This window comes from Cricetulus griseus, chromosome 7, assembly GCF_003668045.3.
Source record: "Cricetulus griseus strain 17A/GY chromosome 7, alternate assembly CriGri-PICRH-1.0, whole genome shotgun sequence".
Lineage (NCBI taxonomy): Eukaryota > Metazoa > Chordata > Mammalia > Rodentia > Cricetidae > Cricetulus > Cricetulus griseus.
Genome location: NC_048600.1, coordinates 52641220 through 52713308, shown reverse-complemented (window position 1 = coordinate 52713308; position 72089 = coordinate 52641220).

Below are 72089 nucleotides of genomic sequence, written 5' to 3'. Positions count from 1 at the left end.
AAGGAAGTAATATTATCTGAGTAAACAGGAAGTGCGGACAAGTGGCTTCCAAAATATGTGAGAAATGACAGAAACACCTGGCTGCCTGGACAGTCACCCAAGGTTCTTCTGCAACATTGGGACATCCATCTTTTGTCTATAGGCCTAGTATATCAGACAAATTTTTCTATTAATCAGAATATTCTGAAGGGCTATCCTACATTGTCTTGGCAAAGTTTGGCAGTCCTTTGTGTGTGTGTGTGTGTGTGTGTGTGTGTGTGTGTGTGTGTGTGTGTGGTGTGTGTGTGTGTGTGTGCTTCTTATCCAATTTGGACATCCTGTCAGAAGTCAAGGAAAGAGGACTTTCTTCACATTCTTGCTAAGTGGCTATCTTTTGCCACAAAGAGAGTCAACTCCTTCTAACGTTTCTTTTATTCCCATTACCTTCTCTGAAGTAGATCAGTATTGCCAGAAGCAGACATGTTTCATTGTCTTAAAAAAATGAACCTATGTTATTAAAACATCCTAAATGCTATATTCTACAGATCTCTGAAGTGTTCAGAGATGAAGTATCTGAAATGTATCTCCATTTGACCATGAAAACATATCTAATATGACTACTAACAGTTAACCTGCATTCCTTAATGTCCTAAATCATTGACAATAATACTTTCAAGGGCTAAAAATTTGCACTACATTGTTAATTGTGCTGCATAAGTACCATACCTTGAACAAGATTAGAAATGTATGTGCAGATATGTTCAAACAGAAATAATCACAATTTTGTATCAATATACAAAATAAATCCAAGCCAATGGAAAATGTTTAAAACTATTAGTAGGGTTTTTTCTTTGTTTGTTTTAAAGTAGATTCAATAATCTAGTTTTTTCTTCTATTTCTACACCCCCTTTTTATTTCAGAGTAGATTCAATAATCTACCCTTATATCTAATCCTATTTATATCCCTCTTTTTTTCTTTTCATCATAAGATCTCTGAGTCTAACTTCCTTTTTTCAACTTTTTCTGTGATCATTACCAATAACAACTTGTAAAAAAAAAAACCCATAAACAATGACAAACATCCATAACCCATTGAACTATATCATTTGTTATCCAGTTTCTTCATAATGGTGAAGTGCAGGGCTTGTCTCAAGTCCTGGTTAGAATAGTCTGTGAGGCTGGATCATCTCAGCTAGCCGTCTCAAAATTGTCCTGAGCAGTTTGCAGTCAGTCCAAAGCCAATCGTTGGTGGTGTTTTCCAGCTTAGTGGTGTTAGTCATAGTCCTTTAAAAACATCACTGTGAGGCCCCATCATCCTTTTTGAGACTTCAAAGTTTGCTGTTAGGCATAGTCATGGTTGACTGCAGAAAACTTAAACATTTTAAATGTCATATGCAGCAGATCTCATAGAGGCTGAAGGATAAATATTTGTTATTTATATCTAGAGTACAAAAACTTAATTTCTAGTTACCTAAAAGAGACTCAAACCTGAAATCAGGAACAGGAAGCTAGATTAAGATTTTTTTCTAGAATTAATTAGTATTCTATATAACCATTAATAACATGACAAGATCTTAAAAATATAGACATATTGTAACTTATAAATTTAGAGATAATATTTATATCTTATGAAAAGCTTTAAAAGAGTTGAAATAAAACCTAAGGATTATAAAATTAGTGGCAATACAATAGCCCCTTAATTTTTGATTTCTTCTATCCCATATTAGGTGGCTCTTCTGACATGAGACAAAGATTTTAGAATTTATTTAAAAAAAAAACATGTTTGTGTTTAGAGAAGGAGACAACCACTCTCCAACTCAAAATCAGCTTTAATTTTTAATGGGTCTGGAACTACAAAAAGACCATTTGCAGTATATGTGTGTAAAGAAAAGAAGAAATAAGCATTTGGGAAGATTTATGAAATTTTATCCTGTTGGAAATGTGATATATTAATAGGTCAAATTACTCTTTTTCTTGGGACTTTTATTTTGATGATTTTCTTTTTTCTTCACTTTTCTTATTTGTCCAGTGGTTTTCAGATTAGTTGGCTGGATTCTGTCATTCTCCTGAAAAGACAAAATCAAAGTCCTTCCCCATCCCTAATTTTGGGTAGCTTCCCTCATGACAAGTTATATCTGATCAAATGAAAAACATTTGTTTTTATGTTAGTTTAGATTGAATGGGCATGCTGTTTGATGAACTCTCACCTCTTCTAATCAAGAGCTCTTCCTTGTTCAAATCTAGTCATTATCAATTTTAATGGTATCCCTAGCTTTTCTTCTACTGTGGAAACAAAAGCAAAATCCCTTCCCCATCTTAATACATAATCCTAGTTTCCATAATGAGTTCAGCACATCTTTAAAGTGTATAAGCTGACTTAATTCCATAGTTTTTTTTTACTATTATCCAGTGTCTCTCAGCAGCTGTTGTTCCTTTTTCACTATCACTTAGAAAATTCAAATTTAATAAAGCATTATACATATATTTTGTGAGTCTTTCTGAACCCCTTTCTGTTTAGCATCATTTGTACTGTGAATTGCTTACCATGTAGGATTGTTTCTTTTTTTAATTGTTTTGCTTAAATTAGAAACAATCATATTTTATATATCAATCCCAGTTCCCTCTCCCTCTCTTCTTCACATGCCTCCCACTGACCCCCATCCCATCCATCTTCTGCTCTATAGTAAGGGTTAGACCTTCCATGAGAAATCGTCAAAGTCTGTCACATCATTTGGGGCAGGGTTTAGGCCCTCCGCCATTTGTCTAGGCTGAGAGAGTATCCCTCTAATTGGGAATGGTCTCCCAATGCCCATTCATACACTAGAGATAAAGCTATTCCACTACTACCAGTTCCATAGACTGCCCAAGGCTCCTAACTGACACCCACATTCAGGGGGCCTGGTTCTGTTGTATGCTGTTTTCTGAGTTGTCAATTGTCTATGAGCTCCCCCTTGTTCAGGTCAGCTGTTTCTGTGGGTTTCCCAAGCCTGGTTTTGACCCCTTTCCTCATCACTCCTCCCTCACTGCAACTGGATTCCAGGAATTTGGCTCAGTGCTTACCTGTAGGTGTCTGATTCTGCTTCAGTCAGCTACTGGGTGAAGGCTCTAGGATTCCATATAAGGTAGTCATCAATTTCATTATAGGGGAAGGGCATTTAGGATAGCCTTTAGACTATTGCTTTGAATCTTCATTGGAGTCATCTTTGTATAACTCTGGACATTTCCCTAGTGTCAGTTTTTTCTTTAAACCTATAATGGCTACCTCTATTTAGGTATCTCTATCCTTGCTTTCCCCTATTCTTTTCCCGACTCAATCTTCCTAATAACTCATGTCTTGCCCCCCCCACCCTTCTCCCCATCTCTTTCTCATAACTCCCTCTCCCATCCCCCCTCCCCTGCTCCCAATCTGCTCAGGAGATCTTGTGCCTTAATCCTTCTCCAGGGGACCATGTATGTCTCTCTTAGGGCCCACCTTGTTTCCTAGCTTCTATGGAGGTATGGATTATAGGCTGGTAATCCTTTGCTCTATGTCTAATATCCTTATATGAGTGAGTAAATACCTTGTTTGTCTTTTTGTGTCTAGGTTACCTCACTCAGGAAGGTTTCTTCTAGTTCTATCCACTTGCCTGTGAATTTCAAGATTACATTGTTTTTTTTTTTCTGCTGAAGTAGTCCATTGTGTAATAACCACATTTTCTTTATCCATTCTTCAGTTGAGGGGCATCTAGGCACCATTTGTTGAAGATGCTTTCTTTTTTCCATTGTATAATTTTAGCTTCTTTGTCAAAATCAGGTGTTATAGGTGTGTGGGTCCATATCAGGATTTTCAATCAGATTTCACTGGTCTACATGTCTATTTTTGTGCCAATATCAAGCTGTTTTCAGGACTATAGCTCCATAATAGAGCTTGAAGTCAGGGAGGGTGATTCCTTTGGAAGTTCCTTCATTATATGGGGTAGTTTTGGCTATCGTGTGTCTTTGTTTATCCACATAAAGTTGAGTATTGTTCTTTTAAGGTCTGTGAAGAATTGTTCTGGTAATTTGATGGAGATTGCACTGAATCTGTAGATTGCTTTTGACAAGATCGACATTTTTACTATGTTGATCCTACCTATCCAAGAGCATGGGAGATCTTTCCATTTTCTGGTATCTTCTTCAATTTCTTTCTTCAAAGACTCAAAGTTCTTGTTATACAGCTCTTTCACTTGTTTGGTTAGCGTTATCCCAAGATATTTTATGTTGTTTGTGGCTATTGTAAAGGATGATGTTTTTCGGATTTCTTTCTCAGACCATTTATCGTCTGTATAGTAAGGCTATTTATTTATTTTTTTATTAATCTTGTATCCTGCCACTTTGCTGAAGGTGCTTATCAGCTGTAAGAGTTCTCTAGTAATATGTATTGGGTCATGTATGTAAACTATCATATCATATGCAAATAGTGAAAGTATGACTTCTTCCTTTCCAATTTTTATCCCCTTGATCTGTATACCCTTAATATGCCTTATATTGTAATAAGCAAAAAACTGTTTCATTTTGATAGAGACATATGCTGGAGCATTGTCAGTCTTTATTTGTACAGTATTCTTGTGATGGACATAAATTCAAACAAATGTGTGATTACAGAATAAGTCTTTTCAGAACTCAAAGCAGTTGCCCATTGAAATCCTAAATAGGTATCAATGATGTGGCATAGATAGTTTAATTTTCTAAATTCTACAAAATGAATTACATCCATCTGCCACATCTCTTTCCTTTGAGAAGACTTTGGGTTACTTCCTGCGGGTAGTAGAGTTTGGTTGTATAAAGAACAAGTAGGGCCTTTCCTTGTAATATTCTTGGTTTGTTGCCAAGTGATGGAAAAATCTATTTTTCAAACCTTTACTATTTACATGATGTTTTTTTTATGAAATTCTGAGTCCTCAAGTACATTTCCTATCATTAGTTGAGCAATTCCTTTATTACGCTGTGCTAGAAGGCCTAGCAGACCTGTATGGTTTTGGATGTGTGTTATATATAAGGGATGATTCTTATTCCTGATTATTTCTTGTAACTGAATAAATAACAAAGTTAATTCTGACTCATCAGGAATACATTCAGCAGTTTCAATGTGTAAAACAACTCTTTCTGAGTATTGTGAATCAGTAACTATGTTGAGAGGTTGTTTATGATCCATTAACACCATGAGAATAGCATATGATTCTGACTTTTGGGCAGAATTATCAAGACTTCTTCAATTTCCTGATTTGCAACCTGCCTTTCCTGATGCACTTGCATCAGTATAGAATGTAGGGGCTCCAGATATTAGTGTTCCCAGTACAATTCCAGGAAGGATCCAATTAATTATCTTTATAAATTGAATTCTCTTGCCTTTGGAATATTTGTTGTTAATCTCTACCCACAAAAATTCTGTAAGCTCTTTGCCAAGGTTCATTTTCTGCCCATAATTTGTCAATTTCATCATTAGTAAAAGGTACTAGAATTTCTGCTGGATCCATTCCTACTAATTGACAAAGTCTCAATTTTCCTTTTAGAATCAACTCAGAGATCTTTTCTACATAAGTTTTTAATTTTTTACTTTATGAGGTAAAAGATTGACTCTAAAATATCTTTCCTCTGCATTAATATTGCTGTAGAACTATAAAATAAACAAAATTTAACCAAGCTTTGTATCCAAATGATCCATATGTGCATCTTGTAATTTCTTTTTCACCAAAACAAATTCACTCTCAGCTTCAGCTAATAATTCTCTCGAACTATTTAAGACCTTGTCACCATCTACATGTTGAACAAATTATTTAGTGCATTTCTGTGTACCTTAATAGTTGGCCATAGATAGAAAATGTCTCCTAGAAATCTTTGAAAGACAGTAAAAATCAGCAATCGATTTCTCCTAATTTGCACCTTTTGAGGTCTAATTTTCCCGTAGATCTATTTTATATCCTAAGCAATAGAATCTCCTCTTTGTATGTTTTTAGGAGCAATTTGTAATTCCAACAAGGCAGAATTTTACATTCTAAAGTATCTATATTTGAATCAGCGAGTAAGATGCCATCTATGTAGTAGTAAACATATAGATATACTTATGTGTCATTGCCTACAGCTATCATACAAAATAATGGCAAAGGGTGAGACTATTTAACATTCCCTTGAAAGAACCTTCTATTGATGTCTCTTAACAGACTTAGAATTATTACACTAGGCATTGTGAAGGCGAATTTTTCTGTCTTTTCTTATGAAGGCATAAGGAAGAAACAATCTTTTAAAACAATAACTATATGAGGCCATCCTTCAGGTAATAAAGAAGGCAAAGGAATTCCACACTATAGAGAGCGTATTGACTGAATCACCCTACTAACAGTTCTTAGATCTGTTATCATTCTCCATTTTCCAGATGTCTTTTTAATAACAAATACAGGAGATTCCAAGGGCTGGTTGATTCTTCAACATGCTGAATATTCAGCTGCTCCTGTACCAGCTGTTCTGAGGCCTGCAGTTTCTCTGTTGTCAAAGGCCATAAATCAACCCACACAGTATTATCTGTCAATCATTTTAAAAGTAGGGCTGTTGGTGAATTTGAAAGATCAGCAGCAGGTTCTTATACAACCTGATTCGTCAGTGACTCTTCTTTATATTATTGTTGAATTTTTTCCCAGAAACATATGTTAATTTTTGTTTTATTTCTAAAATTGGAGGTATGTTAAACTGAGAATTATATTGCTGTAACAAATCACATATCCATAAATTCATTGCTGTTAGCCACATATGATTTTAATTTTCTGTAATAATGGCCCTATACATTCAACTCATCTTGTGCTCTGTTTTACCTGAGATGAGGTTCATTTATAGAACTGTGCCAAAATACTTGCTTTACGGTTTCTCTTGAATTTTTTGTTCTCTTTTCTATAGATTCTTTATCATCCAGAGTAGTATAGTTTCTTGAAATAGGGATAAGGTCCTTTAATTGCTCCGGAATGGAGTTTCCTCCATGGTAACAGGAAACTATTGAACCATTTTGCATGGGGGACTGAGAGAGGACCCTCAAGTCATTTCTGGATGGCAAAGGGTTATCTTGACTGTCCCTTGTTTGCCTACATTCATTAGTCCAATGCATATTTTTGCCACAACTTCTAGATAATCCGGAAGTGAAGTGCATTCTGTTTGAATTATGCTTAAGAATACCCTGTTTAGAATTCATTTTTAGGTGATCTTGTTTGCCGAAATTGAAACACTTGACATTGACGTTTCTTCAAACCTTTTGAAATCACCTCTTCTATCTAAGAATCATCATGGTCATGTGTTTCAATATTGATTGTATCTTAGATCCATTCCTCCAAAGATACTGATCTTGCCTTTAAGGCCTAATTACCACTTTTCATTATGCATTAGCATTTTCAAAAGCAAGAGTTTCAATGATTATTTGTCTAACTTTTGAATTTGGCATCATCCTATTGATTGCTGAAATCAGTCTTTGTAAGAAATCCATGAAGGTTTCCTTTGGGCCCTATGTATCTTTAATAAATGACTCAATTTTTTCATACTTCTCTAATTCTGTCCCAAGCATTCAAAGCTGTGATGTGGCATAAATCCAGGGTGTGGTCATTATATAGAGATTGCCTTTGTACATCAGTATAATCTCCCTCTCCAAAAAATTGGTCATGGGAGATTTCCATACCTCTAGCCCTACTTCATTGTTCAAGGGTCTTAGTCTCATCGTTCCACCTTGTTCTCTATTGTAATTGAGGACCAGGCTCTATAATCGCTGTAACCAAGTCTCTCCAGTCTTTAGGGATAATTCTATTACAAGTATACCACAAATGTAACATCTGCTCCACAAAAAGAGAATATATGCCATATGAGACTATTACTTCCTTGAATCTCCTTAAATCTAACATTGGCACAGGAGTCCATTCAACTCTTACATAGCCTTGGGGATATCTATCATTTGGCAGTTTTTCCTGTTTGGTGGCTTTTAACTGGATAAATTAAAGTTAGTTGTTTGAAAACCTTAGGCTGTTCCTCTCTAACCTTATAATGCAATGCTGAAATTGGTTAATTGGTTCTTCATTAAATTCCTCTGTCTGTTCTGAATATCTCTATGATCTGTAATATTGTTTTTCTAAAACTTGTATCCTAGCTTTTATATTAAACCTAATTTTAGTGATAAAATGAAAATGATAAAACTGATAATGTTTATAATGACATTACATAAATCCTATCTAAATTAGTTATCCTCTCATTGAAATATTCCATTTTCAAACTATAAATTGTATTATCATACAGGAACCTAACTCCCTCCATTGTAATAGTGTTTTCCATTTTAATTTTGGAAAAAAAAAACTTTCTCTCTTTTTATTCTGATTCCTCTTATTAAGAATTCCCAATTATCTCATCAAATCTGCTGAAGATGAAAGCTGCATAGTACATCTTCTTGCAGAACACAGGTGGTGCATAGCCTGAGAACAGCCTCAGCTGCTAGCATGTAGCTATGAGCTGAGAGCGGCAACCTGGGGAAATAGGATCTAGGGAAAGCCTGCAACCCACAGGGGAGAGAAAGCCATTTGTCTCATAAATGCTTATGGGTGTAGCTGGAAGTTTTAGTCATCCCACCTAGTCCTGTAGCTGCTTATAAAATAATCACTGAGGCTTAATATTATTTATAATTGCTTGGCCAATGGCTCAGGCATATTACTAACTAGCTCTTACATTTAAATTAACCCATTTCTATTAATCTATGTACTGTCATGTGGCTGTGGCTTACCAGTAATGCTCTGTCATCTTATTCCTTTGGCAGCTACATGGCATCTCCCAGACACTGACTTCATTCCCCCTGAATCTTTATTCGGATTTCCTTCTTGTCTCTATTCTGCCTTATTATTAGCCAAATCAACTTCTTTATTAACCACTGTTTACAAAACATATCCACAGCATACAGAGGGGCATCCCACATCATTTAGGATTGTGCAGAAAAAGCACATGTTGTGGGAGCTACCTGAAGGTAGAGCCAGTCTCAGTCTAGGGTGGGTAAGTCTGGCTTGAGAGTTTGAAGCCCAGGTACTTCTGGAGGTTGGGGCCTATGGATTTCCTGCAGAGAGGCTGCAACACTACTTATTGTCTTATGAAAAAAGAGAGAAGAACCTAGCTGGCTGGGCAGTGACTCCAGCAAGAGCCCTGCATGGAGCTCCAACATGTGTCAGTAGCAGCAAAGCCACAGGCAAGTAGGTTTTTCATGAATTCATGCCTTAAAGTTGGGTGCCAATTGTTGTATGAGTTCTAGTTGGTCTTATTAATAAAAACCCAGAGTCAGATATAGGGGGAATGCTGAAAAATCAGAGACAGGGGAACAAGCCACAGTCCTGCCTTACCTCACCAACTTCCTATTCAAAGAGAGAGGGGGCTCCTATCTCCTCCTGCCTTATATCCCTCTCTCTGCCCAGTCATATCACTTTCTGTCTGTCTCCACAGACCTGCAGACCTCTATGATTAACCAGTGGCTAACTCTGCCTCTGATATTCAGGCTAGCTTTATTTGTTAGAGTACACATAAGATATCACCACAATATTCCTTTAAAAGAATGGGGCTTCCATCCTCTGATTTGCATCTTCGTTTTTGTATATGCCTCAAATAGCAAATGATAACAATGCTTCTTCATTATGGCTAGCACTTTGACATCTGCAAAATATATATATATGTGGGACCCTACTAATTACACACAGTATGTAAAATAGTTATCATTTCCTCCAATTTTTAGGTAAGGTGTCTGATCTCAGATAAGTTCAAGAATATCTAAAGATGTTGCAAGGCATTTTGGAGCAGAGATTCTCATAGCTGAGAAAGGAGCCCCCCCCCCCAACTGATGCAACATTGGTAATATCTAGACACCATTATTATTGTTCGAAGCATGGCTACCCTGCTTCTCCTAAAACTACTCAATACAGACTGTCTGTGTCCTATACAACACATAGTAGTTGCCCACCACAAAGAATGATCTACTAAAATGTCTAAAGTGCTTAGGTGGAAAAACCCTGCCTTAAAGCAAGGCCTACCAGTGTTCACTGTCTTTTCTCTGAATGTGCTAAGAATATAATATTGAATTAAAATAGTTCATTGAGCAATTTCATCTAGTCAAATATAATATGGAAAAATAAGATTAGAAAAAAAACAGGCACTCAAGATTTTGAAGTTAGGAAAAGCTGATTATTAGCCCTCATACTGCTGCTTAATATTAATTTCAATAATAACTTCCCTTTAGGCACATAAACATTAAGGTTCTTGTAACCTCCATTTGCCTTAGTTTATAAAACAAATGTAGGCATTCCTATATTATGGGGTTAGAATTTCTGCTTAGTATGTATCACCTCTCATTTTAAGTTCCTCTCTCATTTCTATATTCGGTAGGATACAGTACATAAGAAATTTGTAGGTACCTCATTTTGTTGACCAACGGATTTGGATGGTTCTCTGGAGTTCAGCATGGTGAATATCATCTGCCTTTGTAAATTCTTTTTCTGGTTGATACACTCAAAAGAGGCTGCATCTTTCAGTCAATACTAAGTTTTCGTACTTCACAAGGATTCCCCTGGATGAGTAGCATAATTGACAGAAATTATGATTTATTGATTCGCTTCACCCTTATTTGTCTTCCTCAGAATGAGAATGAGCTCAGAGTATGAGATGTAGTCTCTTGCGAGGACCCAGAAGAGAGAGCAAATCCATGCTGAGGAGAAGAGACCTTGTAATTAGTTAGACTCAGGTTCGATCCCATTTGTGTCTTTTTAGCTGTTTATTTCTGTGCCTCCCCTAATGCTTTAGAATCCCTGTTCTCTTTCCCATAAACTAGTGGTGTCCTCGGAATTAAGATAAACAATACATATAAAGTACTCCTAGTTACATGCTTAACAAGTAGTAGCCAATGTTTGTTTGTAATTTCTAAACATGTCTAAAAAGAATATGTATCTCCAGAGTCCCCAGCAGAGCCAGGAAGTATAAGCAGATTGAATCAAGCTGTCTGTGAGATGCACTTTGCGGAGTAGAGCTACCTAGGATAAAGGTGGATTTATACTTTAAATCTTTTAAGAGATTTATGGCAGCTAGTAATATAAGCAAATGATGCATACATAAAAACATATAGTGCTATATAGCTATGAACCTGTTGTGTACAATAACCAGCATCACTATACATGCATTTGACAGTACATTTGAGTAAAGGGCAGAATACTTGAGGAAACACACCGATGACAAGAGTATTGAATCTCATTGCACATGGGTTGATCTGGAACTCATGGCCAAGTTGCAGCCACAGCATGAATATGTGGAAAGGAGAGTTGCTTTGTTTTGTTTTGTTTTGTTTTTGTTTTGTATCTTTAGCATGATGAAGAATAAAGCTAAGGAGTCCAGGGTTTTTAGTGGTGCTTAGAATGGAGATCAATTTAAAATTGTGAATTAGTTCTAGAAAATTCTAATAATTATTTTTGGACCATATTTGCACTGCTTTTCTTGAAACCCCCAAAAGCAAAACATTAGACATGATTGGGTGTGAGTGGTATGTGTATTACTTTATCATAGGAAAGAGTCATGCTTCAATCAGTCATTCCAATTTAAAATTCAGTCATGAATTCTACCTGAAATTCATTAAACATTAAATTCTTTAAAGAAAGCCTTATGAGCAGAATTTCCACAGTATGGTTTGTAGTTCTTATTGTAGATACAAGGTCCCTTTCCCTAATACCTGCCCCAAATTAACACGTTGTTACTGTCTCATAGAGTATGTTTATTAGTATTATATTCAAAGAAAGCTTAGTTCATAGAGATTTGTTTCCATCTAAAATTCAGTGTTTTACTTTGATGGTAAGATGGGATTTTGCATTTTGGTTGCTATTGAAGTGGGTTTATTAAAGGGATCAATAGAGAAAGAAAGGCAAAAAGAAAAAAAATACTAGAGGTCATTTTAAAGGAGAAAGGAATTTTGATGTCATTTTAGACATTCCCCTTAGGTACATTTCCTCTTGACTTCATCAAGGTCTGATATGAACAAGTGTGGGAGAAATAAAATAACTTCTATGATCTGTCCTCTTTCAATTTTTCAGATTTATTTAATTTATTTTGATGTTCATGAGATTTTTGTCTGCATATATGTCTGTGTACCATGTGTATGTCTTGTGCTTTTGGATGTCAACAGGCATCCTCATATCAACTGGAATTGAAAGTTATTAGAGAGTGGTGAGCCACCATGTCCATTCTGGGAATCAAACTTTGTTTCTCTGCAAAATTAACTAGTTTTCATAACTACTAAGCCATTTCTCTGGCCCTGTAATTTTCCTCATTACCCACTAGTTTTTCTTATAGCACCTTGGTGTTCTTCAAATCCTGGAGTTATTATTGAGAAAAATCACCACTACCTCTAGCAAGCAGAAGTCTGGGGACATTGTAGAGGCATGACAGCTTCAAGTCCTCTTCTCTGATTTCTGCTTGATCTCTGAGGAATCCCACCCGGCCATCACAGACCTTTTCCCCTCATTTGAAAAGGAACAAGAGTGGAAAGAAGAGAAAAAAGTGAGCTATGAGTCCTTATCAATCCCTTTCATGAAGGTCGCTAAAGACAAAACAGAATGAAGAGGGAAAATCAAACTGGGCTCATCATAAAAGAAGAGAGAGAGACAATCTGCTGTGAGTTCATAATTTATTTCAGACTCCCTTTTATCCGGGGAAATGCTGATATACATCATAATGCATTTTGTTTTCTTTTAGAAAATGACTCTACTGTCAAAATTCCAAGTTGCTAGTAGAGCTGATTTTCTAGAAATGTGCAGTATCTTCCCTCCCTGGCTCACTGTCTTCTGAACCCCACACTTAACCTCCTCACAGTTACGTTCAGAAAGCTATGTCTAGGATTCAGGCACATACATATGTTTTTGCTAGACATTGAATATTCCCAAGAAGATAGCTGCAAAAATTACAATGGGGGTAGCATGGGGCCTAAGAAGATATTTGTGGAATAAAGGCAGGCACTAGTAAAAAAAATGCAAATATGGGGAAGGGCTATTGGCTTCAAAATAAACTTAAAGTCTTTACTAGACTTCTTCCCTCTTTTCAGATATTTCTAGGTGTTTGCCTCAACTTCTGAAACACAAACATTAAAAATACTATTGGCAAAGGCTATTTTTCATTGTTTTTGATTGTTGTAGGAGAATACACAAGCCTAGAGCAGAGATTCATTGAAAAACTCACTTTCCTTCCTCAGGGAGCTGTTATTTCAATAAAAACAATGGAATCAGTTAGCATAGGTAATAAAATAATTATAGTAATTTATTTTGGCTATTAAATGTTGCATCCCCTTAGCTAATCATCCACTTCAAGCTATTATTCAAAGTGTTCTACTCTTTTTGCCTTTAAGTTAAATATCATGAATTTCTATGCACTGATAAATCCAAATCTAATAAATTCCTGATGTGTTTCCTTGCTCTGTGGCTACCGACAACTCTCTCTATCTTGTTAATTCAGTGTTACTCAACACTAGTAAAAGATGTTTTCCTGTATCATATAAAAGCAAAGGATTACTTGTTTCCTAACTTTGTACCAAGTTACAAGTATATTTAGCCTTCATTACTGTATAACCACAGAACACTCTGTGTTTATAAACAAAGGCAGTATTTGAGAGGATTTAATCACTAGCCCTTAGAAAGCTGTACTTTGTGAAGCGACCCCAATCATGTCTTGCCAACATGCCATCCATGAAAGGATACCTTTCAGGATTCAGAAAGCCTCGTGTGTGTTTCACCATAGGACGAAGCCGGGTTTCTAATTATTTTCAGTTCTATTCGGTTTCACATCCGTTTCACTTTGATAAGGTCTAAGTCAGGCGTATCAAATCATCAGAAAGGCCCAGAGTTGTTTTCCTATTCTGCAGGTATGTTGCGAGAATTGCTCAGAGACAAACTAAACAGTCATTCCTGACTCATTTTCAGATGCCAGATCATTAAACAAAAGTAGTAGCAGAAATAACTTCAGATGCTCCCCATGGAGGCTGCATATGCAGGGACTAAAACTCAATTCATCTTTGTGCTGATATGAGAACATTTAAGAAAACATTCATTTTTTTAACCTTCTCTATCCTTACCTTTCTGAATTCACCAGATAAATCAGTAAAGGTTTGACTCAATTTTTAGGGGGAAAAATGGAGTTGCTGGCAAACTGTACTCTATAGAACTACTTTCAGATATGATTAATAACTTGCAAATGGATAATCTTACACAAGTGACTTTAACTTCTAGTCATGCTTTTACTGTCAGTAAGGGTCTGAATGTCATTAAGCAAACAGACCTTTAGACATTTTTTCAGTTGAAATATTATTTGTGTCCTAATTGAGATGTTTCAGTGAGTTTGTATTCCAAATGAATAATTTTTCATTATTAAGTTACAGAAAAAATATAGAGAAACATCTAACTGAAAATGTAATTGAATACATGAAAGTAGAAATGTGTATATTAGCTTGAATTCAAGTAAAAATCTGTTTTATCCCATCTGTCAGGAACTATAGGTAAGAGAAATAGACACCTCTATTGGGAGGCAGGAGTTTCAAACAAGTTTGTCAGAATGTCCCAGAATAAATGGGACTTTTAAGGAAACATAGTCACATCAAATACTCATTGAAATGAATGATTCTACTTCCTTGACTGTATTGCTGTTCGAGGAAATTAGACAACACTTCCTTTGGTATTATTCATTGCGGCAGGAAGGGAATGTCTTGAAAGCTCTGGATAATTGTTCTTGTTTTCAGGCAAACTGACTGCAGAGTCGGTATCCTGCCTCTTCAGAGTACATGCTTTTTTATTTTTATTTTTATTTTTATTTTTTTAAAGATGATCAGTCTGCAACAACTTGCATTTCTTTAGGTCTATCTGAAAGTTCTACTCATATAGTTTAATTTATAAACTGTATTTGATAACATTCTTTCTCCCAAATAGAGGAACTTGGCTTGGGGAACAGCATAATCTGATGAGGACTTTTGCAGTCTTGCAAAGGTGCAAAAAAAGAACTTAGCTCATGTTCAGAAAGCGTCCTGACACAGGGCAGAGATGAGAGAGGAGATGAAGATTCTTATGCAATCTATGGTGAGGCTATGGGACCCGTTATAGAGGGACAAGATGTTATATGTATATCTCTGTCCACTAGACACTATAAGCATGCTTCAAGTTCAACAGCAGAGTGAGTGAAAATTGCCTGGTTATACTAAGCTCGTGTCCCTCCAGCATCTTTATGTCTCTCAGGCCCTCTACCTCTTTGTGAATAATGTTGGTAGTAGATATTATGGTGCAATAACAGTTGTGTTTAATGAATGGATTTGCCACCCCAAGAATTCTCTTCTATTCCCAGAGTCTCTTTTTTTTCTTTTATTTTTTTAAGCTTTTATGGCCTCAGTTGCTGAATTAGAATTGGCTTATTGGAAAAGCCATATAAATTAGTTTCTTTTGTTTAAAAAGTTATGTGTTGAATAGCTGGGAGAGTGGAAGTGAGTTCACAAAGGAAATATAAATGTATTGTGAAGAATTTAAGTAGTACAAAGAACACAAAAGCTTTGCATGTAAATTGACTTTATAAATTAGACACCATAATCTAGTAATAGAATACAGTAATGCCATGGATGAATTCCAGTCAACATAAAATTCAAGCTCTTTGAAGATAGAGCCAAATCTGCTGTCCTAGAAGTAATAGAAATTCTCTGCCACTGACAGACTTAACAAGTGGATAACCTTTTCATTAGACAATTATCTGTTTCGGTCGACACAGGACATTCAGCTTATATTTTGTTGTACTTTTTTAGATGTCGGTGACCACATTTTATGAAGTTTAAGTCACACTGAGTTTTTTTTTTAAACATCCAAAGAAAACTGATAGATGAGACACTGCAGAGTATTACATGTCCACTGAATATATATGTTTTCATTCTCTCTTCAAAAGAAAACACATTGTCCAGACTGTCTAGCTATGCTAAAAAAGGAAAAACCTGGGTGATAATTACACCTGCTTGGATGTTTAAGAAGAGTGCTTTTTGTGTCTTTGTAGCATTGAAGTTCTAATCCATTTGGTGCAATACCCTAGGAAAAGAGGCGGGGATTGTAAAGCCATTCTAATCCATTGAGCAATGTTAAAAGACAAGAGAACTGTTATTCTAAGTAAGACTTTATTATGACCACAGTCAGTAGGATCCAGACTGTAGTGACATTAATTAAAAATAAAATAGTGTGGAATTAATGTGTAATTCAATTGCAATCTCAAGTTACTTTATTTGATCCATTAGGAAGTTAATATTTAGGCTTTAGAGAAAATCAAGTAGATCTTGTCTGAGTCTGATTTAAGATATATTTGAGTCATCAAAGAGTTAAGTGCTGACTTTGACAGCCAATCCCAGACTACTAAGTACAAATTGGTGGATCATGAGTTTAATTAGAAAGATAAAGGATAAGCCTGAGTCAAGGTGAAGTGAGCACCTTTGAATGTAAGCAAGGACAGGTGCAGTGACATCTATGTAGCCTCCTTAGTAGGAATGCTTTAGAATGCAGAGGTGCAAGTGTGACTCAGGGGACTCAAGGTTGTTTAAGTCATAAACTGCTACCTGATGTCTATACCACTGATGCCCATACTGCACTGTATTACCAGAATTTGCTTATGTCATTTGCAGAAGTTACAAATAGACACTTTAATTTTCATCTGTAACTTACAATTGAGCCATATACCTCCTCTATTTACACAGATGGAGAACACAAAAGGAAATCAGTTAGTGATTTATTGGCACACAACTATCCATCCCCTATCCTATGAACTATTGCTCTACTCCTTGCTTGCTCTCGAATCTCCCTCTCTCTTTGCTTCTCCCTCTCCTTGCCCATTACCCTCTTGCTGTCCATCTCCATCTCTATCTCTGCATTTTGATATAAGATTTCAATGTTCAATCCAGGTTGTCTTTATGCAGTGCAAGCTGGCCTCAATGTGGAAGTCCAGCTCCAACCTCCCGAGAACCAGTATCATAGTGTGTACTGCCATACCAACCCCATATCTCATTCTTATGCTTAGAAAATTTTTAGCAGCAGACAGGAGTAGGTTTTGTTAGAAATGCTCAACTGTTTGCTTCTGATTTGGCCCTGGTTCTTAGAATTAGGGGGTAACAACTTCTAAGTGCCATTGTGTAACCTTGTAATCAAAGAAAGCCATACCATGGTGTTTCAATTCAATGACTGTGGGAATATCTGTTTCAATCAGTTTACTGATGATGCAGTCCAGCACAGAAGATGCAATTTGAACACTTAATACAGAAATGGTAAACTACTACAGAATGGCATTAGAGGGTCAGAGCCATCCCTGGGATTGAGCTTTTGGGAAGGAGAAAGATGATCAGTTTGAGAGATCCCAAAATATACCTTTTCATGGACAATGATGGTTTGAGTAAATGGTTTGAGTAAAACAGGACTGACAGACTTTCTTGATCTCCAAGGCACTTCAGTTGCCTCTTCTCCAAAGTTCTCTCTCTCTCTCTCTCTCTCTCTCTCTCTCTCTCTCTCTCTCTCTCTCTCTCCACACACACACACACACACACACACACACACACACACACACACACAGAGTATTTGGTTTCGTACTATTTTAAATTTAGATTTTATTTTACCTAGTCAGTGAATATAGAGCACTTTTAAACTTGGAACTGACTAATAGTCAAACACTAGAAAATACAAGATCTGGAATGCCTCTGATGAACCTAGACAACAGGATTCCTGTAGCACTCTAGGGAATTGGCTGGACCACATGGCTTCCCTCTTTTTTCTTACTCGTTCCTATTCATGGGCCTAAGAGCTGAGTGGAGGCTGATCTTGGTTCCTGCTATTGTCCAGTGGATGGATGGGATTTGGGGCCCAACCTTGCCACAACCAACACCAATGCCTGCAGGAGCTCTGGACCAATTCCCTACTAAATTTGTGTGCTTTTCTGAAAGAGGGCAGAGGGATGCTGGGCAGGAAAAGCAACTAACAAATAAACAGGAAAGAAAATAAAAACAAGAACACTTGTCTACCAGTAGGAGCAGAAAAATTGGCTTTCAACATTCATTCCACAATTATTGATTGAGTGTCTGCAGAGTGCCTCACGCTCTGCTCACATTAAAGCAAGCTTTTCTTTCACACAGCTGCCTGTCAAAGACGGCTGCATTATGAAAAGAGACCCTTAGCTTTTAATGGTCATTCCACATTAAGACTAAATATGCTCTGTCTATGTTCACAATGCTGTTTTCTGACAGTTGAAGAGTTTTTTTTTTCTCTCTCTCATTGGAAATGTCTCTTTTAAAATAGGTTTTTATTTATAGATGATTGTAAATCACAGGAGGCAGAAGGCTTTCATTTCAGCTACAGCCCAAGCTCGCTTTCATAGTGGCCATTGTAAAGTATGTGGTATATCTCCTGTGTGTGTAATGATGGCATCTTAGCAAATGCTAAAGTGCACAAGTCAATGTATTCTGAACTTGGTCACTATACTTTATTTGTTAATAAAAAAAAAATACAAAGACAGGCTGGATTGTGGTGGTAGAAAAAAAACTCATTCAAATTAGGAACAAACATGAATAATTTTAGAAGACTGTAATAGTTTCTCATATCAGCTAAGTTCAAGATGAGTCTCATGATGGACAAACTGGGGTTGATAAGAAAAGTAAAATTGCCACTATGTGACACCCACATGGTATACTTGTTAGAAAATAAACTCAGATATCATAATAATATGTAATATTTGTTTCACCCTTGAATTGTGTATTTTATCACCCACTACACCCTGTATACATAAACATATGTGCATGAGATCTAATTTTAAAATGGAACCATCTGTAAGGAAATATTGATTAGGACTTGGAATTATTTAAAAGTTGTAACTTGACTTCCCAAAGTAGTAAATTCACAGCTTATCCATAACAGTATAGATTCTACCCAGTGCATTTTGAGTAAACAGGAAAAGAGACTTAGCAAGTCAGGGTTGAAATCACCAGTGAAAAGTTAAATGCAAGAGACCTGCTTTGTCAGTGGTTGGGAGGATCAGGAGAAAGAGGGGGAGATGGACACACGTAATCCAAGGGTGAATCGGGATGGCTGCCAGCAGTGTTTAATTGCAAACAGAATGCACCTTTCATACTCTACAGTTGTACTTTTAGGATAGGATTAAACAGGAGACAAAGGGCATGGGATCTTGGGTGTGGCTTGAGATGAGAAATTGAGACCTTGGCAAGTTTATAGGCACTAGTCATATGTTAATGAAGGACAAAGTTCCTCTTGCCAGAGATAAGAATGTCTTCCTTTTTAGCAAGCAAAAACATCCTCAAGTCCCCCAAGGGAATGGAGACCTTTATCCAAAGGCCTGATCTTGGGAAAAGAAGGACTTCTAGGGACAAGACACTACAATTTCTTAGTCTTACTCTATGGGCCTGTTCCCCTCATAAAGAACTCAAAGGGGGAAGTTCTGATGTGTTGTTACCTTTTGTCACTGTACCGAACCATTCTGATTTCTTTCTGTTAGACCCCCGGAAAACTCAGGTATCCGGGGTCCCAGGCCACGACCGGGGTCACCCCAATCACCAGGCAGATTCGAGAGCTTGATGCAAACTGCACGTGGCTTTATTGTAATTTAACGAGCTAACCGAACCACATGTTAGCTTGGGTCTTTCACCCACCCACCATGGTAGATGGCTAGCAAAGACTCTGAGAAGCCACAGGACCGAGATCTTATAGGGCAGCGTAAGGGGAGTGTCTAGGGGTATGAAAGGCTCACAATTGGTGTGCCTCCAGGCTTGGAGGGCTTGCCCTGTGTTGATTGGCCAACTGGTTGTTATGGCCCATAGGCACTCCCAGGGTGGTTGCTATGCTCTGTGCGTCATTACTGTGTTCTTGTCGAGCTTGTCTGTAAAGTACACCCAGGGTGGTAGAGCATAGCGCCACAAGCTAACTTCTGATTATCATGAGTTGTCATGAGGCAGACATCTGACTTTCTAGTGTCCAGGACAAGGTCATACAAGCACGTGTTTGGCCCCTTCACTTTCTATTTACTGAATTCTTATCTGTAATTGACTCCAGCTTGGAATCTGAATTGTAGGCATTTCATTTTTGGAATCAGGTGTGTTTAGTAAATCTCTAACTGTCCTGTTAATGGTGTAATTGGGAGGGCACAATGGAATTCCTGGTTCCATAGACTTTTGCAGGGATTTTTTTTCCAAAGAACTATGTTGTTTAGAGAGGCTACCATTGTACACATTTTTATCTTTTATCAAAGCCTACACAAAATTTCCCAAATAGAAAGGCATTAATATTGAGACTCATTAGAAATGTAAGTGAAAAGGTACTGGAGAAATGTGGTCTACAATGTTGAAATGCTAGCACTTTGTTAAGCAGCAACAGTCGGTCACTATTTGGTCCACACCAATTAAGTAAATGGACTTGATACTTCAATGAGCTTGCTACAGGTGAAGTGAATAATTGTGATTGGTGTGCTCAATCTTTGCATACTGTATCTCCAGTTCCATATTACTGGATTTTTAAAATGGAATTTTTTTAGTTGGAGTATTGTGAATTTCATCATGACATTTCCACACCTACTTGGTACTTTTTGAAACTTCCTTCTCAATCCAGTCTCCCATGACCCTCTCCATCCTGCTACTCTTCCTCCTCAACCCCAACATTCCCCTTTGGATTTCAGGCCCCATGGGATTCCACTACCCTTTGGCTAATTCTTCTGTTCCTCCTGCTATTCTCCAGTGCTGTGACCCTGTATCTATAGAGAAATGATCATGCAAATATTATATAGCTTTATTATAAAAATTTACAAATAAAAAAATCATACACCAAAATTAGCCAGACACAAAGTCTATACAACTTAATGACCTTATATAAACTCAGAACTGGCATTCAAAATGGAAGCCATGAAGCTTCTCTAAATTGTATACTTTCGATACCAACTATGTTTTCTGCACATACCAATCACAACCCCCCAAAAACTCATGATAGAATTAGAACTAGACAAAGCAATTGGCTTTATATTTTCTTTTGTAAGTCATGTCTATTATCTTCATTCAGTCTTCTTCATCCCCTTATATTTAGATTTTCTTTTTCTCTTTTCTTCATTAAACAGTGACTATGTATTCATTTGTTTACCTATATACATACATCACATGTTAGATTCTGAATATGAGGTAGAACATGTGACTTCTTTTTTCTGAGATGGTGTGTCCTCACTTAATATTATATATTCTATGTCCAATTTTGCTTCAATATTTTTAACTTCATTTTTCTTTAGATTGGGATAGTATTCCATTTTAATTTTGTTATCCATTCATCTGTTGACAAACAGTAAGGTTGCTCTAGATTATTTGCTATTTTTGAATAAAATAGCAGGAAATGTACTCTTGGATCTACATATGAGAGAACTATGTAATCTTTTTCTAAGTTTAGCCAACTATTGACTTTATAGAATGCTTTCCTGAGAGCTCATTTTTTTCTGTAAATGTCATGATTTATTTGTTTCTTCCTTTCTTTGCTTCTTTCTTTCTTTGACTTTTTGTTTCTTTTGCTGCCTCACTATTCATTTATCTGATGCTGGACATCTATTTAGTCTTGTTTTGCTTCTTAGCTACTATGGACGCTACAGAGGTAAAAAGGAATGGACAAGTATTGCTGGGGCATGTTGCCTTAGAGTTCTTCAGTATATATGCAGTATATATATAGGAATTCTAGGTTTTTGAGGAGTGTCCATGTTGATTTCTACAGGGTTGCACCAGTATACATTCCTACCTGACGGAATGGTTCCTTTTTCTCTAGATCCTTAACTTGCTCTGTTGTCACTTACCTTCTTTGTTTGTTTGTGCTTTTTATGTTTTTCATTCTGACTGGGTGAGATGAAATTCATTTCACTTGTATTTTGCTGATCACTAAGGGTGTTGCACTGACTTTAAAGAAACCTGTAGAAAGTCTTATAACTAAAACATCTATTAACTTTGCTTTATCCAAGCTTTTCAATATTCAAAACTACTTTGCGGGGCAGTGGTGGCCCAAGCCTTTAATCCCAGCACTAGGGAGGCAGAGGCAGGTGGATCTCTGTGAGTTCAACACCAGCCTGGTCTACAGGAGCTAGTTCCAGGACAGCCTCCAAAGCCACAGAGAAACCCTGTCTTGAAAAACAAAACAAACAAACAAATAAATAAACAAAAAACCAGCATCCTGCAAATCAATGTTTATTTCCCATCCACCTATTTCCAAATAACTGACTCAGAGGCTGAATATGAATTATAAATTCTCGGCTGATAGCTCAGACTGTTACTAGCTAATTCTTACATTTAAATCAACACATATTTTTATTTATACTTTGCCATGCGGCTCATGACTTGCTACATCATCTTTTACATGTCCTCCATCTTTGGCAGTTGGCTGGCTGAAATCTCTCATGACTCCTCTGACTCTGCCTTTCCTGCTCCCATCATTCTCTCCATGTCAGACCGTCTCGTCCAATCTCTTCTTACCCTGCTACCAGCCCATCAATGTCTTATTACCAGTGAACATAATCTACAGCACCAGCCACTTAGGACAATACATATTTATAGTCTGGTAGATGATGTGACCACTAGAAATGACACTGTTCATAGGTTGTTAGATGGCTTTCCCCATTATGGTCAGCATCTAAATATATAACCTTACATTTTTGCATCCTTATTTATGTATGGTATTGTCTCCTCTGTTTTTTATATAATCCACACTACTTATTTCTATTTAATCCCTCTCTACTCCTAGTTTTACTTTTAGTGCACTACCTTCTAATACATGAGAACACTGACCAAAGTAGAGGTGTTCCCTCTATGCTCACAGCTCTGTACAATATCCTCTTTTAATCTACTGAGCATACCTTATATCTTATCATCCTTTCTGATTTTATTTCCAAAAATATCAGTACATACAGTGAATATTAAGAAACAGACCTTGTTATCACTTGCTGTTCAAAGAAGCCTTGTAGGATTAGTTACAGTGCTCCCATCTGCCAGATAAGGAAACTGAACCTTTAAAACTACAAGCAACTTGACCATGGCCTCACAGCTAATAAATGCAGTGGCAGAACACTTTTCCAAGTCCTTCAGAATCCAAAGCCAGGCTCAGATGCACTGCATAATATTGTTGTGCCCTTCTGTGCATGTGTGTCTTCCCATTCCTCTTGATTAGCAGCCCTCAAATGGAAGGATCACTGTGAGTTCATTCTTATATATACTCTGTCTAATAAAGAAGCTTCCAGGCACGTGGTAAACATGCTTAGAATAAAATCGCTTCAAGCTCTGCCACTTCAGTGTGTGGAGGGGACTGTATCTCCATCAGAATCATTTCTCCATAACTTCAAGTCACTGGATTTCCTGTGACCCACCTGTCACTTCCTCCATGTATCTCATTATGATGCATCACCTAAGTTGCTCTTAGCAGCAGCCCCTAATGCAACATGACTAGCGCAACATGAGCCCGTAAACCCAGGAGAACTGCAGAGCCATAAGGCTGTTTTCTCCACACTGTGGATTGAGGGAACTTATAAAAATACATGTTAAGGGTTAGCAGTGACCCTCTGAGTTAAGAGCCTTGCCATGGAAGGACTGTATCCTTCTTCAAAGTGCACTGAATTCCCATGGAAATTGAGTTGAATGAGCCAAGCAAGCAGCCCGATTTATTTTTCCAAGAAAATTGCCTTATTAATGTGCATTATGGAAATAATGCTCCACATTTGAACTAACAAGAAGAATCAGGACTGCAGGAGCCCAAAGAAATCACCTCCTGTGCTTTCATTCCAATGGATCCCAAGACATTTTTTGAAACTCATTTTCAGGCTCTGCCTGCTTTTTCAATAGCCCCTTCCTTGGAGAACAGTCCCCTCTGCAATGACCTCCCTCAACAACACCCCAAAAGGCAGGCAAATGCGGCAACTAGCTCAGCAGTTCAGTGACCCCAGATAAATGTTTCATAGGTTCTAGGTCTCCAGGCCAGGAAGAAATCAACCCAAACTAAAAGCAATGTCAGGTAGAGTGAAGTGGTTAGTTTTTATCACATGGATTGTGAATCCAGGGGACTTGTGCTTACTCTCTCCCTTAATAACTCTCACTGAGAAATTAAGCAGAATAACATTTATAAATTGACTTATACCATGTATGTCTAACACCAAATCAATAGCTAGAATAGCAGGTAACAGCAATCATGGGTTTTTAAACTAGTTAGTGGTGCTTAGAAAGCCGGTGAATGTCACCTTTGAAAAGATACAGCATGGGAAATGAGAAGGATCCAAACAAGTGAATTTTAGGATTTCATATGTACAGGACACTGCTTCGAGGAGCAGATGGTTTTTCAACTTCAGGGTGTGATGCTTTCATACCATGAATACCTACTAGCCTGTAGAGTATCTTTTTTCTTACCTTTTTGGTTTCTAAGGCTACTGCAGTTCAGAATTAAAGACAGCTGTGATGCTGAAACTGAAGGAAACACTTTCCTAACACAATTCTCTATTTTTGGTCTCCTTGGGGCAGGCTTACAGAAACAACCTTGTAAGTTCCAAAATCCACACATGATAGATTTTACTGTCTTCCTTGACAACTTTTCTTTGCCTGTCTCCCATATGGAAAGAAGAAAGTCATTAATCACACTTTTCTTTAAAAGGCACTATCATAAGCATCTTTTAAATACCCCCCAAGGCTCAATTGTGTATACCTGAAAGCATAGGCTACCTCCCAGGTAGTCTCAGGTCTGGTTGTCTCTTTGTTGCTGTTTTAAAAATGTACTCTGAATTCTCATGCTGTCATAATTTTCTAATAATGGTGATTTGTCATCCTATAATAATGTTCTACATCATTCCACTTAAAGATATATGACAGTAGATGCATCACATTGTGTAACTTAAAAATTTTCTTAAATTGTTAAATATGGCTTTGCTCTATTGTATCTACTTTCTAGTCTGTTTAATGGTATCAAAAAAAAAAAAAAGATGCACTACCCAGTAAACATAATAACATGCAGAAGGTGTAACTGGAAAAAAGAAAACAAGTGGGTGTGGGGGGCAAATATTGAATACATATAAAGAGATAAACTGCATTAAAATGTACTGAAAATTGGGGGAAAGATAACTGACAGATGAAATTGCCATCTAAGTTTCCTGTGCCCAGCAGGAAAAAGCCTTTATCTTTCTGGGGGCAAGGTTCTTCAGCCCCCTTTCTAGTGCTGATGGAGTGAATCTAACAAAATAAGGATGCTTTGGAGCTATTGATTGGTGCAAGTGTGCCTTAGTAGCAGAGTCATTACTTTTTTAATCCTGAAACTGCCAGCTCCTACTCTTCTCAACAGAACTTGAGCGTGTTCGATTGCAGGCTGCCATTTCTAATTGTTTTTAAATTTTGTGGCACATCTCTAGCAGAGGAAGTTTTGTTCTGATTTTTTTTTTAAGTCCTACTTTTTAGAACTTTATGTGCCGAGACTTTTGGGTCTCTTCCTTGGAATGTCTTAATTTTGAAATAGGGAAGGGAGATCTTGGTTGATTAGAAATATCTGAACTCCTTGACACTTGGCTGAAAATATAATTTGGGTCAGTATCCACATTTACTCAATGGCATTAGAATGATGCTTTGCTGTGGGTTTTCAGGGATTGGTATCCCTGTCTGTCCTTCAGTTCCTTACTAGAATTGAGCAGAAAAGGTCAAATGGGGGGATGATATGTCAAAAGGCTGTAATTAAGATTTAGAAAGATTAATACCGATGGTATTTAATGAAATTGGCTTTTAGAGGAATGCTCATCTATTACTTTGATATTTAAGATTTTTTTTCTTATTAAAATGTTATTGCTGAATGGCAGCACACAGTCAGAAATATGACTTCATATAGCTGTCCACAGAGGGGTCACAGCTAATAAACAATCAGATTATTCCTGTGGTGTTATGGTAAAGTTAGCTCACATTTCCACTTAAGACATATTTTTCCCCACCTGGAATTTACATTTTTCCTCCTTCATAGTGAGGAGAAAATTGGCCTAGCTGTGTCAATTTATTGCACCAATGCAGTTTTTTTTAATTAGTCATTTCAGCTGTTTATAATAATCTCAAATACAAGGAGGAAGAATCTATCCTATTTTTGAAAGAGAGGTATAAGTTTTTTTTTTTTTCTTTTTTTTCCTCTGAAGTGAACACTATAGTTAAATCCTCCATATCACGCTGGAAAAAAAAAAAAGAAAGAAAAGAAAAAAAGAAACACTGTAGTCTAAAGTAGATGCTGATGCCTTTTGGTGTTTTGAAGAAGGAGCTATTTCAAATTGAAAGGAAATTTCCATTTCAAAAATAGCAACTGAACTATCACAATGGCTGCTTTGCATATATTTTTGGTCACAAAAATACCATTGTTATTTTTTACTATGGCTATGCAAATGAGATGTTGATAGGATTAAGTTCTGTCACCTTCTGAGACAGTCTTATGCTTGCACTATTGAAGTTTTTCTTTGCCTCCCACTATTTCCTTTACATTTAATTAAAGTCATCAAACTCATTCCAATTCCTATTCTGCAGAAGGGTTCCCTTTCTCTGCACTTTGCCTTTTTCTTCTGTGATTCTTTTTCCCCTCAAATCTTAGTCGCTCCTCTTGTTTGCTGAAGTTTCTAACTTACATCAATCTGTGGTATCATGTGTCTTCAGTGAAGAGCATTGCACTTTCTTGCCTTATATTTATAACACAAGAAAAACCCAATCATTTATCATCCTAGGCCCATTTTGACTCACCTCTATTGCATTTTCTAGGGGCATGGGGTTCAAGTACATAGTGCTGAAATTAGAGTATGGGGGAGTTTATGATGTAAAAACAAAGTGACTTTTCTGAAACTAAGATGGTTGGTATGATTAAGAAATTGAACCATTATAGCAATTTCAGAATTATTTCTGTTTGGACACACATACACATTTCAAATGTACTGCACATATATTCAGTTCTTGAAAACTGTTACTGCCTGTGTTCATAATGCAGACTTTGAGTATCCCACATTTTATAGCAAAAGAGATGTTAGCCCATTGTGTATTTCTACATTGGGACTTCAATACATGTCACTGGTTTTATATACAAGCATATGTACATCCAGAAACACCCACACACCCACCCACCCCCACACACACACGTCTGTGTGTGTGTATCACCATAGACTAGGACAAGTAATTTTTTATGCCATCAGCCATTTCATCTAGCTTTTGTAAATATGTCAAAAATGACTTTATTCTTGTCTTTTCCTTATCCAAATTAATAGGGAAAAAAGTATTGTGAAAATGGTTCTTAAAGTTCACATATTATATGAACACGTGTGAAATTGTATTAAAATAACTTGAGTTTGACTGTTGCTCTCACATTGGTTTGGACACATTAATTTTCCATGCTCCTTCATTGGAAGTGGATGTAGTTAATAATTATAAAATTAATTTGCTTGGAAAGTTCTATTTTTCTCTGAAAACCTGGAACTTATCGCTAAATTATCATTTTAATTAAAGTACCTACACGTATTACTTAAACATTAAAATATCCATGACTAACTAGGAAAGTGTGGCCAGTGCACTTAAATTTTCTTTACACAAAGAAAGAATAAGGATGCTTGTAAAGGCCAACCAATTCAAAGAATGTTCAGTCTGGAAATTAAGAAATTATGAATGCTCCCTCTCAATTAACATTTTCCCAACTTTGAATATGCATGGACTGTCAGACGATCTTCTCCTTATGCAAAGCAGGGTTCATCAGGGTGACAAAGGTATTGTTAATATCCCATATTTTTAGCTTCCAGGTACAGAGGGTGCTTTGTGTGAGATCCACAATCTTCTCAGAATTTTCTGCTTCACTATTCAATAAAACTTGACTAGCCTCCACCTTCTGTTTTTCAACTTTTGAAGAAAACAAAAGGAGGTTTTTCTCTTTTGATTTAGTTCTCCTTAGGGATCTGTAAAGTATGTTATAGAAAGGCTCTTATTTCAAAGCATCTTTATATGGAGTAAGAAAATGTTTTAAAAATAAAATTTAGTCAAAGAAACTGTTTTGGAGACTCATAAATTTTAATAAAAATATGTATAGTTCACGTAAATTTCTTTGTTCTTCTCCCATTCTTTCATCTCATTACTCTGCTGTTTATCAGTGTAGGTAAAGTGTGTAAGAAGAACTAGCATTTCAATCAAAATTTCCTCAAGGAATAGTGTAGATCTCATACCTTGTACCCAGTGTATTTTGAAGCTAAAAAATATGAGCTATTAACAGCATCTTTATATTAGTTAAAACTGTTATAGGAGCTGGGCGTTGGTGGTGTACACTTTTAATCCCAGAACTCGGGAGGCAGATGCAGGCAGATCTCTGTGAGGTTGAAGCCAGACTTTTATACAGAGTGAGTTCCAGGACAGGCTCCAAAACAATACAGAGAAACCCTGTCTCAGAAAAAAGCAAAAAACAAACAAAAAACTAACAAACAAATAAAAAACAGTTATATGAATTTTACTAATTTAAATTGAACTTATAAAGTAATTATTATTATATGTTTATATGAAAACTCAGGTCACAATATAGTACGTGCAGCAGGATCACTATTACAAAATACATTTGAAGCTATAGAGTGTGTCTGTATATAGACATTTGCACATACACATAAAGATTGAGAGGAAAGAGATCAAGAAAAGAAATTACATCAGTTCTCTATGGTTGTATTGCTGGTAACTTTTTCTTCTATACGGGAGTGTATATTTAAGTATGGATGACTGTGGAACAGGGGCTCCTCTTAATTTGGTCTAGTTTGATATCAATTATAGTTTCCTTTCTTTAGTTTATTGAGTGGCTTTGTCCATTAAGAAAGAAAAAAGCTCTAGAACCATGATCTGTATATCCAGGCAGATGGCGTGGGGTTAGATTTAGAGGGCAATTTTCCAAAGTGGTCTATTCAAATTTCTCTCTAGCAATGTACATGTGGTCTGTTCCCTTCGCCATGATTTCTATTTAGCCACACACTAGCTCTGTATTATACATAGGACATTTAAATTGTATTTCTTCTGCTGACCTGCCTCTGATTTTACTCACTTTATGTACAGTTTTCCTAGATTTCAACCCATAGAATTCTGGGTTTACAGGATTAGAGTGGGTGTTGAACCTCAATATATTTCAAAGCCTGCCAAAGAGATGCTATTGTCCAGTTAGACATTTGAAGAACAGGTAAAAAATAATGGATTTAATGACCAAAGAAAAAAGTAGATTCTGTTGTAGTTGATTTTGTTTGTTTGCTTGCTTGTTTGCTTTCAAATGTTCCTTCTTGGATGTGAATATAAGCATCAGGTGTCAATGAGAAAGGATGTAAAATTATGAGGTTTATATGTCTATTCTACTAAGATATATATCTGAGGTCTGTATCCAAAATAACCCATGCATTTAAATACTAAAGGTAAATAAAAACATGGAAGTAAATCTGAACAGTATACAATGTTACACAGTTATAAACCCAAGAACAGAATTAGGTTACTGCCGTCACTCACAGTCTTGACTTCCTTGTAGTCATTAATGACATACCAATTTCATTAATAACATTAATGAAATTAAGTAGATAACTAATATATCAAGGAAATTCACAGAGAAAGGGAAATGGCTATATGCACAAGGTCTTTGCAGCTTGTAGGATATTTGTAGACCAATAACTAAAGAATGGGTTATCATTAGATGAGAAGACTCTGAAGTCAAATATTAGAAGGTTAGGTAGGTACTTGGCTCAAGAACTCGAGGGAGTAGTGTGAGCATCATAACTTCATGGTATTTCATCCAATAAAGGGCCAATTTTGAAGCTTATGCAGTTTGAGAGAGGGGTGGCTTTTTTTTTTATTTCAGCTCTCTTTGGTGTCAGTATGTAATGTGGAATGGATGACATCAGTGTACTTTATTGGGGATATTTACCTCAAATTTGGTTCAGGGCATTAAATGTGTATATTTCTTCTATTAAAGCCCAACATGTTAGTGTGGATGTAATGAAACAGCAGAGTCTGGCACCATTCATCTTTTGTTATGGATTGCTGAACTGATGCTGGAGAGTGTATTTATAGGCAATGCATACTAGTACTGCCAAATATTGACTGTGTTTGCTAACACCGTCACATAAAACTTCTGACTGCAACCTAAGTAAAGTTCAGTTGAAGATAAAATATTGCAAAATAAATGCCAAAAATGGAAACCATTTTTCAAAACACTAAATTAGGAAGTTAAGGAATCAGGGCAATTAATCAATATTTCAAAATGATGAATATATTTTATAAAACACCAGTTAAAAAAGAAAAACTCAAAAGGGAGGTTTTCTGTGTGCTTAAAACATGGTGTTTATTTTAGGGTTCTGTGGTAGATTTCAGATGAGACTTTAGAAAAATGCTTGACCTTAAATGCTTGCTACAATTATGGTCTTCATCCCAATGATCTGAAAAATCTGAAAATCAATTAAGATATGATGTTAATAATTATACTTGTCATTTGTAGAAACCTGTATCCTGGTTGCTGTACTTACACTTATTCAATCCTCTTCATAAGCCTATTGAGTCATTATCCAAATTTTAGAAAACAAGTCAAGGGGGAAAGAATATTCCAGTGTTGTAACATTTCAGGAACTATTTGTATTCCTGTATGCTAGGTATTGCTGGATTTAATAACTAAGTCAAATCTTCCATACTCAAGAGTTTCCATTGCTGTGTGGTAGCTAAAGTAGAAAGAAAAAGGTAACAAGCAAAGAATTAAAGAAGAAAAAAAAGGGTGTTTGAAGAAGAAAGACACAGAGAGGAATTTATGGCTGGTCAGGGACAAAGAGAGAATAGCAGCAGGGAGGTTTGTAGAGATTTGAATAGTACCTAGGCTTATCTAAAATGCCAAAGGGAACCATACAGTAAACAATACAACCTGACTGGAGATTAATTCAATATGAAATTAAGTAGATAACTAATATACAATATTTACAAACTAGATCAAAGGCCCATCACCGTTTTAGAGATGCTGGCTGCCACTAACTTCACTATTTTATCCTGAGCCACACCTGATCCCAGGGCTTTGCCAAACTTCTTGCCTTTTCCTGAGGAGCTACCAGCATTTCTAACCTTTAACATTCGCTTTATTCAGCAGTAGCTTATCACACTACTTAGACCTCACAGAGAAGACCAGGTTTCTATTGTTGCTAAACAAAAAGGACTGACCCTAATAGATTTATACCAATTAAGTTTTTAGGAAAGATATTTTAATTTCTTCAACAAATCGTTAGGTAGTGGGGGCTGAGGAGATGGCCCTGTTACTAACGTGTTTGCAGCTCATGAATAAGGACTTGAGTTTAAATACCTAGCATTCATATACCTGGCCATTTGGCTCACAATCACAATTCCAGCACAGAGGACATAGAAACCAGCATTGGGCTTATTTCATGGGCTCACTGGCCAGCCACCAGAGCATAACTGGTGAAAGCTATGTTCCACTGACAGATTGTGTCTCAAAAAACAAAACAAACAAACAAAAACAAACAACAACAACAACTAGGTGACCATTCTGGAGCAGCAATACAAGAGATTAACCTCTGGCTTTCAAGTGTATTACACACGTTGATATGCATCTGCATGCATGTGAACATGCACATACATACAAAACCAAACAACAATAATAAGCAGTCCATAGCATCAACACTGAGATCATATTGAGAAATCTTCAAATTCCTGTCTTCAGAGATTTTGCTTCTAGTGTGGAAAATACAGATGCAAAGAGAGTGAAATGAACAAAAAACTCTCTCTATGTAAATATCAAACACAATGCCAGTTAGTGATGAGTATTATAGAGGAGAAATGAGAGGAAGATATAATAGGCATCTCATTAGCCCAGGACAGTGAAAATTCTCAGGGAGTTACTGTGAACCTAGGGAAGGCTTCTTGAAGAAGGATTCTTGACTCAAGTGAAAAAGGAAATTGAAACACTATCTCTAGTGATCTGATAAAAATCTAAGTTACTTTTAAACTAAAGCATCATACACTAAGCTGAACATAAGCCACTACATGTTATCGTGCATGCCCTATGCTACTTCGCTGGTCTTACCTACCTCTACCTCTACATGTGCAGTTTTGGAAAACATACCAAGGAAAAAGAGGCACCTGAGAGCATCTACTTTAAGATTTCACTCAACTTTTTAATTGGCCAACCTTAAGTAGTTAAAACAACCACAGATTTAGATATTAAACCCACAGGTATCATTTTAGCCTCCCCTTTCCAATAATCACCCATGTATTTTTAGATGATAATTAGCCAACCTATATTATTTAGCTGTTTGTAATTATAAAATTGCTTGCAGTCATCATTTAGTGATTCCTAACAAGATTCCATGGAGTTAATGGAAGTCTGTGCTTTGTATGCTACTGTGTAGCTGCTTCTCTTGATGTGTTCCTAGCACTGAGAAAGCTAAGTACTGACTTGTGAGACCCTGAAAGCTTAGAATGTTCCAGGATTCAGGAAGCCTGTCCTCAAAATGATATATTTAGTAGAGTTGCCAGGAGAGAAAAGAAAGTTTTGTAGGATTGTCTGCAGGGTGTGTGGGATCCATGGATGCAGTTCCCATGAGTCATCACCCATGATCCTGTGGGCTCTTCAGGGATGCAGCTGCCCCTGAGTCACCCATGTTCCTGTGTGTAATCCTAAAAGGCTTGTTGGTTCACCACACTTAGGCTCCAGTGGAACTTTTTTCCATGCCCTGTTGTCTGGGCACTGCCTAGATATCAGCCTTTGCCAGGAAAAGTCATACAGCAGATGCTGAGATGATATTGCATTACTCTGGTACTCTTTTATGTTTATTTTCAAATAATTTATTTAATTATATTTCCAATCTTGTGCTTCATACTTGAGATTTATATTACTTGAATGTCAAAGAAATCAAATTAATGTAAAAATAAGTTTATAATTTGAACTCTGATTAGAAACTCTAAAAAATTGAAAGAATTCTTCTTGGTGTAATTCAACATTTAGATAAGAGTATAATTAGACATGCTTATGTTATAGCACAAAATTTTTATGGAAATATGAATAGCACATCCTTATTGCTTTAATTTTGTTTGATTACCAGTTATACATTTCATAATACATGAGATACCATGATTTAACTAAAATAAAAAATAAATAAAAACTAAGAAACAACCCTAGGCTAAAAATGAATCCAACCAATACACTTCAGAAGCATTAAGCATAATTAAAAATTAGACTAGAATAACTTGGGACTTGATCAGATTAGTGTTTGGTGTTACCTTGAAATTGTGACTAATCAATTAAGTTGTGATTTGGAATCTGTTTATGTGACTTACCCATAATGTCTTCCCTGACTCAGTCTTCTGTGATCCTCAGTGCTGTCACTACAAAATGGGATTCACTATAGCCTGCCTTGGAGAGGTTTATGCCGAGTAAATAATGTCCCTGTTATGCTTCAAGGAGTAAAAAAAGGGAAATCCTTTCTCTAGTATTGTTTACCTTTGTAAAACAAGCCTTGGCCATTCATGCTCATGATGAGGCATTATCTGAAGAAATGAACTGATCGTGAGCACACTCTTGAGAATGGCACCCGGCAAGTCAGCCTTTGAAAGCCAACACCGACTTTTCTGTGGCTCTGACTGTACCTGGGCAAGGCTTTCTCACAGAAATATCCCAGGTCATTGGATCAGTGACATCTTTATTGTCTCCTTAGGCCCTTAAAGCTCTTTGTAATTAGATACTTGTGTCTTTCAGTAGCCCCCTTCTGTGTGTTGGCAGCAACCCCAAGTGAATGGGCCTATCTGGGAATAGGGAGAAAGGGAGCCACCCAAAGGCCCTTTTTCTGCCTTTGCAAACTGATGGTTTCCAAGCAGTTTTCTGGTGTTTGGAAACACTGTGTAGTAACTAGGGGAAGAGGCAGCTGTGCTTTGGCCCACACGAGGTAATTTGCAGACACATTTTAATTGCCTTTTAGGGAGCATGAAGGAGCTCCAAATAGCCTAATGAGTTCCAGCAAACACCTGTGAAATGCTTTAGACGGCCATGTAATACTGAAATTAAGAATGTAATGCTGCAATTGGAGGCAGAGGGTTTTTTTTTTCTCCACTGAAAACGATAGAGAGATTTTTAGACTCCTTGCCTCTAGTAGTTCTTTCATCTACTGAATAAGACTTTATCTTTGAATGTTTGATCTCACATCATGTATTTCCTAATATTAGATAGAATCTTTTTGTTAAACTCTATGTTTCAAAAGAGAGAGAGAGAAAGAGAGAGACTCTTGATCATCCATATTGAAAGGAAAGTGATTTCAGAATACACTAAAGCCAGAGTTTTATTCTAGTTAGTCAACAGAGTATTAAAGAGACAGATCCGAAATACAGGAAAAATGATAATACTCCAGTGATTGGTGATGTAATAGGAGGCGTACTGTATTTTCTTGCCCTCTCTACTATTCTGCTTCCCTCCTTTCCTCCCTCCCTCCCTCCATCGTCCCCTAGTCCCTCCCTATCTTCTTTCCTTCTCCTCTCCCTTCTCTCCACCTTTTCCTTCTCCTTTTTTTGTTTTCTTCCAGTAGTTTATTTTTAATTCAGTTGATGATGTTCTAAAAGAATGAAGGCTATCCTAGTTTTTTTTACTGCCCTTGAGGAAAAATAGCCTCCAACAGAGAGAAAATTAGTATAATTCGCAGAAGAAAGGATAAAGTTCAGTATTTGCACCCTTCTTCCATCATATCTCAGCCTTTTAACTAAAATGAAGTTTAGAAACTATCCTTTATCTAGCTTCAGACCTATTTGCCTACTTTATATGTGTGTTTGTGTGATCCCCATCACCTAAAGGCAACATTATAGCATTGCTGAGGTAGCAACTATCCATAAATTACTGTTCCTCATTCTAAAATTATCAATATGTGCTTGTGCATGCCTTCAACAAAATTATAAGCTATCCAATAAAATCATACAGCATCATTCTTCTGTAGGACTCTTTTTCCTTTGTATAGTTGTAGGGTATATTGATGATAACATGTGAATCTATAGTCTATGACTATCATGGCTCTCCATTAGTCACTGGAAGAATAGTTGCACTTTGTTTCTTTCTTTCTTTTTTCTTTTTTCTTTTTTCTTTTGGTTTTTCGAGGCAGGGTTTCTCTGTGTAGCTTTGGAACCTATCCTGGCACTCGCTCTGGAGACCAGGCTGGCCTGGAACTCACAGAGATCTGACTGCCTCTGCCTCCTGAGTGCTGGGATTAAAGGTGTGCGCCACCAATGCCCAGCTTTAGTTGAACCTTCTTTGTTCAAGACATGTAGGTTATTTCACCCTTTCACTATTAAATAATGCCTTTATCTTACAGACTTAAAAAATATTTCTTTAGCTTATTTGGAATTCAGTTTTCTGGATGACAAATTTGGCAGTCTTCAATTTGACTGTGTATGCTGTATTTCTCTCTAAATACCAATTTACATTCCTACCAGTATGGTTAAGGAACTCCCTGGATGTAACATTTTCAGTTCTGTGTATTTTATACATTCATTTTGCTTACTAGGTAGGAATTACAATTATTTTCCATTTCTTGAAGACTAATATGTTCCTGCATCTTCTTACATGTGTACTGACACTTCATATAAATTCTTCTGTGAATGGCTCTGTTTATAAACCTTTCCCATTTGAATTTTCTGCAATTTATTTAACAGGCTCTTAAAATATTTATCTATTGAGAACTAATAGACAGAATTAAATTGAAGTTTATACTAACAGGCTTGACAAGTAATAATTCTGTACAAATTTTCATTTTGCTTATATTTACTTTTGAGTCCCACAAAATTTCAACTGTAATTTTTATGGGTTTTCTATGTATTATTTTATGAAGCATTTTCTACTCAGAAAATACTATCCTCACATTTTCTGAATTGTATGGGAATCAATACTTTCATATTTAGATGTGATTTCTTTTATTAGATAATGTTTTGTCAGATTCTGAAAAACTTTTCTTACTCGTCTTCCACAGTTTTATTTCAGTTATGAATCACTGATAGATTCAATCAGTCTGTCGATGGAGTTGAGAGGTAGAATGCTTCACTATTCTAGTACCTTTGAGGCCCACATGTGGTCCCTGGGACTACAGAGAAAGAGAGATACTAAAATCAGTCAAGACACATTCAAGTATTTTTGTTAGAATTTTTGTGTTTTGTCACTGGTAAGCTAATATAATAGTATATATTCGGTACTGGAATACTTTGTGACCTGCTGCAATGATCCCAATTGGATCATTAATACTTAGTATTATGGAGGGATAGTCTCTCAGCCTAGACACATGGGGGAGGATCTAGGCCCTGCTGCAAATGATATGACAGACTTTGAAGATAGCCCATGGAAGGCCTCACCATCAATGGGAAGCAGAAAGGAGATTTGATAGGGGACTGGTGGGGGAAGGGGAGGAGGGGAGGAAATAGGAACTAGGATTGACATGTAAAACAAACTTGTTTCTAATTTAAATTTTAAAAAGGAAAAAATAGTTACTATTATGTTTTGCATTAATTTTTCTAGCATTTTTTCAAACTTTATTCTATAATGAAAATACGAAAGCTCTGTATTTATTATTTAATCAAGCCATACGTTTTTATCCACCCTCTTAATAACTATGCTATATTGGTGGCATTGGGATCAACACAAAGGCAAAGGCACCTTCCACTGATCATAATGACTAGACTTTGATTCCCCAGAGCAACATGGTCAAGGAAGAGATAATACTCCTTAAGTTAGTTGTATCTGTTTCCTAAAATTGTTGCCTTTTAAGTTCAGCTCTGCTGGCTGTCATTCCTAATATTTATTTTGCATTTTAAGTTATTTGTTAATTTAATAGTGTTTTAAAGTTAAATTTCTTAATGAATAGCCAACATTTTCTTGGGTTGATTATTTCTATCATTCTTTTACCTTTCATACATTTTACAATTTTTTTTATAATTGTACTTTGATTATTTGCTTTAGATTCAGTTGATGTGTGTTCCCCAAATTCTAATATCAGATGAAAGTTTAGATTATCTTTCTACCTTTTCTTCTTTCATCAATGAACATTAAGTTTCTGTTTTTTATATCCATATCATTTCACCACCACTCTTTATTTCTGAATATTTTATGATTCTGTTTTGATTTTCCACATTGCCATGATATATTTTGCAAAGATTATTGAAGCCAGAGATGTTGATAGATGCCTGCAATCTTGACTACTCAGGGGCATGAGGCCAGAGGGTCACAATTTGAAATCATGCCTGGGTTACAGAGCAAGTCCAGTGTTATCCTGGGATATTTAGTGAGAAGCTATCTCAAATGTAAATGAAAAAATTATTAAAAGTAAGTAGAAAATGAGTCTTCTTTTTGGTTTTTCGAGACAGGGTGTCGCTGTGGCTTTGTAGGCTGTCCTGGAACTAGCTCTTGTAGACCAGGCTGGCCTGGAACTCACAGAGATCCGCCTGCCTCTGCATCCCGAGTGCTGGGATTAAAGGCGTGCGCCACCACCATCTGGCAGAAAATGAGTCTTACATTCAGTTCATGCCAAATTTGTTGGAAAAACTCAAAGATGAGAGCTTCCTTCAGGATGCTATGAGAAAGAAGTCACATGAAGAATGGCAACACAGTTTTTGTCAAGGGGGACATGCTAGGAAGAAATTTGAACATGATATTAATTAATTAAAGAGTTACTGTGGCTACAAAATCCAAGGTCCCCAGAGCAGTGGTTCATTGCAGCAAATGTGGGCACTTTGGGCTAGTGCACAGACATGGAAAAGACATTTTAGTTCTACCTGCATTTCCCCAATATTCCTCTAATTTATGGTATTCTGATCAAGTGCATTTATTTAGTAGTACTGCTTTAGCATTTCATGTGGAGGAAAGATAGCTGCCTTCTATGCTCACTGTGAACATCACTATGTGTCCTCCATAATTTTAGAATGTATGATTTCACAAAATATCCTGGGAATATATGTTATAGGATGACCATGAGTGCTAGTGAAATTACACCTATATAGGTGGACTCATAACTTTGGATGATAGAACATGAAATTTTCACACAGGAAAACTGCATTATAGACATTGTAACAAATGTTAGATTTTATTGTGTAAAGAAAATATTCTATATATAATATATTTATATAATATATATAAAATATATAATATATTTTTACTTTATTCTTTTTAAAATGGCAGTGATTCAGGTTTTAATTTTGCATGTGCAAAGTGACTTTATCTATGTCAAGCATTCAGAAATATGGCTTGTTGGGAGGTTACAAAAAGTTAATCTATGCACTACACATACAGAGAATAGTACGACTTTAACAGACAGAAGTATAAGTTTGACATTTCATATTTTGTCACTTGATCTTGCCAGATTGATTTATCATAGACAATAAAGTTGTCAAAGGCCTTTTGTTGCTGGCAGTGTTTTAGTTTTCAAATTATGGAAATGTAAAGTTTTGCTGTACAGAGAAAAGAAGGTAGGTCTTTGATTGATATGAATGAATGACAGTTGCTCCCGAGAATAAAGTGTGGTATTGTGAAACTGGGATGCCACTCTCTGCTTAGCAATGCAAATCCCATTAAAATCACCTCTATCACACATTCATATATAATGTATAGTCAGTTTCACTACCAGGGGCAAAGCTGTTTAGAAAACGGAGAAATGAGGGAAAGATTAGTTCAACATAATTTCTGTATAATAAAACCTATTTGCCCTTGGAAAGGGCTGATTTAAACCCTTATGTTTCCCTAGACTTTTGAGCCTGGTAACATTATTTTAGTATATATCAATGTTTCTAACACTTAAAAACTTATTTTGTTTTCAAGCTGGGCAGACATTTTCCAGCCTCGTTGATGAATAATGAATGAATGAATAATAGTATTATACAAAACTCCTATTGCTAGTGATTTTTCACTTAACCCAGAATTTGAATATCCAAGAAGAGTGCTCTATCCAGACATCTGGAATAATCAAGGTGAGGTTTTATACCTGATAGAAGTAATAGCTATGTATTAGAATATTTTTAATTATGGAGCATCAGGCATGATAGTAATAGTGTTTTTATCAATTATTACAGTAAAATTATCTACCTCCCAGTCTGGAGATTAAAGTAACTCTCCATACCTATCTAAAAAAAGAAGCCATGGCTAGGCAGGTTTAAGATACACTTAGTTATTGGTTTTGCATGTTACGATGATAGTAAGGTGGGTAGTCAGTGACGATGAAGGAACGCAGTTCAGCTACTCAGAGTAAGTTGGTTGCTGACAACTTTGGACAGATCCATGATGCTTTCTAAGATAAGAGATATTAAGAATATCAGTTCTTGTCTCCTGACTGATTCTTCTCAGTTATTCCATGGTGCCCTTGTAAATTTCTCCTTATGATTTTCGAAATGGATGAAACTTCAGCCTTACAGCCAAACTGTCCTTTGGGCTTTATTTTTCCTTCTAGAGGAGACTGTATTTTAAGAAATCTCAATTACTACTTGCTTTTTCTTAGTCACCTTTCCAAGCCCTTGAGACAGTAACAGCATCATGATATTGTTTAGGACTGTTAATATGGAAGTATAAAAATGTGCTAACATGTTCTACTGGTACAGAAAATTCACCCAAGCCACCAAAGTTAATACTACATCTGTACTCAGAACACAAACAACTCAGTCATGTATTAGAACACAATGCATTACTGTTTCCTACTGTAGTTCAATGAAGTTTCATGTGTCATTCAGTTATTCCTTTCATGAGAAATTCCTTCTTATTTCATCAGCATTTAACATAATCACCAATAATTTATTAATTTGTTGGGATTAAAACATTTTTATTATTTGTTTTCTGTGTTCAGAATTTTCTCTTCCATTTCACCTTCCAATCTTGCCTTTTGAAAAATTAATCACATTTTTCTTAATTTTACATTAGCTTTTATCATAGACCTATTGCAACAGAAGCATAAATGCACTCTTGAATTATCAACACCTGCTTTTTAAGAAGTACCTTTAAAATTCTATTATGTGTATATGTTTGTGTATGTCTTTTGAAAAATTGGTATATGAGTATTTGCTGCATTTATAGGCAACAAGTGTGTACAGTGCCCATAGAGGCCAGAAGAGGGTATCCAATCTCCTGGAATTGGAGTTACAGGTAGAGTGAACTCTGCTAGGGGTTGTAAGAACCAAACTGAAGCCTTCTGTAGGCACAGCATGTGCTCTTAACCGCTGAGCCATCTCTCCAACTATCATTGTATTTTTAATTAGTAGGCAGAACAATGTGTTGTCATATGACATTTTCAAACATACTTAGTTTTGATTGATTCTTCCAATGTTCTTCTAACCCCTCTGCATCTCCTGCCTCCTCACCCCAGAATTGCCTTTCCCTCTTCATGCCACAGGTATTATCCTCCATTCCCTCTCCCTTAAGATATTGTTTCTTCTGCTTAGGGGCCTTCATACAGTTTTATGACCCATATTCTTACTCTCCCTATAAATACAAATACATAAAAACTAGAGGCTAGAAACCACACGTGAAAGAGAACATGTGGTAGTTGTTCTTTTGAGCATGGGTTCCTCTTTTCTACTTCTGTCCATTTGCTTGCATGTTGTTTTGGATTTATGGTTAAATGAAAACTCTTTGTACTTATGAACATCATGTATTTGTACCATACTCTCATTGCCCATCAAATTTTTGAGAGTATCTAGACTTATTTCATTTTCTATTCATTATGAATAGAACATCATTAACCACATTATATATGCATATATATACATATATCTCATACTTATATTAGATATGGTTTAGTATATATGTATATATCCAGTATATATCCAAGAGTGGAGGAGTGAAACAGTAGTGTCTCTTTCCCCACATCTTCTCCATTGTTCGGTGTCATGTGCTCTCTTGATGAACAAGGATGAACACTTTAAAAATTTTTTTTGGCTATTGTTATTTATTTTGACAACTGTCTGTTCAGTTCATTGGATCATTTGCTGATTAGCAGTTTTGACTTTGTGATATTCAAAATTTGAAATTCTTCATACAGTCTACATATTATTACTCTATTAATATAAATGGCAGTATTTTTCCCATTAGATAGGCTGTCAGTTATGTTCAGCCATAGTTACCTTTGCTATGCAGAAGTTTTAAAATTTTATGTAACCTCATTTGTTAATTCTTAGAGCAATTGCCTGTGCCATTGGGATTCTAGTAAAAAATTCTTGCCTATACTTTTATCTTGATGTCTTTCCTGTGTTTATATCTAGCACTTTCAGCATTTCAGTTTTGAATTCAATTTTTTTATAAACTTTGAATTGATTTTTGTGCAAGATGAGGAATATGGATCTAATTTTCATTGTCTAGTGTCTTATTATATTTCTTTCCCCCCAGTGTTTTTAAGTCTTCACAGCATAGGTTTTACCTCCTTGTTTAGGTCTATTCCTGAATATATTTATAATCTATTGTGACTGAAATGTTTTCTGTTATCACTCTGAGCAAATTTATTATTGGTGTTTAGCAAAGCTCCGTATTTTTGTGTTGATTTTGTACACTACTAAATTACTGAAAGATCTAAGTTTTCTGGTAGTGTTTTGTTGGGTCTTTTATTTATTTATTTATTTTTGGTTTTTTGACACAGGGTTTCTCTGTGTAGCTTTGGAGCCTATCCTGGCACTCGATCTGGAGACCAGGCTGGCCTGGAACTCACAGAGATCTGCCTGCCTCTACCTCCTGAGTGCTGGGATTAAAGGAGTGCACTACCAACACCCGGCTGTTTGTTGTGTCTTTTAAGCAGAGAATCGTGTCATCTGCTAAATATTTCACTTCTTCCTTTCTTCCTTGTGATTCTTTTCTATTCCTTAATCTTGGTGTACTATCAAAGATTTTGAATACACCTTTGAATGCACAGAGTACCCATGCTCATCTCATTCCAGATGTTAGAGAAAATGCTGTCATCTTCTCCCCTTTGCTATAGCATTGCCTATTGGGTTGTTATTATTTAGCCTTTATTAACTTGAGATGTATTTTTTCTAGACCCAGCTTCTTCAGTACTTAAATCATAAAGATGTGTCGAACCTTTCAAATGTCTTTATTTATTATCATGATTATGTAGTTTCTTTCTTAATTCTATTTATCTGCTTTATTACTTTTTGTTTGAAAGTGTTTAACTAACCTTACATTCATGGGGTGAACTCATCTTTGTGATAATCCTCTTGATGGTTCCTGAATTTGATTTGCAAGAATCTGGTTGAGAATGTTTATGTCTATGTTCATCAGGGAAATGAGTTGGTAGTTTTCTTTTCTTATTGGATTGTCTCATTCTCATTTTGCTACCTTAGTAAAACTCCTTCCTCAAGTAAGTTCCATTTCTGGGATCTTTTGAACAGTTTTCAGAAGTATTGCTGATAGATCTCTGTTGAAGTTTGGTGGAATTCAGTAGTGATCCAACCGTCCTGGTCTTTTCATTGTAGGACAATTCAATTACTGCTTTAATCTAATTTTTAGAGGTCTGTTAAAATTCTTGATATCATCTTACTTTCATTTCAGGAGGTCATATGCACTTAGAAATTTATTCATCTCATTCAGGATTCCCAGCCTTTTGTAATATTAAGTTTTGAAGTATTCTCTAATGTGCTTCTGAATTTTGTGAGAACCTGTTGTAACTGCTCTGCTTCTTGTGTGATTCCATTTATTTGCTTTTTTTGCTTTCTTTAGTTGTGTGGGTTTTATCAATCATGTCACTCTTTTCAAGCAATTACTTCATTGATCACTTTTAAACGTTATTTCAGTCTCAATTTCATGTTGTTTTTTATTATTACTGTTTTTGTTGTTATTGGTTTTTTTTTGCTCTTCACTAACATTTATTAGTTTTTGATTTCTACTGTTTGAGACCTGTCTTCTTTTTCCCTTTCTACATCTCTATGACATTCCATTTGTTTTTGTGATCACTCTTATTTTATGAAATGGGTACTTGTAAAATGTCCTCTTAGGATTTCCTTGGATGCATCCCAGAGTTTCAGGTATTTTGCTTTGTAATTTTCATTTGATTGGACGATTTTTAAATTTCCTTCTGAATTTCTCCAGTGACTCTTTGTTGATTCCAAAGCATATTATTCAATCTCCCAGTCTAGGTGTGGCTTTTTAGACTACTTCTGTTGTTGATTCCAGTTCTTTATTCTACTTGGAGTTGATAGATTTCTTGAACACAACAGATAATTGGATACTGTTTACTAATCCATTTAACTAGTTTGCATATTTTAATTGGTGAATTATGGCATTTGCATTGAAGAGTGTTATTGTTGAAAGGGTTTCTCCATTATCAATGATTTTTGTAGATGTTTCTCTAATCGGTTGGTACGTGTTTTGGCAACTCTTCCCTTCCTTTCTTTGTTGTATTAGAGGTTTTGGGTTTCCTGAGACATAATGTATTTCTTCCTGGCTCTCTTGTGTTCATAAGAACCTCTCAAGAATTATATTCTTTATTGCACATCTATTAATGAAACTGTCCGTTTTTTTTCTTTTGTGTATAGAAATCTTTTAATAAATGTAGTTGAGTCTTTCCTTGGACTGCCAGCTCCCAAATAATGACACTGAAACTTGTTTTAAGCCTTAGTTGGGATGTGTTCTTAACTTGATGTGCCATGCTACGTTCAAGCCCATGAAAGGCCTGCCCCTTTCTAAATGGAGACAGAGGAGAAGTGAATGGGTGGGGAGGAGAGTTGATGGGAGTTGCAGGGGGAGGACAAGAAGAGAGAGGGGAGAAAACTGTAGTTGGTATGTAAAAATAAAGGAAAATGATAATAATAATGATCCCATTTATATTAATCTACATTCTGCCTTGTGACACATTACCTTTCTTCAGTATAGTAAATCCCAATTTCTCCTTGTCTCACTGGCGAATCCCTGCCTCTCAGATTCATCCCCTGAGTTCCTCTCTTTCCTCAGAAGTAAGGAAAAGATGTTTGTGTACTTCCCTGTATACCCTGTGTACCCTATCATGTAAGAGAGAGTGGCACTAGAGTACTTCTTCGGGAAAATGTAGTTTATATGTCATTGGAGGAGGGGTGATAAGAATGTGAATATGTAAGTGGTGAAGTAAGGAAGGTATGATAAATTAAGAATGAGAAGGAAAATATATAGGTTAGAGGTATGAAATGGCCTATAGATAATGTTGTGTATTAGATTTAGAAAAATGAAGGACAGGAATAAAAGCCTTTTCTAGTAACTTACAAGTTATAACCCAGCAACTAAATACTTAGAGGACAACTGTATATATACTAAAATTATGTAAATGTATTGGTACAAAATAATTGAAATGATTAGTATGATTAAAATATAAGTGAATAAAATAAATAACGAATACTAAAATGAGTCATGAAGAATGAAAAGTAAAAGATCAAAGCAATACAAACACTAGCAAGCAACACTGTTTGTGCTTTGCCCAGCTTTGGCAAGATCCACATACTGAGTTTGTTTTATCAGGAATAGAACAAACTTTGTATCAACTTGTTGTGACTGGAGTGGAGAATGTTGAAGATCTCTCAGTTCAGACTTCCTTACTGTCATTTGTTGCAATCTCCACTCTGTGCTGCTTGGCTTCTATTGGTCCCTTCAGGATGCCCTATGTTCCACTGAGCTCTTGCCAAGGTTCCAATCCCTCCCTCTTCTTGCCAGTTACAGGGGTGGAGAGTATTATGAGCATTGCACTGTGCCCCACTTTCCTGTCATGGCACACTAAATTCAGTTTCCTGAATATTCACTTTCTCCAGCACCCTGCACAAAATCCCCATTTCTTACTCCTCTGCTGCCTGATGGGGAAGGAGTGATTTGCATTGCTAATCTTTCTACTGTAGAATTCTTTTATCCATTTTTTTTTCCTTTTTGGTGCAACATCTGTGTCTTGTTGTGTTCTACTTTCCTCTTCAGCCACAGAGTTCAGTCTCAGATTTGGGTTTCCAGCATTGTGAAACTCCTCCCTCAGGTCTCATAGTTCTTGGTTATCTACTCTTTGAAATTACTACCCTGACAAGACCCAGCTCAGTTCTGGCCACTCTGTATGGGGGAGTTGTCTGGGTACTTTATGAGAGATTTTCACTTAGTCTTCCTTTTGTTTCTGTAGCTCTTACTCTTGTTTCTCAGCCAGTGTCTTTTTATCTTGACTTCCATCTGAACTCCCCATCTTATAGATACTGGCTCTGATCTTCTGTCTTCCTCTATCTTCCTACTTTTTAGAGCCTTAAGCTTTACTCCAACCCGCCTTTCCTTTTGGACTATTATTTATCATGCATTTTAATTCTTGTACTTTTAAAATGCACTAGAAGTTTGGGGTCTGCATGAATCTGGACCAGGTCCTTGGTGCATATGTTATGGCTGTCATCTTGGTGTTTTCCTGGGACTACTAACACTGGCAGCCGGTGTGTTTCTTAATTCTTTTTTTTTTTTCCTGCTCTTGGGACTCTTTTCCTCCTACTGAGTTGCCTTGTCCAGCCTCCATATGAAGGCTTTTGCCTTGTCCTATTGTAACTACTTTTGCCACGTTTGGCTGTCATGCCTTGGAGGCCAACTGTTTCCTGAAGAGAAAAACAGATGGGGAGTGGGTTTTGGGGAGAGAGGAGATGGTGGGGAGCTGTGAGGGGTGAATGGAGGAGAAAAATGGCTGTGGTGCATTGTATGAGAGAAGAATCCATTTTCAGTAAAAGTTTTAAAAACTTAAAAAATAAAGAAAAAGGAAAAGTTAGTTTTTAGGTTAAACCAAATTGATTCTGTTTTAATATTCCTCATTTCTTGCATTCACTTTTTCTTTCTGGTATCATTACTATAAATATCATTGTGTGTGTGTGTGTGTGTGTGTGTGTGTGTGTGTGTGTGTGACAGTTGGTCACAAGATCTCAGACCTATTTGTTTGAAAATGTTAATATGTTATCATAATTATGGAATAATATGTTTGTTTGGTAGGTAGTGGTAACTTGCCATATAATTAATGTCCTTTACCACTTATAATAGGCATAACATTGCCAAATAATGTTCATTATTTTTCATAAATATGGGAAGGGAGAGAAGGCTCTGTAGTTAAGAAACCTTGCTGTTCTTCCAGATGACCCAGGATCCATGTGAGTGGCTCATTACCACCTGTATGTAGTTCCAGCTTCAGGGAAATGGGTGTTATCTTTTGGTTTCCATGGGAGCCTGTACCCATATGGCATACTCACACAAAAATGCAGACACACACACACACACACACACACACACACACACACTATATTATATAAACATATATTATATAATAGACATATATATCATGTGTCTATTTAAAGTAACATGCTTTTTTCTTCCTCCCATAGCAGTAGATCCAGTCCCATTATTGTTTTAAAGTTTTTCTTTCTGTTAGTTTGAAAAAATTTTCTTTTCTTCATTTGGATGTTAGTGAATGTTTCAAATTATTGTGTTATGTATAGATTTAATTTTGTGAATCTTTAGATAGTGTGTATATTTATCCATTAAGCCACCAGAGAGAATTAATTTGTTTAAGAAAAATGTATTAAGGAGAATGTTGATAAGAGAAAACTGCTAAGGATCCAAAAGACAATGAATGAACCTTCAACCCACAACTAATTTCTAAGGAAAAAGTTGAGGTGCAGAAAGGTCAAATTACAGTAAAGGATAAGGAAAGATGACCAAATCTGTTGGGCAGTTCTTGGTTCACTGCCACCTAAAGGAGAATTTTCTCCTGTGGAAGTATGACCTACTTGAAATTTGCAGACTTACATTGCAATCTGACCCTTAGAGATTTTTGTCTTGGCACCAAGATGGTGGTAAACCCCATATAGTATATTCAGTTACATACTGCAGAGGGAGACATATTCTAATGATCACTTTGGTGACACTGTGTCTACTGCATAAATTTTAATCTTTCTGTGTTGGGTAATTTGTAAGTTATTTCTCAGTGTTTTCTTCTTGACAGTCATGATCTCATATAATTTTATCATTTTGGTATACATGGTTTATTATGATGGGCTCCTAATGATGAAAATTATGATTTCCAGTTGACTTGCTATGCTGTTGGGTAATTTTAACTTTAATCTATCTCATAGTTGGGTGTTAATTTTCTTCCTCTTCTTATGTTCTCTACTTGCCCTGTCTTTGTGTGATCCTTAAAGAAACCAGCTGCCATGATATGGGCTGTCCACGAAGAGATCTATGTGGCAAAGAGCTGAGCAAGGCTTCTGGTCAATAACCAGAAAGTTAACAGAATTATTTAGTTGAAAAGTCTATGATAAATGGAATCCTGCCAATACCCTTGCAAATGAATTTGGAAACACTTTCCACCAAATATACAGATAACAATGAACCTAGCTGTCAGATCAGAGAAAATGAATTAGAGACCTTAAAATAGTTTGATTCATAGAAACTGTGGCATAATAAATAATTGTTATATTAAACTAGCCAGTGATACAGTAATTTGTTACACAGAAATACATGATCAATTTACTCCCTTCTCTTTTGTATTTTACATAAACACATTGAATAGGTATTTTACATGTGTCCTATTTGTTCCGACTTCAAGTTATTGTCAGTTAATTTCCCACAAGTTTAATTGTGAATAGTTTTTTCCATATATCAGTTTACTGTATCTCTTATTCTACATGCAATCTATTGTTAAATTATTCCATGTAGTGTTCTGTAATTTCTATTTAACAATTTTACATTAATTTTATTCAGCCAAAATTTTATATTTAATCAAATTATTAGTCTTAGTAATTTTAATTGCATGTCTAATTACTCCAGTATGAGGACAATGGACAATGAAGTTGTACTTTTTTTGTTCTTTTTTTAAAATTAGTCTCCACAATCAAGCTTGATCACTTGGTTTTGATTTTTTAATAAAAATTCTGATTCTCCATGGATAAAATGATTTTCATACCATCATTATACATGTGCCTAAACATAAGAATGAGCCCCTCTGATGCTGGCAATACCTACAGTATTTGACACGTGACAGCTGGTCATGTGTCAAATCTCTAGAATCGTGTGTAGATTGACATATATATATGTGTATATTAATCAATATATATGTGAATCACAGGTGCAGTGATTTAATCAAATTTCTTAACGCTACAGCATAGGGTTAATTATGGCATTCAATTATTATTCATAGTATAATTATATATAAGTATAAAACAATCCAGCCAGGTGTTGGTGGCACACACCTTTAATCCCAGCACTTGGGAGGCAGAGGCAGGTGGATCTCTGTGAGTTTGTGGCCAGCCTGGTCTCCAGAGCGAGTGCCAAGTTAGGCTCCAAGGCTACACAGAGAAACCCTGTTTCAAAAAACAAACAAACCAATAATAATCCAAGTATATTTTGTGAAAAAAAATCCAGTGTAAATACCTGTTATACGGGACTGTCCTCCATGGGGACTGCTCAAAAATTAACATCATGCTGGTCTGTTGACTTTATCTTCCTTCAAAGATGGAGGGAAACACAGAGTTATAGGACCTTCTGCCAAGTATCTAGTTAATTCTTCCAACAAATTGTATGTAATTCTTCACTAATTGCAAGAGATTTGGGATAGGGGATATAGTGTAAAATGTGGAGGAGAAGGAGTTGGAGCTATACAGACATTTTTTCTTGATGGTGCAGTACTTACAGTTTGGCTACTTTAAGGTCACTTCTGTTCCTACCCATAACCTATCACCTATTGTTTTGTAAGTAATCCCAATTAACCCATTGTTTCTCCTTATGAAATTTGGTAGACATCTATCAGTGTTTGCCACTGGAATCTTAGGAGGAGGGATAGACATGGTTTATGTCTCTCTCTGGAAAGGAGTTTTAGGAAGAATGCCAAACACCTTAAGACGTTAAGGTGCCACACTTCTGACACTGTTTTCTCTATTCTAATAGGGAAGAATATAAGAATATATATATTGAAGAAAACATGACATACTTTCTATTTGCTTTTCAGTCTATGATATTATATGCTGTCATTTAAGCCTTTCAAACATTTATAATATGACACCGACATTAAAAGAGAAAATGTGATAAAAAAATAGTTTATTGAAGATGACTGAGGCAGGGAGGGATACAGTAGAAGAGCAACGGAAGAGATATCTAAATAGAGAGATCCACTATAGGCTTAAGGAGAAACTTCATGCTAGGGTAACTTCCAAGAATCCACAAGAATGACCCCAGCTAAGACTCCTAGCAATAGTAGAGAGGATGCCTGAACTGGCCTGCCCCTGTAATCAGATTTTGAATACCTGAACTATCACCATAGAGCCCTCATCCAGTAATTGATGGAACCACACACAGAGATCCACAATCAAGAACCAGGCCAAGTTCCCAGAATCCAGTCAAAGAGAGGAAGTAGGGAATATAAGTAAAAGGGAGATCAAGATCATAATGGAGAAATTTACAGAGACAGGTGAACTAAACTGGTGGAAATGCATAAACTCTAGACCTACAACTGTGGAGACTCCAGGGGACTAAACTAGGCCCTCTGTATGTGGGAGACAGTAGTGAAGTTTGAACTAGCTGAGGGGCCCCTGGAAGTATGACCACAATACAAACCTGGTACATGAGCTAGCTTGCTGGATCCCACTCCCCATGGTGGAATGCCATGCTCAGTCTTAATATATGGGAGAGGGGCTGGGCCCTGGCCCAAACTATTGTGCCAGATTGTGTTGACTCCTTGTGGGAGCCCTGACCTGTGAGTAAGAGAGGACTGGGGTGGGCTAGGGGAGAGGTGAGGGGAGTGGGAAGAGGCAAAAGGGGTGGTGGGAGGGGTGGAAGGGAAAACTGTGTTTTCAATGTAAAATGAAATAAAAAATTTAAAAAATGGAAAAAAATGGTTTATTGGAGTTAGACCAGGCTAAGAAGATAAAGAGTCTTGAGTACTTGGTTCTTCTCTTGTCTCAGCTTTCCATGTGCCAAGATCACATGTATGCAACATCATGCCTAGCTTTTTAGTAGCTTTTGAACATTAATTTGGTCACATATTGCATTGGGGCCTTGGCTGGTTTTTAGAGTCACAAGTGCTTTCAATTTCAAATGTTTAGAATGAAAATAATAAGGATATCTGTCTGTGAGGAGCTTGCAGCTAATGAGATAATTCATGCTAATTAAATAAGAATGCCTAGAACATCAAACAACTCATTAATTTTAAAGAATACTGCTATTATTTTTATCAACATTATTATTAATATTACTGTGTGCTTAAGAATTTCTTAGAGCAAGCAAACTATTGAATATATGTAATTATTTTTAGGAAAAGATTTTCTAAGATGGCAGTAGAGGAATGTAAATAACTATCTCTATATTTTGCATTGATTTCATCGTTCTAAAGAAAGAAAACAGTCCTTGACCAGGCTGTGATAAAAGTGTAATTGAAAAGCTATGTTAAACATTCTCATTATACCATAACTAGACACATGTCTACATCTTAATCATTCTATCCCAAGACAATACATTCTGTAATGGTTAACAATAACTATAGGTTCAAGCCAAGAAAACTCTCATGGATGAATGCTGACTTGTCTATCATATACACTTTCCATTTTCAGGTTGAGATGTCCACAACAGCACAGTACCCACCATTGATTACCTAATTACACAATCATCCCATCAGTAGATCAGTGCAACATCTGTGACCCTGTGTGTCACCATCACAACCCCCTCTGTCGATTCCCCTAGAGCTTCACTGAGGCGGTTCTACTGACATAATATATTCATTATCCATTAGATCTGGCACACGCTCTGCGGTGCTCAATTACGATACAATCGAGCGAAGGGTCTGGTGTCGGCCAATGTAATGACTTTCTGATTATCTGTCTTTAAATGATGAATGAAATGAAAATGTACTGCTCAAACCAAATATAAGATTGTTAGGATGCCAAATGAAAATTGTACATAGCCTCCTTTATGGCAGGATGGCAGACAACTGCTTTTATTCAGCCATAGATATCTAAAGACAGTTTTCCAAATCATCCCTACTTTTCACTTATAAGATTATTATGAGACTATAGAAGCTAAGTTATAAATTGACATTTTTAGGTCATTGAAAAACCCTTTAAGTGAGGGTTTAATTCATAAGATTGTATAATGCTTTCTGTTAGCTTAATATTTCCACTCTGATGATCAAATAAACTGACCTCCTGGTAATAAATTTATTGCTTCTTGTTTGTCACCTGGATCAAATTATTTTTTAGCTGTTTTTGTCTCATAGAGAGCTGTAAAATAATTAAGCAGATTGATACATAGACAGGAATTTTTCAAAAACATGCCAGGATTATAAATAAGTGGGAAATTCAAAAACATTTTGTTGTTCAAATAATTATGAAGCAGGTGTTTGATAGTACAGTCATTTCTGTTTCTGTTTACATCTTTAGTTATTATTCTGTTAATTATAATTGAAAATCCAATAGAGCTTCATATTGAAGCACTCAGAGCTCTGACTAAAATTACAGCTTCTCAGCTTATTCCCTTAAATAGCACACATTGGACTTTTGATTATGAAATAAATTTAAAAATCTAAACCCCTTCCCAGCTCTTTAAACTCTGTATAATAATTGAACATTTTCAAAGACACAGAGGAGGAAAAGTTCAGTAGTATCAATTTTTTGCTTTTAGTATTTGGGGAATTCCTAAAGTAGCCTCATTCCTCTAAACCTATCTGGAATATGGGGAAATCCAAGCTCCAATAGGCCCTCCCTTGGTATAAGTAATTTAGGGAAAATAAGTTTTCTGAAGTTTGCCTGACTATATTAAGGCTTTTTTTTTATTATTCATGCTTTGTTTTTCCTATTTGAGACACTACCACACATTTAATCTTCAGGTAAAATGAAGTTGGTTTCAATCTCATTTGACTAGAACCAAGCAATAGAGTACTTGATGACTCCAGTCATGATGGATTGACAGCCCTACACCTGAGGAAAAAAATGGAGAAATGATGCCTTCCACCTATGGATGTTTTCAACAGAACTGAATCTCCTCTAGGTGACAAAGTGAGGACACCTATATGTGCCCACCACATCTCTAGAATAATAACTACCTTCTTAGAGTCTACTTTGAAGACAACTGCATAAAGTACTGCTTAAATGTCTTGAGGACTTTTATGTAAAGTAAACAATAAAATAAATAGAGAAAAAATGTCTCCAACAATGGGGTGCTCCCCAACATTGCTGATCTGCAAACTCTACAAGAAATTTATGAGCCTGTAGTTTATAAAAGCAGACAGAGTAGATATGTGTTATTTTTGTTTTTGTTTCCAGTCAGATTAGAAAATGTCTAAGTATGGATTTATTGGAAGCAGCAGAGAAATGTGGATTCATTTGAAGGTCATTGTCTTATTTTTATTTCAGATTTGTTTATTTCAATCTGAATATTAATTTAGAGGGCATATTGATTTTCTTTGCATAAAATGTAGTAGCAAGAAGGTTAAGGACTTCTTTAATTTCATAAAGACATAATTTCTTGAAATATTTTAAAAGGGTCTAGGTTTTAACATAGTACTTTGTCACTACCCTGTTGCTGGCTAAAAAATGCAAAAAATGTTTCAAAATAAAATCTTGATTATTGTCTTCTGTAATATCAGTATATTAGTGGGAGATAATTTAACAATATCAAGAAAACATCTTGAGGTCATGTGAACTATGGCCTTATATCTCTAGGCTGAACTCTATCCAATTATTCTAGAAAGTTATCTGTTTACTGTGGAGAAATGTCCCATTGACCTGTGTGTTCTTTGGTAGGAGGCAAAGAGTCCTGCATCAGAGAAAAATAATGGTTTATTCTCATAGCAAGTAGGACATGGGCCTCTTTGAAGTCACTTAGGACAGCCTCAAGGCTCAGTACTGTCACAGGACTACTGCATGTATGGGTGTGTGACAGAGCAGTGACCCTGCTGTTAGGGATCCCAAATATTTTATAATAGAAAATAAGCATGCTTAAGTTTGCTCCAAAGGGGAGAGACTATCTCTGTCTGATAAGATTTGAAGAATTCTGCTTTTTGTTCTGGCAGAAAAAAAAAAGTAAGTCCCCTCCATGATTTCCAAGCTGCTTTCTGATCAAATGACCTTGAAGAGATAGTTCAAAACCACAGTGCTTCTGCACAGGTGACAATGGTGAAGGGCCACCAATAATTGTTTCCTAATGTTTTCCAGAAAAATAATTCTAATGCCTTCCTGTGCTTTAGGAGTTTGCAGGTCTTTGTTTAGATCATACTCATGTTTTATCTTTGCATGATTTCATTCTTTTGTCTTTAATTAAATGATTTTGCATATTTATGAGGCATGTGGTTTTGAATACGTGTATTATCCTATATAGTAATCAAATCAAGGCAGTTACCATTTCCATCTAAATTATTAGGCCCTAGGAAGAGACCTCATCCATTCTCTTGACACAACAATTTCTGTTCAACTCCTTAAGTGTACATGCCTCTCTTTTCCCTACTTCAGTTGGTGCACCGTCCTTCATTTCCATCTGTTGCCTTCATTTGACAGTATATTCTCCCTTCATTTTTATCAATCTGTCTGTCTACATCTTCTTTTCTTTTAATCCAGTCATGGCCATTTAGAGCAATTCTATATCTTGGCTATTCGGATTATTGAAATAACCATGGAATGCTGTTATCTCATCGATAAGTTTATTTGATTTTTCTCTGTGCCCAAATCTCAAATGGCCTAACTATATTCTTCAGTCCATGTAGTTTAGTTTTGAAGAACATATGTGCTGTACTCCTAAATGGGTGTGCTGGTTACATTTCCATGCACACCTTGGAGTCTTACTCCACCCTCTGGATACTAGCTAGCATTTGTTATTTTTGGCTTGTTTCATAGTAGCCACTTAACTAGTGTGAAGTATGATTTTGATTTACACTTCCCAGTGCTCAGTGTTGTTGAACAGTTATTTTAAAACTGAAACTAAATGTTTCAGAACCATTTGTTCTAAAAATTTCACCAGTTTAGTTGGTTTTTCTTATTTATGTGTTATTGGAATTTTTCAAAATTCTTTATAGATTCTTGATATTAATCTTATGCCAAGTAAATAGTTCACAAATGATTCCTTCAGTTTTATAAGTTGCTTCTTTACTGTGTACACTTTTGATCATGGCTACATGATGCTTCTGGTTTTACATCATCTGATTTCTCTGTTTTACTTTTAAGATCTAATCATAGGAAAACCTAATTTAAAATACAGATGCTAAATCTCCCGAAGTGTTCTTCCTATTTCCTACAAGTGGTTTCATACTATCAGAGGTTGTATTTATGTCTTTGCCACATTTTCAGCTAATTTTGGTACATGGAAAGATATACTTACTATGTTTCATCCTTCCACATGAGAACACCCAGATTGCCCTATATGGTATGTTCAATAGGCAACCCTCTATGTAAACTGTGTTTCTATGATGTTGTCAATCAATTAGCATAGCTAGGTTTGTGGCATCTCCAGTCCATATGGTGGGTTTTATGCTCACACCCTATGTCTTGGTCTCTATGCCTCACAGTATCTCTTGAGATTAGGTGCTCTGAGGCCAGCAGCTTTGTTCTGTTTGGTTCAAGATCTCTATGCCTGTTTGGAATGGTTGTGTGGTTGTGCGTCCACACTCACACACCTTTGCCTGCTTTGCTTCTGTTGCTTCCTTCCTTCCCTCCTTTCTCTTTCTTTCTTTCTTTCTTTCTTTCTTTCTTTCTTTCTTTCTTTCTTTCTTTCTTTCATTTCTTGTTTTGGAGAATCCCATTGATAACTTCCTAACATTTTCCCAAATCTATAAATTCCTTTGGACAGTAAGAATATTTAAATACTATTTCATCTTTTCTAATCTCGACCTCTCTTTTTAAATTTAAATCTGACAGGGTCTGGCTGTATAGCTCAGGGAGCCTTGACTCTCAATCCTTCAACTTCAGTCTTTCATGATTGTCTTCCTACAATGGCATGTGCCACAACCTAGGTTCACATTTAATGCTTCCAATCCCTATTTTTCTGTCGTTTTTGGAATTGTTTTAAAATCACTATTTTATAACCCTTTTTCTCAGGATCTTTCTGTTTTGAGTAAATTTATATGTATTTCATGTATTATTTTCAAAGATGTTGTCAAAATGATTTTTTTTTTTCAATTTCATTCTTGGAATTTTGTTACTGCAGTTACCTAAGAAGAAAACAGATAAAAAAAAAATCCCTAAATCTGATAAAAAAAATAGTAACACTGGATTCAGGCTCACAAATCCTGAGTAGGAATATAGAAAAAATTCACTACGAACATTACTGACAAATTAGTGAAATCAACAATAAAAATAAAACATTAACATATCCATAGAGGAAAGCCATGGTACATGTGGAAAAATGTCAACCATAAGAAAATGGAATGATGGCTATGTAGGCAGGGCCATTATGGAGCCAAGACTGGCCTTAAACTCACAATGGGCCTCCTTCCTCCCCATGCTTCATTACACATGTGTACTAGCAGATCCATCTCTAGACACCATCTTTAAGAGCTAGGGACCTTGAATTCTACAACATGTAAAAATGCACTTCAAAATTGAAGGTGAAATAAAGCTATTTCCAAATAAATAAATCTATTTTTTTGTTCACTGTCATCTAGGCTGAATGACAAATATACATACCTAGGAATGAAGAGTAAAATGAAGCTTGGATATTACGCAGTGGTAATATCCAACATCAGTAGGGTCCTCAATTCAATCCCCAGCAATGTAAAACAGAACTACAAAAGTAAGAAATAACAAACTTACAAATCAATATAAGAATTTTCATCAATCCTTCAAAATATTTTTAACATTAGTTTGTTGTGTTTGTAAAGCAAATAATAGAAATATTTCAGGGCTTTTAATATGTACATTTATAAGTATATTTCTTTGGTATGGAAAGATGGGAGGTTATATAAGGAGTTCTATCACTTTAAGGTTATCATAGTATATAAACATGGGTACATTTTAATATAGAGTAAATTGTAATAAGTTAAGAACTCTCACTGTAATTCTCAAAGGAACCACTAAAGGATAAAGCTTGGGGTTATTCCTAAAATGACAATAGAAGGGGTAAAATGGATTGCTACATTTCTTTAAATGCTTCCCTCTTCCTCTCTTGTGCAGCAATGGAGATAAAACAAAGACAGCAATGTATATCTTTAAAAGATCTGGGCCTGCTTGCTCTCTATAGAACTCTGTTGTTTCTCTTTTAATGCAAATGCAAATCACAATGTTTTAATTTAACCGGAACTTTGCTTATTTTTTTGTCTAACCCTAAGTAGTTTTGATTTTCCATGGGATATATTTTGCATAACTAATCTTGTCATAATCTTGGAATCTACGACTAATAATGAAAAAATCAGGTAGTGAAGGTAAGGAGATTATTAGGACAAAAGGCTTTGTATGTTCTGCTTAAATCATGATCACAGGTTTCAATTTACCATGACCCCTTTTGCTAAACAGAACCTTAATTTCATTTAAAATTTTTCTATCAACTAACACTAATTTTGTTTCTTTAGATGATTAATGTGACCAGATGTCTCAAACACTTGTTTGTTTAACTGAAGGCCTGGATATTGCCTCTTACCAAAAAAATTTTTTCCATGAGTCATTCATGTTTATGTTTACTTGCCTATAATTCCCCAGATGTGAAAATTGGCTATCTTTGCCATTTTATTTACTGAACCACATTATCATTACATGTTAGTTATAAATTATCATTTATATTTAAATAAGAATTCACCTACATTGCAACCACCAACCCACAATATTAGGTAATGGTGTTGAAGAAATAAAAGCAGGGGCAACGCAAAGCCTGTCTTGAAAGAAGAGAATGGCCTATTGGTGTCATTGCAGGCGATACCTCAACTGACATATATTTAGCCCACATCCCAATGTGGAAATTGCTTATTAATCGTTACAGTCATAGAAAAATTTCAGAAAATGTAATAGATCTTAGGAAAGAATCCCCATAATTGCTGTCTGGTTATAAATAGAGGGTTCTACACAGTTGTACAGCCAGGACCATCAATAAAATATTAAGGGACAACAGCTAAAACTTCAGGGTTTTCTTAATTGGGTAATCACCCTATGCATGTAGAGGTTGAATTACATGATTGCACAGTGAGGCTTGACATTTCAAGGCCTACTTTGCCATCTGAACAAGAGAGAAGGGAGGGCAATGAGACAGAGTCAACAGGAAAATAACATTGCCAGGCCAAATGCTGCCTCCTGAGGGAAGCAGTGGAGTCAATCCCAGTTATGGACAGCTTTGCAGTCTTAGTCATAGCTAGTGATTTTGTGAATAGATAATCAAAATAAAATGACATTTACTTCATGAACTTCAAAAGAGTTAACTTTAAACCTCTAGGGAATTCTGTAATGTAAAGGATCTCTCTCTCTCTCTCTCTCTCTCTCTCTCTCTCTCTCTCTCTCTCTCTCTCTCTCTCTCTCACACACACACACACACACACACACACACACACACACACACACACACACACACACACACTTTAGATGGGTCTCCTGCATCTGCCTCTGCCTCAATTAAACCTCCTAATTGTCCTGAACATAATTGATGGTGCTAAGATACTTAGCACCATTTGTACTATAGAAAATGAGCCCATTGTGTTCTCTCATTCCCTTTAATTTATTTAACATTTATTTCCTTCTTTCTGTCTTCCTAATAATGCTCTCTTCTGAATCCCTCACTCTGCCAGTGAGTTGAAACAAGACACCATGTGTTGGTCTTGGAGTTTTGGGGTCAGATTTGGTTTTGGAAGAACTTCATTTTTAAATATTTCTTTAACCTTTTTACTCCATAAACAATTTTATACTACATTATATAAAATTTACTTTAATCATTTGGATTTTCAAAGAGAATATCTTGGACCTTAAGAGTACAGTTGGATTATTAGTCACCAAGAGATAGTTCAATTTAAAAGAACATGCACTTTCCTTTTGAAGTTAATACTGAAGCACAACTCCTTACTATTTATCCTCACATCCAGTAGAATTCTGAATTAGAATTAGAGTATGTTATCTGTAAATGATGTCTGCAAGATACATAATTATCCTTCTGCATTTTATGAAAAGAAATGTGTTTTTCATACCCATGATTTTGTAATCAGTACACAATTACTTGAGCAAAACCTACATTATTTTGTGGGGGTTATCATTTTCTTGGCCATTTTATAATAAACTTTGAGTCACTAACCTGAGAATATTAACAGTAACCAGCAGAATTTTTTGAGCCACACACCCTAAAATTTTCATAGGAATTTTAAATAAGAGACAAGTTTTGAACAAGCAGGATCAGATCCAATTGGCTTAAACAATAAGATGTTTCTGACTCCTACCTGTGGAAGGAAAGAGGAGATACTGCATCTAGCCAGAGTGTCTCATAGTGTCTCATAGCTTGCTGTGCTATGGCGTTCTTAGCTGTGTTATCTGCATGATGGTATTGTGCTTAGGTCATTCCATAATGCTGGTCTCAGAGCTATTAATCTCTTTCAGATATGACATTGTGTAGAGTGCTGGGAAAAGTGACCATTTCTTCCCACTTCTCTTTCTTAGCAGCAAAAGGACAGACTTGTTCCCAGTTTCATGTAGGACTGATTTTCATGTCTCATTGACCAGAATTAGGAGATTTGCCCTGACCTAAATCCTTTACTATAGAAAAGGAGGGATTATCATACAGACCTGGTTACACAAAGAACAAAGATCTAACACTGGGAACAATGTGAGGATAATTGTTTTCCTGCTGTCATGGAGAAAGAATGGCTACTTTAATTCTTCAGGGTTCCCTAAAAGTTAGGCAAAGTAAGAGACTGAAGATTACATGGGTTCTTTTAAATTTCATTCCTTAACAAATAAATAATGGACACTTGACATTTGACACAAATTGTTCCAAATTGGACTCATTCTTTTGTTATTGCTTGTGTTTTCCTTTTCTTTTCGTTTTCTTTACAGCAATAGAGAAAAAGGGGTGAGAGAGAATGATCAAGAGAGAATAGAGAGGGAGAGAGATCATTAGAGTTCTGATTATAGACAGATCTGAAGGCCATTTTTATTTATATTCATTCTTTGAAATTTTCATAAATGTATACTATGACACTATGTATTTTGGTCATATTGATAATTTCATCCAGCTCCAGTTACTCATGGATTTCCCGTGCCATGGTCCCTTTTAACTACATTTCTTCATTTTGTTATAACACAATTATTGCAATGAGTGTTCCCTATGTGCACATGGGTGTAGGGCTATCCACTGGAGCTTGCCAAACCTATGAGGAATCACAGCTCTGAAGGAAACTGACTCAGTTTCAAATCTATTCTTCTAGATCCAAAAAGCACAGATGATATTTTACAGCTGGCCTCTGTGCTGAAGATGTGTTTCTTCCATTTATTACCATTCTACTATAAGCATACTCAATTATTTATTATGTATATAACATTTAAACATGATAGAAACTATAATGTCCTCTAAACTGGTTCCTAGTCCTTGACTTTAGGTTCATTTGTAACATTAATCAGTCATGATATAGTTTCAATGCTTGCTGTAATATTGAGATTCCAGTTAAAACTGCCCAGTCCTAGCATAGAAACAGGATCTTTGTACCACTGTACATGTTGAGATTTTGAGCAACAGAAAGTGTGCAACATGTGTATTTGTAAGTGTTTCATTTGCAAAGTAAAATTGAAAAAAAATCTGGAATCTAGGGCAGGAAGAGAAATAAGACTTGGAAGGACCCACCACTCACTGTTCATAGTTCATCTTCATAGATCAAAGGCTATAATAGTAAATGAACCAAAAATTAAACAGATGCAAGGATTCCAAGCCAGAGCTCTAGTGCTTACCTGTTAGGGCCTTAGAGGAATAAATATGAATTGTGAATATACTAAGGACACTTGAAGCACCTGACAACTTAAGCAATGGGAAGTTGTGAGGTTTGTTTAAGAAAACTTAATTTGCAAAAACATTTAGGGTTAATTTTATTCTTAAAAGACTATGAACAGTAAATCAATTAAGGAGGGATGAATTATTACAACCAAGAATGAATCACACACCAAGGAAAGACGACCTCATGTCATAAGGGTTAATTTTACAAAACTCTTTGTAATGAATGGTAACTGCATCCAATGATTGCCACATGATTGTTATTTCCTTTGGTTCTGGCAGAGTCTGTATGTTCATATTCAAATCACACCATTTTAAAAATATGTATTAGGTCAAAATATTTATGAATTCTTAGATTGTATTCTCCCTGCCTTTTGTGGTCTTCCAATTAGACAATATTTACTATATTTCCTACACAGGAAAACATAGCAAGTAAGTCAAATGGGACATCACAATCCACTTTTCATCAACAGCAGAAGAGCAGAACAAATGGAGCTGTTTAATGTTAGGAAGAAAAGTGCAACTACTCAGAAACTTTCAATGATCTAAGAATAAATGCTTCTAAAATAAAAACACTTAAAAGAAAAATATACCATCAAGTGAACTCAGTAGTACTACCATATTAATTTTCATCTGTCAAATCTGCAACCTGATGTATTACACAGAAGCCAATGTGATACAGCTCCATGGAGACCGTTATTTTTAAAAATATTTATTGTTTTCTGATTTTTCTTCAAATGTGAAGTGCATATGCTGCCCGAAAGCAACCATATGAAAAGTAATTGAATAAAAATATGAGGCATGTGCTTTTTTATTGGCTTCCCATTAACGAGAACTTGTCATCTGATCTCAAGAAACTCACCTCCAACCAAATATATGATAGCAGAAGCTGGGGATATACATAGAAGATGGGAACTCTTAAAACACAGTCAAATTTAAGTGTAATTAAAAGATATAAAGAATTGCAGGCTGGATATCCTTTGCTCTATGTCTAATATTCATTTATGAGTGAATATATACCATGTTTTTCTTTTTGTGTCTGGGTTACCTCACTCAGGATGGTTTCTTCTAGTTCCATCCATTTGCCTGTGAATTTCAAGTTTTCATTGTTTTTTTTTTTTTTTTCCTACTGAGTAGTACTCCATTGTGTAAATGTGTACCACATTCTCTTTATCCATTCTTCAGTTGAGGGCATCTAGGTTTCTTCCAGGTTCGTGCTCTTACAAATGATGCTGCTGTGGACATAGTTGAACAGATGTCCTGTTTGTATAAATGTGCATCATTTGGGTAAATGCCTAAGAGTGGAATTGCTGGATCTTGAGGTAGCCTGATTCCCATTTTCCTGAGGAATCTCCATACTGATTTCCAAAGTGGTTGTACAAGTTTGCACTCCCGCCAGCAATGGAGGAGTGTTCCCCTTTTCTCCGCATCCTCTCCAGTATAACCTGTCATTGATGTTTTTGGTGTTTTTGATTTTAGCCATTCTGAGAGGAGTGAGCTAGTAACTCAGAGTTGTTTTGATTTGCATTTCCCTGATGGCTAAGGATGTTGAGCAATTTCTTAAGTATCTTTCTGCCATTTTAGATTCCTCTATTGAGAATTCTCTATTTAGTTCTGTACACCACTTTTTAATTGGATTAGTTTGTGTTTTGGTGACTACCTTCTTGTGTTCTTTGTATATTTTGAAATCAGCCCTCTGTCAGATGTGGGGTTGGTGAATATCTTTTTCCATTATGGGGTTGGCTGTTTTGTCTTGTTGACTGTGTCCTTTGCCTTACAGAAGCTTCTCAGTTTCAGGAGATCCCATTTATTAATTGTTGATCTCAGTGTCTGTGCTACTTGTGTTATGTTCACGAAATAGTCTGCTGTGTCAAGGCATTCAAGGGTACTTCCCACTTTCTTTTCAAAGAGGCTCACTCAGTGTGGCTGAATTTATGTTGAGGTCTTTGGTCCATTAAAAATACATGAGCAAAATAAACTTACAAGAGCAAATTAGACAGCCTATTATCTGGGCATGATGGTTCACTCCTTTAATACTAGAACTTGGGGGGGGGGACAAAAATCACGAACCTTGAATTCAAGGCCAGCCCATGTCAGCCAGCTAGAACTGTACTGTATATTAAGCCCCTATCTCAGTAAAACCCAGAATGTATAGGATGAATGATAATGAACATTTTACATCATAAGTTATAGAGGGAAAGATAAAGTAGTATTTAAGGGGAAACACAACATGAAGTTTGTATTTTATATAAGAAAAGATTTTAAAAATCAGTGATCTAAATGTTCACTTGGAGAAGTTAAGAGAAAAAGAGCAGAATATGTCAAAAATAAGTAGAATTCTTAAATTCATATATGATAAATTCACATATTCAGCTATAAATAACATTGTTTACTGTACATATCTTATTGAAATTATTAATAATATGGTGATAAAATATTTACCACTTTTTTCTATTTTTACATTAAAAACTTAACATCACCCTACAAATAGCTTCTTATGAGAAATCCTTCTGTTATGATAAATGTTTCCCACAAAAGCCACCCAAGCCCTACCACCATGTGGGTGGTCTTCCCCAGCCACCCGAGTTCTGCCTGCCCCGTGGATGGACAAAATAATACACAGGCTTATATTAGGTATAAATGCTGCTTGGCCAATGACTAGGATTCTCATCTGTTAGCTCAGTCTTAATTATCATAAATCTATATATTTTATAAGACTTATCATATAGAGGATGCCTTCTGCTGGTGCCCTCTCTTGCCGGTGACTCACATGGCACCGCTGGAGGAGGCCCAGGGGAAAAGGAACCACTTCCTGTTTCTCCTTGCTTAAATATGAATCTCCTTACTATGTCACTTCCTGACTGGATCACCACTTCTCTACTACATTTCTCAGAATCCTCTTTGAATCCTAGTCCTGTCTAACTTACTGTCTCATTGGCCAAGCAATACTTTATTCAATAATCAATAAGATGAACATACACAGAACATTCCCCATCATCCTTCCCTTTGTTCTTGCACCCTTTGAAGACTTCTCTTTCTTGTTGCCTTCATAACCCATTCATTTCCTTATATGAAGGTTGTGTGTTTATATACTGTAGCCATCGCTTTCATTACCACCCTGGTGGGTAACAAGAGAAAGACTTCCTGCAACCTGCCCTGATTCTCTGCCATGTTCTCTGACTTTATTGCAGCCCAGTATTTCTCCTATTTAATAGAACTAACTGGTGTCAATAGTTACTTGAATTTGAAATATCCTTATCACAGTAATGCACTAAAATGAATCCCTCATTGGTCACTAGCAAATAATTATTAACAAAATAAAAGTATTAGTCTTGTGTGTTTGTGTATGTGTGTTTGATGTGTATATGTATATTTATGTTTGTTTGCATGTGTATATGTGTGTGAGTTTCATATGAGCATATGAGTTCTTGTGAATATTCATGTGGAGGCCAGAGGTCAGTGTTGGGTATTTTTCTCTGTCACTCTCTATTTTATTTTTTAAATACTTACTGCATGTGTATGTGTGTGTGCACGTACAAATGCAAAAGTCCTGGTGTGCATGTGAAGATTAAAAGGCCAATTTTCAGAAGTATATCCTTTCTTTCCACCATCTTGGTCCTTGAGACTGAACTCAGGTTGCCAGACTTGTCAGCGTATGCCTTTACCTGCTGAACCATTATACCAGCCATCCCTTACTTCTCTGGGCAAGATCTGTCACTGAACCTGCAGCTGACTAATGAAGCTAATTGAATGGCCAGCAGGCTCCAGTGATCTGCCTGTTTTTGTCTCTGCATCCCATCATGTGTTAAAATTGTGTGCTGCTGCATCTGGCTTTTGTGGGCTTTCTGGGGATCCAATCACATGCCCCCATGCTTGCATGGAATGTACTTTACAAACATGGCAGTCTCCCAAGTCAAAATTGTTCAGTATTTTTTTTCAGTTCCTATCTTTTTTATTTATTCATAAGCAACTACTTGTCTTCTGGTTTGTTGAAGCAGTAAGTCAGACAACACTTGCCACAGTAATGAAATCTCCAGCACCACATTCCTCTGATGGACACTCTCGACCAAGGTGACTAATTTTGCAATTTTCATCCACCTTTTAGTACTTCAGTATAGTCAACTTAACCTTTTTCTTATGTTTATTCTTCTTGGGAGTGGTGTAAGAATTCTTCCTTTTCTCAACTCCACCACAAAGTCTCATTACAAGATGAAGGGTGGAATCCTTTTGAATGTTGTAGGCAGACAAAGTATAGCCATCTTCTAGTTGCTTGCCATGGAAGATCAGATTCTGCTGATCAGAGGAATTCTTCCTTTTCCTGGACTTTAAAGGAAATTGCTGTTGTCCAATGTTATCATCTGCATCTGTCTACTGATGAACGTCATCCTTTTGAATGCTTCTTATGAGTCCCTGTGCATATTATATATGCATGTTTGCATATGTGTGTATTTATGCATATGTGGGAATGTGCATGTATATAAAGCATCTTACTTTGTCTTTTTTATTCATTTCTTGGCACTGCCATAAAAGACTAAAAACAAGATGGCTTAAAACAATACTATTTTGTTGCCTTTCAATTTGAAGGCTAGAAGGAGCAACTGAGATATTATCAGTTCCATAATTAATGCTGATGACTCTAAGGACAAATACTTGTTGCTCCTTCTATCTTCTGGAGCAGTCTGGGAATCTGTTGAGTTCTTTAGCTTAAGGATACATCACCACATCGCAGCTGTTCTTTTCCTTTGTGTCTTTAAAACACCATTCTTCTCTGTGCACCAATCTAAATTTTCCCTTTTATGATAACACCAGTTCATGATTGTGACCTTTCCTTAACTAGACTGATATGTGAAAACCTTATGTCCAAGTTAGGCTATACTCTGAGTTCCTAGATATGAAGATTCTGAGCTGGCTTTATGGGACACAATTGAACCTATAACATCACCTGGTTTTTGAGCTCTCATTCATCTTAACTCTCTTTCTGGATTCCTATAGTCTTTGTCATGGTCACAGACAAAAGCCCTTTCTCTATTTACTCTGTATCTAGTGATAAGTTACCCAAGAGTTGAGCATAATTTAGCAAGCACAAGCTTCTAGGCCCAATGACCAGGACAAATATAAAAATAGTCAGATTATTTATGTTTAAACAATGGTCCCCTTGCTGAGTATACCAAGCTGCATTCTGTTCTAAACTACAAAAATAGGGATATGACCATGTACTTGATGGGGTTTACCTCATGGAGATAGAAAAGAGCATGTTAGTGTCCCTGTGCAGTGAATACAAAAACAAACAATTTCTGTGGATATAATCATGGCCAACAGTAAGAAAACGCACTGTATGTCACTTTACTCCCAGCACTGTTTCCTTTGCCCTGTTTTCAGATTTCATTGTTATTCACCTGCAATTTATAGTGAAGTTGTCTCCTTACCTCCAAACTCTCCACATTCTAATCCAGTCAGCAGACATTGCCCAGATTAATCATCCTGTACCCTAGCTCTGCTCATTCTCCAGGGCACCATCCTTCACTGACTCCCTATTGTCTACAAAATAAAAGTAAAACTTCTTAGATTGAAATAAAAGGCCCTCTGGTCCCAAACCTCCTTTCCAACCTCATTTTCCACAACTCACCTTCATATATCAAATGCTTCAATGAAACAGGGCTGCTTGACATTCTTCACACGTGCTGCATATTTTGGCACCTGTGTGCTCTTGTTTATGCAGCTCCCCTGCCTCAAACCCAATCTCATTCAAATCCTGACTAGCCTTTCAAGCCCAGGTGAAATGCTGTCTGCTGCAAAGAGCCCTCCTTAATCATGCCAGCAATAAGGAGCCCGGCTCTGTTTCGAATCTGAGTAAATTCAGGAGTATCTCTTATCCATACATTCATCTCCAGAATACTTATTGGATGCCAATTATATAAAGTGGCCATGAAGTAGGGACTCAGAAACAGTGACTATGAAAATGGTATGTAGCTCTAGGCACTATAGCACCTATAATTGAAAAGATAAATCAAATTAATTTGGAAGAGTACTATAATTTTAATCTGTGAAGTATTTTCACAGACCTACTCATGAAGTATCCCTTTTATTGTATTGATTATTTTATTTATCTTGCACCTTTATGAAAGAATGTTCAATTGATAAGAAGCCATCAATACTGATAGTATTTAGATCACAGAAGACATCAAGCATATATGTGTGTTTGTGAAGGAACAAATAAAACAATGTTTTATTTTATCAATACTCTCATATTTTAATCCTTTTCTACCAAATGAAAACATTTGTTTCACTGGAGTTTAAATTATTAAGTCCCTAAAAGAATACTTTGGAACTCTGTCATGAGTTGGTTTGACACTTATCATAGATTGATTACAACTTCATATTTTATTTCAGATAAAACAAAATGACCTAGAAATAGAATTTGAGATTTTAAAGTAACATTAGCCATCTTTAATTAATTGAAACAGAAATGTCTTTTGAAACAAGAAGAAAGAAGAATGAGCATAGTCTAGAGGTCATGACTTTTACTGGTTTCCAGATGTGCTTAGAGATAAGTTGGGGGCTTTGGCCTATCTTCCTAGACTCTTCCAAATATGCAGACTCCCAGTTCACCATCCTATTTGGGGTGTGTCCCATGACTGCAACTTTAACTGGAAGATGGGGTCTGATGGCTGCTTAGGATGAGTTTCCATGTCTAGGTCTGCATTAACAATTGTGTATAAATAAAATAATTGCATCAGGTAAGAGACAGTTCCCCAAATAGAAACAGAGAATGTTCCTCAGTGTGAGGGATGGAGAACCCTGCTGTCAAATTCAGTGGATATCTACATCTACTCACCTGCATATATCAAATAACTCAGCCAAGATAAAATTCCTGGCATTCTTTACATGTGCTTCATGTTGTGGCACCTTTGTGCTCTTCTATATGACATTACCCTTCAAACATTCATGACTTCTTTCTTTAGAGCAAAGTTAAAGTTTTTACCAAGTAATAGGAAACAGAGGTTGGTGGCATATATAGAAGGGAAAAAGTAATCAAATTCAAGATGTGATTATACACAAACAATTTTAATTATCTAGATAAACTACTGCATCATATGATGTTAGAAGGGCACGCAAGAGCAGTAGCTACAAAGTACCTGCAATACACTGAGTTGTAAGGAATAATAAGTCTTAGATGTAGAGACTCACAGGCAGATACCTTTAGAGTAGCGCAGAACTTCTTAGAATATAAGTCAGTGAAGGTCTGAGAGCCCAGCCAAGGCAAGACTGCTAAAAAGAAACTTCTTAGGACCTTTAGCTTTTCTTCCGATGAGCCAGAGGATTCACAAGTTTAAATCTGGACAAACAACTGGAGAAATTCAACTGAAGTTATTCAGATCTCCGACAAGGGTATGGCATAGGCACTACAAAGTTTTGCATCAAGAAACTGAGTAAAGACAGAGATACCCTCAGGTATAGAAAGTTGGGAGGCAGAAGAAAGTGACTATCAGCTACTAATGAGCATCCTGGTGGTTTGAAAGAAAATGGCCCGTGAAAGGAGAGGCAATATTAGTAGTCATGTTCTTGTTGGAGGAAGTGTTTCTTTGTGGGAGCAGGCGGTGAGGTCTCCTTTTCTCAAGCTTCCCTCAGAGTGACAGTTAGCCAACTTGCTGTTGCCTGCAAGATGTAGCACTTGCTGCCCCAGCTTTACATCTGCCTGCATGCTGCATTGCTCCCCATCATGATCATGATTGACTGAACCACTTAAACTGTAAGCTATATATCATCAATTAAATATTTTCCATATAAGAGTTGCCGTGGTCATGGTGTCAACTCACAGCAATAGTAAACCCTAACTAAGAGAAGCATCAAAATGCTTAATACCCAAATCAACTGAAAAATACTTAAAGTAGCAACAATATACTTCTCCAAAAGATGTAGGCAAATATCATTTACTTAAATATAGGTAACAAAATTTTATGTGTGCTATATTGGGTATATTGAGCTAGCTATGCAAGTGATGTATCCCTTTGGTATATCCCAAATCCTAATTAATTTTTATCTCCCCCGTCCATTGGTACAAAATAAATACAATACAAAAGAGAAGCTATAGTACAGATAAGTAAGTGAAAATATGAGCAATATTTCTTCAAAATAAAAAGAAACCTTCAATAGAAACAGACCCAGAAAGGGCCCAGATAGTAAGCTAACCACATAATAGTTTTACAGTAGCTATAATTATGAATTAAAAGGATCTAATAATTGTAGATACATAAAAGGATTTGGGAACAAGGTGAACAGCAATGTGCAATGGCAAATGATAACTTTCAACAAGGAGTCCAATAATGTAATGAAGATAATTGACACAAATAAAGACAGTGTAAAAGAGTATCCTACAATTGATTTAGGACATCAACATAAGTTTTTACCTCTTGCGAATGAGTGAGACAGTTAAACACAGTGAGTCATAACATATTCCATCTGTCAAGAGAAAAAAGAACAGAGGAACAATTTGTAACCTAGAAGGTACAGTTAGGTAAGGGGTCAAGATGTATTCATTACATAAAGGGAAGCAATTGTAAGCATGATTGATGATGGTCACTTCTCATCAGAAGCAGGAGAGGCCAGCAGACAGGCAGTATCATCACTAAGAGAAAAAACATGAAAAAAAATTACTAAAACAGAATCTCATTTATAACCAACTTACTCTTCAAAAATGAATGTGAAATCAAGGGGAAGGCTTGTCTTTAGAAATGCACACTTCAAACAAATGTTTACATTTTTTAAGGCAGAGACAAACAATAGCAATGGAGCTCAGATCTCTAAGCATGACCTCAGAACACTGAGAGAAGCAGCCATATTGGTGGTGATGAGAACACCCTTCAAAGCGTGGAGATATTTCCAGCTTGTGAAGAAATAAACCACAAGCAAGCTACCTAGCTTCAAGGTGGCTAATGTATCTCCAAAACTTTTCCATCCTGGTTTCTACAAGCAAAATCTTAAGGGAGACTCATTATAATATTGAACATTCCTCAAGAGAGAACTTCCTCTTATGAATTAATCAAGAGGAGTTGCTCATTTATAACTTCTTAATTCCTCATTACTTTTGTTAAACATTGAATTACTGATATCTGCTTTCTCACTTTCCCATGCGGAATCTTATACCATATAACTATAAATAGTTTGCTAGAATGTGTATGCAAATAAATGTACATTCTCTGAGTGGAAGTCAAACAATAATACAAAATTCACTGGTTGCTGGGAATTTTAGAGAAATCATGGGAGCAACAGCAATAGCACCAAGAGAACAGAATTTGATCACACAGTTTGGTACAGAAGTCTCCCGTGGAAGCGTTAAATTTCTTAGGACCATTTGTTTCTTCCAGCGGCACAGACTTTGGATAGGTTTGGTGTAGCAGAGGCCTCCTCTTCCTCTCCTTTACACAGGGCACTGACTATCAAACACCCTCTGTTGTGTTGTTTGACCTACCATCCAATTCCCCTGCAGTCAATCTCCAGTAAAACTGAAAGGCTATGTTAAAAGAGCACCAACCTTCAAAGTTGCATGTGGAAAATATTCATTTTCGCACTCTGTGATTGAAGTCAGAGATGTCTTACTGTCAGAATTCTCAAATGTCACTCCTTCTCTGAGGGAGTAGAGGGCATGGGAAGCGTGTGAAACTTTCCTTTTAAAAGAACTCCAAGTGAATACTTAGTGGCAACAGAAGGTGCCAGGTTGAGAAATGAAAGCAACGGGGCCCTATGAAAGCACAGAACTCCGGGATCGCACGCAGCTGGGTTAGTTCTCATAATGATGATACGACTGCATAATGTGGCATTCAGCTCCACATTCCCCTTACCAAATTGGAGGTTAAAACGATGACCTGGCTCAAGGGTCAATGTTGAGAGACCTGATGTGGGAAGCACTATCAATTAGAGATGAAAAGTCACAGGGCTGTCAGGAGGCTTTACTCCGCTCTCGGAGGGGCTCTGTGCCCGGAGGAATATTACATCTCTGAGGTTTCACTGCCTGTTACAAAATGAAGGGGTTAGAAATGATAAGGACCTAGACTCTTTTCAACACTGGAATTTTAGGAGTCAGTGGCCGATTCCTCTTCAAGTAGATTTACTTTTACATGATAAGTTTTACATAAAGCAAAAAAAAAAAAAATTATAGTGGCTTGTGGGCCAACATTAACCTTGGAAACTCCAGGCTGCATTCTAATGCACCATCCATCATTTTCATGTAATTTAAATACATCCAAGTAATTTTTCAATATCTATGGGTGTCCTAGTTGACATATTTAGCTTGTTCAAACAACTTTGTAGTATGGAAATACTAATAATTATACAAGTAGCTCTAAAATGTACTGATCATCAATTAATTGATTTTTTGTATATCCCAATGACTTTGGAGTACAGAAATAAATTTTTCATAGGTTAACTTTATTTGAATTAATACTCAATTCACTAGTAACAAGTTTACAAACCCAGTTCCTCCTTAAGCTTTTTAATTCAGCATCTAAACGTTATTATTCTATTTGTAAGTTTAACAAATTCAAGTGATTACCTTTAAGGAAGCCTTTGATTATTGTTTAATCTCATGTAAAAATTTAGTTAAACAAAATCAGACTTTCAAATTACATGTATAAATTTAATACATCTCATTTCTGTTTAATTACTTCAATTGTTGGATGAACTCTAACAAGAAGTTAAATAATGCATATATGCTTTATAAATGCAATTTGTAAATATGATTATGTTTAAGTTTTAATCCCCGAAGTATATATAATATTTCAATTTGAGGCACACATCTGAATTAATTCTTCAGTTTTACATTGCATATATTGTCAATGATATAACCAATTCAATTTTTTTGAAACAAAATATTAATGCCATTAAATTTATCTTCTTAAATATTGTCTGCAATTCCTTGTCCATGGGCAAGATCAAAGGCAAATAATACCCACTAAGAGATTAGCTATGGTGACTAGTGGAATCTGAGCAACATGTCCTTATCTAGTTGGAACTAAATAAATAAAAAGTTATTGACCTTGAAAGATAGTTAGCTGTTCCAATAGACATCTATCTGTGTGATCCTCCAGCTGAGTATGCAGGCACCTTGAAGTATAGACAATTTTACCCCACTTGGGATTCTGATTTCAATCAATGAATTATTATATTATAGCAATATTGTACCAATGAGAATGGAGCCTCTTACACAACCAGGTACTTTCAACACTCTCATTTTGTAAAGAAGATTGATATACCTTCTAATTCCTTCAGTTAAAGACATTTTCAGACCAATGTATCATTCTGCTTAGGATGTGATGGCTTTTATTTTATTATCTTCTTTAAAATCAGGGAATTCCTTTCACTGGTACCATTCCCATGATCTCCTTCAGCCAGTGATCAGCCGTCACAAAATGCTGGGTGGATCTTTAGCTTCAAGATGAGCAGTCTTGTAAGGTCATGGTGAGTAAAGAACATTATAGATGCTACCAAAGGGCATGGAAGCAACTTGGTAATATTTGATGAAAACAGTGTAGCAGCCACCCTGTCTCCTCCATTTTTCATTTAAAATGAAGCTCCCTTTTCTTCTTTCATATTATACAGCTGGGAAGGAGTTTGGATTGTATTATCTTGTGTTAGTAGTTAATTACCCCTTGAGAGTTTCATACATGAGTGTTTCCTTTACATTATTTCCAACACAAATTCTTCCAGATCCAATTTGTTCTGTGCTCAACCCATTTCAGCCAGACTCCTTCTCAATTGTATGACCTCTTCTTAAAGATTGTTTTTACATGTATGTATTATTGTCATGAACTCACAAGTAAAATTTCATGCAGCTAGATTGAGGTAGCCACTCAAACACTTGCCAAGTCCCAAACTATCCATCTCCATGGACATCTATACAATTAGAATGTGCACCCCGAAGCTGCGGAACTTCACTTATGGTTTTATACTTTCAGTACCAATTACATTTTTGATGCACTTATCTACCACAAATAAAGAGGAAAAAATAACCCATCTGTATATCCTTTTAAAAATCATTTGTGCAATAATTGCCAAATACATATACATTTCTATCACCCAGTCAAGCACACTGTTAGAACCAATCCATCCAATGCACTGAAGATGTAACTGCATTCCATCCTCTTTGGCCTAACATTATGTAACCGTTTCTAAATGTGTTTGTGTTTAATACCTTTAGAATACCTTCCTATGTAA